This window comes from Nicotiana tabacum, chromosome 11, assembly GCF_000715075.1.
Source record: "Nicotiana tabacum cultivar K326 chromosome 11, ASM71507v2, whole genome shotgun sequence".
Classification (NCBI taxonomy): domain Eukaryota; kingdom Viridiplantae; phylum Streptophyta; class Magnoliopsida; order Solanales; family Solanaceae; genus Nicotiana; species Nicotiana tabacum.
The window spans coordinates 40,049,751-40,121,839 of NC_134090.1; the positions used below are offsets into that span (position 1 = coordinate 40,049,751).

The 72,089-nt window shown below is 38.7% G+C and overlaps 2 protein-coding genes across 4 annotated transcripts; both read left to right on the forward strand.

Annotated features, from left to right (window-relative positions):
* The first annotated feature begins 38,296 nt into the window (after nucleotides 1-38,296).
* Nucleotides 38,297-46,403, forward strand: LOC107827249 (putative WRKY transcription factor 56). Its single transcript, XM_016654346.2, has 3 exons — nucleotides 38,297-38,568; nucleotides 38,652-38,801; nucleotides 46,075-46,403. Exons 1-3 carry the CDS (start codon nucleotides 38,366-38,368, stop codon nucleotides 46,259-46,261), a joined length of 540 nt encoding a protein of 179 aa, XP_016509832.1. The 5' UTR covers nucleotides 38,297-38,365; the 3' UTR covers nucleotides 46,262-46,403.
* A 2,582-nt stretch (nucleotides 46,404-48,985) lies between these two features.
* Nucleotides 48,986-55,961, forward strand: LOC142161746 (small GTPase LIP1-like). 3 transcript variants are annotated; one of them, XR_012696511.1, is made up of 7 exons: nucleotides 48,986-49,608; nucleotides 50,992-51,083; nucleotides 51,181-51,322; nucleotides 51,761-52,065; nucleotides 53,488-53,541; nucleotides 53,625-54,328; nucleotides 55,147-55,961. XR_012696511.1 is itself a non-coding variant. In XM_075225017.1 (7 exons), the coding sequence occupies exons 1-7, from the start codon at nucleotides 49,515-49,517 to the stop codon at nucleotides 55,769-55,771; spliced, it is 1,008 nt and encodes a 335-aa protein (XP_075081118.1). In that variant the 5' UTR covers nucleotides 49,157-49,514; the 3' UTR covers nucleotides 55,772-55,961. The 3 variants fall into 3 exon arrangements, 2 of the variants coding, with proteins under 2 accessions (XP_075081118.1, XP_075081119.1); XM_075225017.1 differs by having other exon boundaries at nucleotides 49,157-49,608; nucleotides 53,625-53,755; nucleotides 55,582-55,961; XM_075225018.1 differs by lacking the exon at nucleotides 48,986-49,608 and adding an exon at nucleotides 50,021-50,158 and having other exon boundaries at nucleotides 53,625-53,755; nucleotides 55,582-55,961.
* The last annotated feature ends 16,128 nt before the right edge of the window (nucleotides 55,962-72,089 follow it).

The window sequence follows — 72,089 nt, forward strand, 5'->3', positions numbered from 1 at the left end:
TATATATATATATATATATATATATATATATATATATATATAAGAGCTCTATGGTGCAATGATTATAGAGTGCATCTTTACAAGTGAAGTTAGAGATTCAAATCTCAGTTTGTAGGCATGTCTAATGTTCCTCTTGTATTTTAATTAAGTATTTTTCTTTTTCTTTCTTTTTTATTTGTTCTATTTATTCAAAATTTTCAAATTTAACACATTGCAATCCTTGACCTCCTTTTGTCTCATCGCAAGATTTTATATAATTAAAATTAATAGCAGTAGATAATGTAGCGTGATTCAATAATTCCAGCATTTTTTATATGACGTATAGGTATATATATTAAAAATTACTAAAATTACAAGATTTTTTTTTATTTTTAACCTATAATTTCTAACTTATAATAGATTCATGCTAAGAATATAAAGGTTGATCCTGTCAAATTTAAATTTTAGATTTACTTTTTTATAATAGTGTACCCATCTTCTTAGGATCTTAGATCCGCCTCTGAACCACCTACTTGTGTATAATTAAAATCCAAAAGGCGAAAACATCGGGGCGGGGACATAGTGCCTTGTTTTCTCCAAATACTCAATGTAAGTTCTCCCATCCAACCTTATCTTAGTTAAGCTTACAAAAGGTATGAAATGTACAGTCACGAGTTTGATCAGCTAGACGAATGATGAAAGTGTTATGGCGCCGGAATTTGAAGTTTATGTAGAATTTTAGTTTTCTTGAGTTATTGGGTTCTAAATTAATAATTTATATATATTCAGTAAATTTCTTAAGTCAAATAGCCGCACCCGTAACCAACCCTGGCAGTTCATTAAGTTACATATGAGTACAAAATAATTACAGCATTATACATCATCAATATCAGATCTCCATCTAATCAGCAATATCCTCAATGATCTGTCTAAATCCAAAGAATAATTACCAAAAAATTATCAAAGAAATAATATTAAATTTGAAAGTCTGGTGGTTAGTTTGTGGCATCTATGCTGAAGGTGTTTGTTTTTGCCAATTCTATGCTTCATTCCGATTAGCTACTTTGGGCTAGCAAAGAATTGTTTGACCTTCTGATCGAACGTTAACCACAAAAACCATGAATGACCCGAGTATCTTAACTCGACTTGTTGTTTGACACCTCTGTCCTGACAATTTTGAACCATTATATTTCCTCAAAATTCACGAATCACTTTCCCATTAACACCTTATTTCTCATTTTGAATCATGCCACTTGTGATGTGCTCTGGCTGAACTTTGCTTTGTGCAATTAAAAGCCAGTAATAGGCTTTAAAAAATTTTCTTGCTTGCTTAACAAGGCTAACATTGAAAAAGACTTAAAGAAGTAGACCCAAAAGAAATGAAGCAAACTGACTTCGAGAATTAGGAATAAAAAGGAAAATTTTATACAAAGATGACTATTTGAAGAAGAATGGAAAAGAGAATTATCTGAGTGAACCAGCAGGCTCCAATGATCTTGACATGCATTTTGGATTGATCAGTCCAAACCATTCAACTAATCGCATTTTAGTTCATTCCACGTCTTCATACTTCAAATACTGGGATTTCCATAATCCAATCTCTTTGTAAAGTCACGAACCTCATTCGGATTGTAGTGCCCCGAAGGGTTTTCACCAGCAAACCTCTCTCATTTGTTCATCTCTCAACTCCCTGTCGCCTTACGGTGCCCGCGAGGGTTTCACTAATAAGACTCTCTCATTTTATTATTTCTCTCTACTCTCCATCGCCTTACGGTGCCAGTGAAATTTTTCACCAATAAGACTATTTCATTTTATTCACCTTTCCCTGTGCCCATGAACAAAGTGTTACCCATGATGTGAATCATACCTCTATCTCTCTTGACTTGGCATTTCTCAAAGATTGGTCGTAAGGTCTTTCTTTGGACCATAGTGTAGGCTTTTGGACAAGGTTAGAAAAAAAAGGGCGGCATGCAGGCTCAAAACATCTTAAAATGACAGGGTTCAAAATTACAACTTTTGGAATCAGATCTTTTGCAAAGCCAAAACTCCTGCCCCAGTTTCTTTTGGGTCTGGGGAATTTTGTGTTTTTATTGTGAGGGGACCGAACCGTGTAAGGCTGCCTACGTATCCTTAAAAAGAATCAAGTCGAACGTAGTTTTTTACTTTTCTTTTGCTTTTTGTAACAGACTCCCGGTAAAAGAGTCGAAACCAAACAAAGAAAGGTACCAGCCGTACCTCGAAGACAGAAGGAACTCCCCAAGGTGCAACCTACCTCGCAACGATCAGAGGATAGATCAAGGACAGGACCCTCGAGATCTCGTCAACAGAACCAGGTTCGATCAAAACATAGCGCCAACAAACACACCCTACTTATCGGAATACAACTTCAGCGTCGATGTATCAGACATCATGTTCGCTATCAGCAAAATCAGAGATGCCAAGTGGCCCAAGCCGATACAATCAGACCCTTCGTAGAGAAATTACAAATTAGTGTGCGAGTTCCACAACATGCACGGTCACAAGATCGAGGATTGCCATCAACTATGAGAAGAAGTGGCTTGACTGCTCAACAAAGGACACTTTCGGGAATTCCTCAGCGATCGGGCCAAAAATCAATTCTGAGAGAGGGAGGCAACCAAGAAAAAGGAGCCGCAACACGTCATCCACATGATCATGGGAGGTACTGATGCCCTGCAAGAACCCGTAATGAGAAGAACAAAAATATCCATCACCAGAGAAAAACGGACTCGTGGATATATCCCCGAAGACGCCCTCACGTTCAGCGAAGAAGACATTGAGGCCCTATCTCAACCCCACAACGACGCTCTGGTAATCTTCTTTCTTGTAAATTCTTTTCAGGTAAAATGTGTACTCGTGGATCTAGGTAGCTCGGCCAATATCATTAGGTCGAAGGTGATAGAACAGCTCGGGCTACTCGAACAAATCGTGCCCGCCACTCGGGTCCTCAATGGATTCAATATAGCAAGCGAAACGACGAAAGGAGAAATCATCCTTCCGGTTACCGTGGCCGGCAAACCCAAGACACCAAATTCCATGTCATCGAGGGAGATATGAGGTATAACGCCTTGTTTGGACAGCCGTGGATACACTGTATGAGAACAATACCATCCACCCTCCACCAGGTGGTGAAATTCCCTACAAAGGACCGTCTACGGGGAACAACATACGGAAAGGGAAATGTTCGCTATACACAACGTGGTACCAATGCTCATGCCTCTGCCCCCGAGTAAAACAATGGGAAAACCAGGTTTCTCCCCTGGTCGAACTTGACAAAACAAAGTAGAGATCTGCGCCACATCTCCGCCTCCGGGAAGTTATAATAGACCAATCCCAAGGCATTGCCGGCATATCTCGTTTCAAGGTACGGCCATTCCTTTTCTTTTATTTCAAATTCGAAATTAACCTTCGTGCAGGCACCCAATCGGAGCTGCCGGGACGTTAGTGCTGTCGCAAGACCTCGAGGCCCCAAAAGTGCACCCGTTGCACTCTTTTCCTTCGACCGACTTTTATCCCAGAAGGAGGGTTTTTACTAGCAAGGTTTTAACGAGGTAACGTGTGCAAGCCGCTTAAGGGTGAACTCCACAAAAAATATTCAAGACTTTCCTTGCGGCTGACTTTTGAATAAACGAGGGGCATTCCCAACGAAAAGCTGCCCGCTCGTAGGAGTTTTGAAAAATGCCAAAAGAGGTTTGATGTAGGAAAATAATGTATCGGATCAAACGGCCGATATAGTCAGGCCCCGTCGATAAAAGCATGTGCTATTGTATCGAGCAATCAAAAAATACCTTTTGTCAAAAAAGGGGGGGAGAGAACTCCTTCTCAGAGTAGGGTAACAAAATTATTTCACCAAAAACGTCCCGAAAACTCAAGAATGAGTGCCAGTGGTTCAAATGCTTCGACGGCCTCCGGATCGAAACTCTGAAATCACAAAAGGTTTCAGGCAAGACAAACCTCTGAGCGATCGACTTCGACCCGATATAGGTCGACTCGGCATAATAATATATATATTACGACAATAGATCAAAGAATGCCTTTCAGCATCCCATTCTCCAAGCAAGGAAATCACAGTATATTCCCGGCAGGAAACCTCTCCACCAAACGCGTCCCGAGATACTCGGAGACTTAGCATCAGCAATTCACCACCCGCACGACCCCAGGGTCAGAACTTCGGGCTCATAAAGCCCCTATAAGGCAACTCCGAGCTCACGAAAAACGGTCTTCAAGCTTAAACAAATTCGATGACTTGGAGGCTGTCATTCGTCGCCAATCGCCATGTACTGGGAGACCCGAAACTGTAAGACCCCTAGCGGGCAGACTCGGCATAACCAGATTTATTCTACATTACAACAAAAACTATAAGACCTCAATAGACATGACAAAAACTGTAAGACCTCAACAGGCATGACAAACTTAAGACCTCAACAGGCATGAAAATCCCGAAGTTCAGGCTATACGTCGCATTTGTAAGAGTCCTGAAAGGGCATACCCTCAGTGTAGACGCCTGAACTATCACTCGGATCGAAAATGGCTCCGGCCAAACACATATGACTATGGTCAAAACGGCTGATACAGCTAAACTAACGCGACTCGAGGACGCTTGACCGTCGCTAAACAAAATTCGCAGGCCACAACTTCGAATATACTTCGGAAAGAGCCGGTTAAAACAGGCTTCTCTCAACAGGAAAAAACGAGCTTCGACCATGTCAGCTCCAAATCACAACTCCTCGACCTACTCAGCCTACGAGCTATGAACCTTCCGAGGTGCTCAAACATCGCTGATAAACGACTTGAAATTGAGGTTCTTCCAGAACCGATGACAGGTCAGGCAAAATTATTTCAAAAGACCTTAACGAGCGGAAAACAAAGCCTACAAAATGCCTACAGGAAAAATAGCATAAGAGCCATTGTCGCCAGCCAAACAAGCTTCTGGGCCGCACATTGAAAGGTCTCTACGACTAAACAGCGTAAGAGCCATTGTCGCCAGCTTAAAAAATGACAATTTGAGGATTAAAATGAGCTCAAATCGTAACCCGATTCAGAGACCGGATCCAAAATAGTTAATTATGCAAGCCTCCGGGCCACATATTGAAAGGTCTCAATGACCAAAATAGCGTAAGAGGCACTATCGCCGGTATAAATTACTTAAGGGTCAATTAAAGCTCGAATAGCAATGCGACTCGGAAACTAGACCCGAAATAGTTAAACTGCAACATGCCTAAGGGCACGACATAAATGCCACTGTCAACCAGCCGAGTGAGCCTCCGAGCCACGCGACTATAAGGTCACTTTGACCCGAAGCACAAAAGGTTATCTTCGACCGCCCATGTAGGCAGGAAAGAACTTAAGGGTCAGTTAAAGCTCGAATCACAACGCGACTCGGAGACTGGACCCGAAATGGTTGAAACAACAAAACGCCCAAGGGCGAGAAATGAAGGCCACCATTGTCCGCCCATGCAGGCAGGAAAGAACTTAAGGGTCAGTTAAAGCTTGAATTGCAACGCGACTCGGAGACTGAACCCAAAATAGATGAAATAGTGAAATACCCAAGGGAAAGAAATGAGAACAATCACCATCTGCCCGCACGGGCACAAAAGATCGAAGGACAAGCATGCTCAAATAAAGGCCTGACTCAGAGACTGAGCCTAAAACAGTTGGGCAAAACATAGAGGCCCCAACACCTGCTCGCGTCAAGGATCGCGCTTGAAAGCCCCCGGGCCTGCCTGATCAGCTCCGAACCCACGAGGATCCCGCCAAAATACGGAAACCAGCCCGTCGGATCAAAGGCGATACTAGAAGAGATACAAAGGAGGTAAAACTTCAAGATTTCTCTCATTTTATATATGCATGAAAGGTGCGCTCTCCATCTACAAGCATGCTCTATAAACAGCAAAATACAAAGTGGCAAAATCTACGCTCCACCCCTAAAGGGTTATGGCCTATCGGCCCCAGCCTCGCTCTTCATGGCATCTGCAAAAAGCAAACCAAGCATCACGCCCGACCACCTTCGCTCATGCGAATCCTTCTAGAAGGACGGAACCCCTGGCGTGGGTCTCTTCAAGTTCCTATCCCGAAGATCTACGACGAAAGCATCCCTCGAAAGCCCGTTCCAACTCGGCTCGATCATCGGCGACAAGTCTCCACTCCTTCATCATCCTCGGATCATCTTAGTACCATACCAATCCGGGCACCGGCTGTTCCCAATCCGAACTTTTGAAGAATCAAGCTACAGCTTCACAATCATACCACTTAGATCGAATCTCGAAGCCTGCATTTGATACTTCAGGTATTCTTAGCTCGATTGGCTCTGCCCCTAAGGTCGAAAAGGTGAAATGCTTACCACAAGAAGACTCATGCCTCACCAAAAGGCTTATGTAATGAAAGCTCTGATATGTCCCGAATCGCCAGTACGCTGACTCGACCCTTCTTTCCCCTCACCAAGAAGCCTAAGGGGCCTACCCTCATCCAGGGCCCCCCGAAGTATAGCCCCTTAATGGAACAGCTCAAAGCCTAGGTCTGTTGGAGTCTTACGGAGGGAAAACCCTATAAGAAAGGGAAGGCCCGAGATACGGAGGAATCATGATAAAACTTACCACGAAGTGAAGCCGGCAAACCTACTCGATGACCGAGCACCCTCCTGGTGGCCTAACCCTTATTGGCCCAAAGGAACCGCTGCTCCAAAACCAAGGACTCCAAGAACGCCAGGCTCGGATGATGCACTCTTCTCAGAAACACGGGCGCGTCTCGACCCGATAAAAGCTCTTTCATGATTATGAAGCACACATCTCATTTGTCGCCGTACCCGGTCTCTACCGTGCCCCAAATAAGCAGTCGCTAGAGGCATGACCCACCAGCACCATGAAATCAGCAAACCTCGAGGGTCCCCCGGGGAGCACAAGCAACCCCGCGACTACATGCAAAAAGAGCGGGGACGATTCAACACCAACCAAAGGCACCAACCACTGGCACCACCTCCAGTTTCGAGGTAATGCTCAAACCCGAACACCTCCGCCGTAGCAAAACAGCGCCCCAGCAGGCCAACAATTCCTTCACTGAATTGGCATACAATTTCAAAATGGCTCCGCCAAAGAAGGCTAGCTTACGAAGAAATGGGCGTCCCTAACAAATGCCCATGCGAAATAGTCCGGGTAATGACCAGGGCGACCCGGAGCATGGCCTGGCCTCCATTCAAAGATTGCCTTTAGGAAGTCACCGGTGTCCCAGAACCGCGAGTCCTCAGGCAAGTCTCTTCTCGAAAGGACATTATGAGGCCCGAAGATATTATCCACGCTTTCACGCAGAGAAAGGGTCCCGACGGCCCGGAGTTATTGGCCTAATTTGGGTACGGTACGAGAAGTCACGAAAGACCCCACGCGAAGCCGTTTCATAGATCGAAGGTCGGGAGGAATACTCGCGCCCAAGGCCAGTATCACAGGCGACGAAACAGGATCATGCATTCGAAGCTGCCAAAAATATAAAAAGATACAGCAAGTGTCACAGGAAGGAATCAAGAAAATATCTTTGTTTTTATACAAGTGTTCACTTACAACAACCCTTGGGGGGTCCTTACATATGATTACAAAAGCCCACAGGGAATCCTTATATAAAAATAAAGAAGTACAAGTGATATGCATATAGTAGGAGCCTAAGGACCTAGCCTATTCTTGTTGCGTCTCCATCATCCTCCTCTCAGGCGTATGACCTCAAAGACAATATCTTCCAAATCCGATCCCCTCGGGGACCACATCCTATTCCTCCCGGAATGACATCTTCAAAAGAGAGGGTATGGAAAAGGAAGGCAGGGGAGAAGAGCAAAATGACGAAGGAGAAGCCGGAAGAACACAAGAAGTGATTGGGTGAAAATTTTGGCTAATACAAACTCCGCTAGTACTGCCGTTTTGACACCACTTCTTGAGACGTTGCCTTGGCCCGGAAGGCAACAGCCGGTAGAGACCGCCGACGCACCCCCCCCCCCCCCCCGGGAATCCAAAAGGGGTGTAACACGCCGAGCCGAAGGAGGAGGGTGAGCTGCGGAGTATAATCCGATCCCCCTCTTGAGCAGTGGTGCATAACCCAAAGTATCCCTGGGGTCGTAGGAAATCGGTCCTCTACCTCATCACCCCGGGCCAACAACAACAACAACAACATCACAGCAGCACAACATCACCCAATCAAAAGAGGATCAAGGGTTGGGCCACGGTGCACATGGCATAATATCTTGAGGATACAGGCTTCAAACATGACGAGATGGCATAAATTCAAGATAATAGGAAAGGAATAAAAGATGGGTGTCACAGGAAATTTGGATAAAAACCAACCACGGAAAGTCCCATTTATAGGGAGGGCAAAGTAACCGACGGTGCCATTACCGCCCTTAAAAAGCGTAACAGCAGGCGCAATCAATGCGTTCATGGAAGTTGAATCGATAGCAACGAATATCAAAGAATCGCGACGTTTCGGGTAATCCTAAAGAAGTAGAAAGGCGAGGCGCCTCGACACCTGTAAAAAGGGGGCTGCGTCGTCAGTGCGACATCATTATGGGAGATCGAGAAGTGAGGCATCAAAATCATTTATTATCACTTCCCTCTAAGAAACGCAGAGACTATCTGTGCATGGTGAAATCTGGGAGGCCTATTTCTCGTCGACTAAATACCTCGAAGGGTGATCCCGGAAGCCCAGCTCTCGAGCCAGTCACTTCCCTCAAGATCGACCGGTACCCTACCAAGGATAACGTCAACTAAAGCCCCAACGAACATAGGAATCTCCCGAGGAATGTACCCGGGGTCGATCAGGTCTATTCAAGCGGCTCGACATCAGCCCACGCATACATCGCAAAGCTAGCCGGTTGTCCCATCCTATTTCTTTTATCACATAATGTACCTTGTACGAAGTTGGGACTTACCCCTTTTTATAAAAAGGGAGTCGCTAACACCCTGTAAAGGCAGAGCTCCAACCATTCTACTCAAGTGCAATAATATCTTCTCTCTCCTTCTCCTCTCTAACTCGCTTGCCCTCATTGGCTCAAAGCCATTTAGCTTTTATTGCCTTCTTGTCTATTCTTTGTTTATCACTTGGTACTGGCCCGAAGTCACATTAATATCCATCGCTCTCTTACTTGTTCTTCATTATATTACTTAATATCGGCCGTAAAGAGCCCCGTTTGATTATATCCTCACTGTTATCCCATTCCCGACTATCCCCGATAGCTCGAACTCGACCTTGTCATCGACGCCGAGGTCCCCCTTTCGACTAGACCTACACCCGGGCAGTAAGCCCTTTGGTTCGATTACTATCTCGTTTTAGCTTATATTTCATCATTAAACTCCATATTATTAGCATCAACTACTTTAACAACTAGCACGGGAATAGATCACATATTTTTAGAATCCCATTTACAAATTTAATTATTGTTACCATTTTCACGGTAAACAAAGTATAAAAAATTATTTCGACTGTTAGAAATCATGCCTATAGGACACCATTTTATATCATTCTGGGAAGGCCAATATGTTGGTCGATGCCTTGAGTCAAAAGGCAGAGAGTATGGGTAGCTTAGCATATCTACCGGCAGGAGAGAGGCCATTAGCGTTGGATGTTCAGGCCTTAACCAACCAGTTTGTTAAATTGGATGTTTCGAAGCTAGTCTAGTTCTTGCTTGCGTGGTTTCTCTGTCTTCTCTATATGATCGTATTAGAGAGAGTCAGTATGACGACCCCAATTTCCTTGTCCTTAAGGACATGGTTCAGCACAGCGATGCCAAAGAGGTTACTACGGGAGATGATGGTGTGTTGCGGATGCAGAGCCGGTTATATATGCCCAATATGGACGGGTTACGTGAGGCGATTCTTTAGGAGCCCACAGTTCGCGGTACTCTATTTATCTAGGTGCCACTAAGATGTATCAGAATTTGAGGCAGTACTATTGGTAGAGGAGAATGAAGAAAGACATAGTAGTATGTATATCGGTGCCTAAATTGTCATCAGGTAAAGTATGAGCATCAGCGTCCAGGTGGTTTGCTTCAGCGACATAAGATTCCTGAGTGGAAATGGGAGCGTGTCACCATGGACTTTGTTGTTTGGCTCCCACAGACTCAGAAGAAATTTGACGCGGTATGGGTGATTGTGGACAAGTTGACCAAGTCGGCTCATTTTATTCCTGTAGTGACTACCTATTCTTTAGAGCAGTTGGCTCAAGTTTATATCCTCCAGATTGTCCAACTTCATGGCGTGCCGGTATCTACCCTCTCTGACTGGGGTACACAGTTCATATTGCATTTATAGAAAAGCGGTACAGCGTGAGCTAGGAACACAAGTTGAGTTGAGCACATCATTTCACCCCCAGATGGACTAACAGTCCAAGCGCACCATTCAGATATTGGAGGATATGCTTCGTGCCTGCTTATGGATTTCGAGGGATCTTAGAATCAGTTCTTGCCACTTACAGAGTTTACCTACAAAAACAACTACCAATCAAAAATTCAGATAGCTCCTTATGAGGCTCTATAAAGGATACATTGTCGTTCTCCAGTTAGGTGGTTTGAGCTGGGAGAGGCTAAGTTATTAGGCACATATTTGGTTAGAGATGCCTTGGAGAAGGTCAAGTTTATCCAGGATCGACTTCGTACAGCCCAATCTAGATAGAAGAGTTACGTGGATCGGAAGGTTCAAGATGTTGCATTCATGATTGAAGAGCAAGTCTTGCTCTAGTTTTCACCCATGAAGGGTGTGATGAGGTTCGGGAAGAAGGGAAAGTTGAGCCTTAGATATATTGGACCATTTGAGATCCTTGAGAGGATTAGTGAGGTGGCCTACAAGCATGCATTGCCACCTAGTTTATCTGGGGTTCATCCGGTGTTCCATGTTTATATGCTCCGAAAGTATTATGGTGACCCATCTCATATTTTAGACTTTAACACAATTTTGACTTACATTGAGGAGCATGTGGCTATCTTGACGGACAGGTCCGGAAGTTGAGATCAAAGAATATTGCTTCAATGAAAGTTCAATGGAGGATCATCAAGTCGAGGAGGCGACCTGGGAGCCCAAGCACGACATGTGGAGTTGTTATCCTTATCTATTCACCACTTCATGTATGTCCTAATGCACGTTCGAGTATGAACGTTTGTTTGAAGAGGGGGAGAATGTAACGACCCGATCAATCATTTTGTGTAATGGCGCCCCGTTTTCCCTTTTGATGCTTCACACATATGTGTTTATGATTTTACTACTTGCAAATTTGGTTAGTTCCGTCCCGAAAAGCTTTCGAGTTGATTTGGACCCTTGATTCTTGACTTAGAAGTTTAAATTAGAGAGTGTTGACCAAATTTCGACTTTTGTAAAACGACCTTGGAACTGTATTTTTATGGCTCCGATAGCTTCGTATCATGATTTCGGACTTGGTGGTATTCCCGGAATTGATTTCAAAAGTTCATGGGCTGATTTATACTGATTTGCCGAAATTTGGCTTGAAGTTAAAAAGATTGACCTAGGTTTACTTTTACCTATCAAGCTTGAAATTTGATTTTGGGACTTGGAATAGGTCCGTTATAGTATCTGGAACTTGCTTGAAAATTTTGGTGTTATTTGAAGTTTAATTGATAAGATTTGGACGTTTAGTTGTAATTCATCAAATATTTACTTTGAAATTCATGCGCTTTAGAGTCTAATTCATAGTTTTAGATGTTACTTTTGTGTTTCGGTCGCGCGAGTGAATTCGTATGATGTTTTTAGACTTGTGTGGATGTTTGATTTGGAGCCCCCAGGGCTCAAATAAGTTACGGACATGTATCGCAATTGCAAGCACCAGCCTCACAATCGCAAAGGTGACAATAAGGGTCAAATGTCGCAAATGCGACTTCCCCTTCGCATTTCCGAAGACAGCAGAATTTTGACAAGATTCGCAATTGCAAACATTTGTTTGATTTTGGGAAGTTCCCAGCTTCGCAATTGTGAAGCCTTTCTCGCAAATGCGATGTTGACTTAGGCTGTCAGGGTTCGCAAATGCGATGTTGACTTAGGCTGTCAGGGTTCGCAAATGCGAGCCATGGTCCGCAATTGTGAGGGTTTGCATGTCGCAAATGCGACATCTGCAACTGGTTAGAGGACTGGGAGACGAGATTTTTGAAAACATTCTCTCATTTTTGAACCCTAGACTCATTTAGAGGAGATTTTCACCTACAAACTTTGGGTAAGTGATTGTAATATATTTCTAATCATATTCCATCGATATATTTAAGATTTTAACATCAAAATCATGTGAATCGAAGTGAAAATTTGTAAAGCTTTGTCAAGTGTTTGAAAGATAAGAAATTGAGTTTTAAGAGTCTATTTGGACTCGGATTTTGAAACTAATCACATATATGAACCCGTGGGGTCATGGTTAGTCGGAATCTACCATTGGACCTAAGTTTTGATCGGACGGGCCTAAGATTGACTTTAGTTGACATTTTAGTGAAAGTGTAAAGATCTTATTTTTATCTACTGCAATTGATTTTCCTAGCATTGTTTGATGATATTAAGTCAATTTTGGTTAGATTTGAGCCGTGTGGAGGCGAATTTTAGAGGAAAAACTATTTTTGAGTGCTGAATTGGCCTAGTTCAGGTAAGTATTTTGCCTAACTTTGTGTGGGAGAACTACCCCTTAGGATTGGTATTGATTGATTCATTTGTGCTATGTGAAAGTCATGTACACAACGTGACGAGTGGGTACACGGGTTGTACGTGCTATTTGACTAGTTTAGGCTACTTAGACTAGTTCCTTGCTTTAATTGAAATTCCATATCATGTTCTAAATTCTCATAGCCAATCTATCCTTATTTGTGTTGGTCTATTCTTACATGCCTTAATTGACTTGTTTAATACTTGTTCCACATCCTACTTGATAAATTGCTCTCATGCCTTAGTTGAACTTATTGCCTTTATTTGATACATGTCATCTCCTTCATTATTGATTATCATTTCTTGAAGTCATTGTACGTGTTATCTCTTTCATTATTAATGTTCCTTATTTGAAGTCATCATTACTGGTTGTCTCTTTTGTTGCTATTATTCTCATTTGAAGTCATGTTGTTCCTTCCATTATGAGTTATTTGTATTTAGTTCGGAATTACACGTTATCTTTCTTATTGTTGAGTAATTGGTATTGAAGTTGTGGAAGTCGTATCATTTTGAAGCGAAGTTGATAATTGTTGAGAATTTTACATTCATTGTTATTATTGCTATTCTTGTACATGTTGTGGTGGAGTCGTGGGCTATTGTGGTGGAATATTGATATTGTTGATTGTTGGCAAGTTATGATATATGAGCACTTGTGATGCAAGTTGTTATTATGATATGATATTTAACGCATGCGGCGGTATAAGGCTTGGGGTTAATGTGCATGAGGTGGTATTAGGTGGGACTTACATGCGTATTGCTTGTAGGGAAACTACGTGAAGCCCCGCGGCATCATAAGGTGGGCTAAAGTGCATGTAGCTATTTCAGAAAAACTACTTTCAAAACCTATTTCAAAATGTAAGGCTGACACGGAGGTATAAGGAAATATTGTTATTGAGATTGTGAATACGATGCGGTACCTCGTTTGTGATTCTTGATATATATACACGAGGCGGTACTTCAGTGGTGATTCTTATTGTACACGAGGCGGTACCTCGCTATGATTCTTATTATTTTGTTCTTCCTTGTTTTCTTTTACCAGTTATAATCTATATATGATCATTGTAGTTCTCTTTAACTGATTTTTTATTGTTATTTCTGTGTTTACAATTTCGGTATTAGTTCATGTTGTTAGTTGTTTCATATCAGTTATTTCTTCACTTTTCATTATTTATCCTCATTACATTTTTCATACTGTTTATTTATATCCTAGTAGGTGTCTTGACCTGGCCTCACTACTCTACTGGGGTTAGGTTTGATACTTACTCGGTACCGTTGTGGTGTAGTCGTACTATGCTTCTGCACATTTTTGTGCACATCTAGGTATGCTCGTTGTTTTTATCAGAGACTTCAAGGTATGCATGCTCAGCGTTTGCAGGCCTCGGAGTCACCTTCCCTTATTTTCATTATTATTGTATTTCCTTTTGGACAGCGATGCAGTAGTTATTCTAGTTTTACTCTGTAGAGCTTATGACTTAGTTCCAGCGCTCTTAGGGAGTGTACTATTGTTGAATCTGTTTTTGGAAGTTTATATCAGTTATTTATCTTTGTTTTAGTATTCTGTTAATTATTTCCGTCAAGTTATTATTAATTGTTAGGCTTACCTAGTCATAGGGACTAGGTGCCATCACGACATTCTTCGGAGAAAAATTGGGATCGTGACAAATATCAGGTCAAATTGACAAATCTTTAATTATAGTTAGTCCCCCTAGTGCTTGAGTATTGATCTATGAGAACTCGAACACTAAAATCATAATTTGCCAATCCCCGGTTTAACAGTTCCCCGTAGGATAGCTAGTTTTGATGTTGATGGACTTTCATATGGTCTGGTTCCAAAAAAGGGACGACACTAGAGCTCTTTTTATCAAATATTTTTTACTCTAAATGGAAACTACGGAGGTTTTGATCGAGGATCATGTTGTATTATGATTTAGGCTAGTCATACTGTTTTTGATGAGTTTTCAATCTAGAGCCTTATTGCCAGAGTAATTTTCACACCTCCCTTTATGAATATCTTGCATCACATATTCTGTTTGTCTGGGTCAATGGTATTTAGCTTTGGGATCTTGAATATTCTCCAATATAATTCTCCTTCAACAAGGCATTATGGGGTGATACGCACTCGAAGTTGTTGAGACGCATGCTTATCTTCGGGCAAAGTCCCATTCTGCAAGTAATCAATAAATTTAGTATACAAAGTCTAAATTAAATTAATCAAGCTTATCTCATTTTCATTCTAATTGATGATAGGTCAGGGATCCCCCGAATAAGAGATGACCCAATCCTGAGACTGTTTGACCCAAAAATAACATTTTTTAATAAGAGCCCGGAGTTATTTCTGGATTCACTAATATTAGCAGTAGATCTGAGACCAGCGCATTTGGTTCGGCTTTCTCGGGTTGCATAGTTTCTTTAGATTTTATTGATCACTAGTTAAGCATCACTCTTTAACTCAATATTTTTGGTTTGAGTTTTCGAGCTAATTCGAATCCTGTAATATATGTTTCATACTCGGCTTCGTTGTTAATAATAAAATAACTTTTATGAATTATCTAGCTATTTTCCCGATAGGTGCATTAATATAACATTTGTGGACCTAATCGTGTAGAAGGTCCAGATCTGGAGAATTATCTCGGAAGCAACATGTACTTCTTTTTCAGCTTCGGATAATATGTTCGAGCTAAAAATCAACCATAAAATTTTCTTAAAAAATAGCCTCTTGCGGAAATGCAGAGTAAGGCTGCGTACAATAGACTTCTATGGTCCGGCCCTTCCACGGGCCCCGCACATAGTGGGAGCTTAGTGCACCGGGCTTTCCTTTTGTGATTTTATACTCGTACGTGGCTAATAAATAATATCATATTCACTAAGTTCGACTACCCATTTAGATAGCCTTCCTGATAGTTCATGTTTATACAAAATATTGCTTAATGAATATATAGTGACTAGAGGAATTGGATGATATTGAAAATAAAGCCATAGGTTTAGGACAACTATTATTAATGCCAACTTCTCAAAACGTGAATACCTAGTTTTCGTGTCTAAGAGTATTTTATAATAGATAGAAGATTGTGTAACTTTGTCTTCTTTAACTAAGAATGTGCTTACTGAGACCTCCGAGACAGCTTGGTATACCAACAATCATCCTCCTCCTTGGAGTTTAGAATGCAATGGTGGGTTGATATTAGCTAGCGAGTCCGAAAAATTTGACTTTACGGACTAATTCGAGCTTTCGAAGTTTGATAACTTCATCTTTATTATTTGGCTCTGATTTCTTCTTTTGCTTGACCGTAGTATAGCGCAGGTCAATAGTGAGCATACATGTCATTACCTCCGGCGGTATACCTGTCATGTTGGCATTAGGGGCAAGCAAAGTAATTTGCGTTAGCACATAAAAATTCAATTGATTTACCTTTAAGTTCGGGGTCGAGTCTCGACCAACGTAAACTTTCCAATCCGGAAAGTCAATGATAATTCTAGTTCTTTAGCATTTGATCTCGTGGATTTTAGTTCTTTCGGTTCAATAATTTAGTCAGAAAATATTTGTCTAATTTCCATCTACATTCGAGCTTCCTTCAATTGAGGGCCCTGCAAAATCTTGCAATTTAGCAAGTTGATTCATTTTATGTTTGGGAAGGTCCAAAATTTTTTAAGCCTATAAGTCATATATCTCTTGGCTCAGACCAGATTTTCAAATTTCTGCATACGAATTTAGATCTCCTAGGAATCACCTTAGTTGATCTTTGAGCCTTTTTTTGACTTTCGATTGAACCTCCATGTCTTCCTCTGTTCAATTCTTCGAATTATACTAGTTGTAATTTTATTTCTCAGCTCCGGGAAGGTCTGGCGTTGTTCTCCTAACTCCTTCGATCAGATTCAGAATCACCTCCATTTGGTTTTTGAGCCTATTTTCGTACATCCTATCAATGTCAATTCGACTTACCGTGTCTTCTTCTGTTTGAAGTTTGGTGTTTTAACGATTATGGATATCATTTTCGTGGGATGGTTGGGAATCCTGAAGGTGTTCTATCCGCTCGTTCTGTTCCTTGATTTGTTTTTGTAAGGTTACAACTAAATTTTACAAATCGAAATTACCTGGTATATCTGAACTTCCTGTTTCGAAACTGTTTGGCGCAGATTTATTATAATCAGTTTTGGTACTAATAGTTACATTACCAACATATGTAGTACCAATGTCCATTCTCTATTTTTTGCTACTTACCTATCATTATCATGGCTATTCTTTCATTTTTATTTTGCCTGGTATAGTCATCTCCAACTCGGCTATTCGCAATTGTGTTGATTGGTAAATTTTAGCCATGATGAAGGTTTAAACTAAAAACAAGCGAAGATTAACAAGAAATTATTACTATCTTTGGATGAATAGAAAAATTGCTTGAGTTTACAGTAACAGAACTAAATTGTTTAACCCAAAATAATTGTTACTTTTGGAACACTTGTAACGGCTGAGTAAGTGGTAAAATTCCTTAAATTATGAGTTAATTCCGTACATGTTAGGTCAATTATGTACTTGTTGATTTAATTCTGTAACTGATTGCCTTGTTTTGCCCGTTATAACTATTTATTGCATTTATTATACGTTACATAGTTGATTTGTAAGTGATGGCGTAATTATGGTAAATTTTGTGTAATCTGGGATTAATTGATTCTTTTATCATTTGTAATTATGAGTTATTCTACATGCCTGATCCAGGGCTATCCTATGATAATCAGTTCTGAGACTAATTGACTCGATACGAGTATATTCGGTCCCGAAGATGCTTCACGTATCATCTTTTTCCGTCATTCTTTACTTTTCTCATAACTCTGCTAACATATGTCGCCATTTAATAGACCCACATGACAAGTTTGTTTTTCACTAATGCATTATTTATAATACTCTGATTGTTTTTATTTGTGTAGTCTTCAATATTATCATGCTAAAAAACATGTTTGGTAATTATTATTTATTCAAAATTTAGGAAAAAGTAAATACATCCACACCATTTAAATTGTGAACAGTCAAGTGGCATTCATCAGGCTTTAGCATTAAGACTTATAGCCTGTTTCGCCAAACTGTAAAAATCAGCTTATTTTAAGAAGTGTTTTTTCTCAAAAGTACTTTTGGTAAAAAGTAGTTTGTGTTTGGTTAATTAATTTGAAAAGCACTTCTGAGCAGCAATTAGTGTTTGGCTAAGCAGAAACTACTTTTTTCTGCCTCTCCTCAAAATCATTTTTTACCTTACAAAAGCTTGACCAAACACTTTAACTTTGGAAAAAAAAGGCGAAATACATAAACAGCCCCTCCAAGTTGTCCACAACAGTCAGTTGAACACCTCAACTGAGACCTTTTTCACTTAAACATATCACGTGATTAAAAACTAAACTCAATAAACACCCGACCTCACCAGCCCCCGTCGCGTATGTTACACCTCCGGATTCGCGCTTGTGTAGGTAATTCCAATGGTAATATAACAGTTTTTTTGTGAAATTCCAAAAAGACCCTTAATGAACTCCCTAATTTAAATACCCAAACCCATCCCTAAAAATTTATCTACCCAGCCGCATATATCTTCTTCCTCTTTAGCAAAGCAGCAAAATTTCTTTTCTTCTCTCTCTACCTCTTCTATTTCAATGGAACCTATTGTTAATTGCAAATGTGGCCAGATTGCTCCTTTAAAACTTTCGTGGTCACCATTTAATCCGGGCAGAAGATTCTATTGCTGTAGATTTGGAAAAGCTGGCAATGGTGGATGCAATTTTTTTCGTTGTATGATGTTGAATTGTCCGAACACTATACCAAAGTCATGTATGGATTATTAAAGAGGGTAAAAATCATGAAGAAGAAAAGCTGAAGTTGATGAAGAAACAAAGGATTTTGGTTTGACTACTTGTTATTGTAATTGTGACTTGATTTTTGAGGGAATCATCTATTATTTAGGTGTATGGTATATGTATATGGGCATGTAACCCCATTTATTTTACTGCAATGTTGTTTATGATTTATGGCCAATGTTGTCTATTCAATGTAGTTGAATTTTTCAATGTGTATGATGAACTTTTCAATGATCAAATGCGTTTTAGTTTCTGCAAAAAAATTAGACAGCTGAAGCAAAGGTGGACTGTGACGACCCAAAGGGTCATCACCGTAGTTCTTCCTTGTTTCGTGCTTCCAAGCCCTTGAAAACCTCGCTTTTAGTTGCCTCGATTTACGTGCACAGTTCAGGCACCTAGCCGGAAAGTTTTTATGTTAGAATATGTGAATTTTGTGAAAACTTTGATGGATTTTGATATTAATATGCATAATATTGACTTCGGTCAATATTTTGGGTAAACGGACCCGGACCTGTGATTCGACGGTCCCGGAGGGTCCGTAGAAAAATATGGGACTTGGGCGTGTACCCGGAATTAAATTCCGAGGTCCCAATCCCGAGAAATGAAATTTTGTGTGAAATTGTCTTCTGAAATTAATTAAGGAAAATGAAGAAGGAAATTGATCAGAAAACTGTGGTATCGGGCTCGTATTTTGGTTCCGACGCCCGGTACGAGTCTTAAATATGTTTTAAGCACTATCTGTAAAGTTTGGCTAAAAACAGACGTCATATGACGTGTTTCGGACTTAAATGGGGAATTTGAGTTTTATGAAAGTTGAAAGAAAATCATGTGTTTTGAGGCTTGATTCTATGTATATGATGTTATTTTGGCGATTTGATCGCACAAATGAGACCGTAAGATGTTTTTAAGATCATATGTATGTTTGGTTTGGAGCCCCGAGGGCTCGGGTGAGTTTTGAGTGGGGCCCGGGAGGCCTTAGACTTAAAAATGCAGGTTCAGGTGTTGCAGGCCCAGCGCGGCCGCGGCCGTTTCCGCGTGGTCCGCGCTGGCAGCCACGCGACCGCAGTGCTTTTCTGTGCGGTCCGCGTGGTGGGGGTTCAGAGGGTCGGTAGCCAGGTCGACCAGCGCGGCCGCGCACCAAATCAGTGCGGTCAGCGCTGGGTGGGTTCAAAGAGCCCACCTCTTCCTCCCTCGGCGCGGCCGCGGTACATTTCCGTGCGGTCCGCTCTGGCAGCCACGCGGCCGCGGTGCATTTCTGCGCGGTCCGCGCCAGTCCCCAGCATATATATAAATTCGGGATTTTCAATCATTTTATCCACTTTTCAAAAACCCAAAACCTAATAGGCGATTTTCCAAACAACTTTTCTTCTCCAAAACGATTGGTAAGTGATTTCTAACTTAATTTCTTTATTCCTTGACATCTTTTAACATGATCTCAAATTCAAATCAAAGATTTTCATGGGGAAAATTGGGTGTTTTGGATAGAACCTAGGTTTTCTACAAATTGAGAAGTTGGACCTCAATTTGAGGTCCGATTTCAAAACAAATCATATATTTGGATTCGTGGGAGAATGGGTAACCGGGTTTTGGTCCGAACCTCGAGTTTCGACCACGTGGGTCCAGAGGGTGTTTTTGACCATTTTGGGAAAAACCTTATAAAATTTATTTTTCATGCATGGGGAGTGATTCATTTAGTAATTATTAATGTGATTAAGTAACTTATGACTAGATTTGAGCGGATTGGTGGTGGAATCAAGAGGTAAAGCTATACTAGAAGCGTGAGTTGAATTTGGAGCATTCGAGGTAAGTGTTTGTTCTAACTTTGGCTTGAGGGAATAGGATTAGGATGTTATTTGCTACTTGCTAATGTGGAGTACGGTGTATAGGCATGGTGACGGTTATCTATACACCGGAGTCTAGCATGACCGTGAGTCTTAATTGCTTTTAAATTCGAATAGCGTGACACAATCTCCTTGTTTATTTGATGAGTTTTATATAATGTGAACGGTTGAGGTAAAATTGTGATTGGTGTACCTTTGAAGCGTTAGCTCGAACATGAATGTGTTAGTTGAGTAAGAAGGGATTTTTAAAAGATAATGTGTTGTGATTACTCCCTTGCCGGGATTTGTAGACCGATATATATACTCTCCCTTGTCGGGATATTTTGGGCTGTTAGTTGGAGTGCGGAACCAAAATGTGGTTTATTTTTACTCAAAATACTCAAATAAGTGTAAAAAAAAAGTTACCAAACTATATATAACGCCACTAATAGTGGCGCTATACAGTAACGTTAACTTGTACCGTTACTGTATAGCGCCACTATTAGTGGCGTTATACTGACAAACCTTACATAGCGCCACTATTAATGGCGCTATACAGTAATTACCTGAAGACATAGCGCCATTAATAGTGGCGCTATACCCCTTAATACAAATCCTCCATCTTCTTCTTCTTCGTTCCATCTCCCTCATTTTCATTTCTGGTCCCCCCACCACCACCGATTCTGCCCCCATTTTTTAAAAAAAAAAATTTGGGTCCCCCCGTCACATAAAAGTTTAAAATTTGTGGTCCCACTGTCGAGTAGAGCTTCGTGTTATTGTGGATTCACTCTTTCGGAGTCAAAATTTAGATCTATCTACATTTCGAAAATTCTAAATCGAGGTATTTCGATTTATTTTAAGTTGAAACTTTTATAACAATGCATATTACTTGATTTGTATGTGTTCTATTTCGGTTTGTGTTTATTTTTTCCGAAACTAGCATGTTAAATTTTATCCGGATTTAATTTTAGTGTTGTATAAAAATATGTAAATTAGACTAAAAAATGTGTTTGTTAATATCCTCATGTATATTTATGTGTTTTTATGCCGTTTAGTTTAGATTATTTTTTAGCGTAGTAAAATGTATACTTTTTTAGCGTAGTAAAACGTACACATTTTTAGCATAGTAAAACGTACACATTTTTAGCGTAGTAAAATGTAGACCCCTTTAGCGGAGTAAAATGTAGAGCCTTGTATGCATAAGGTTCTTGCCAGGCAGGAAGGTTCTCCACAGAACTTAATATACCCCCGTGCCGATCAGATATTAGACAAATACCTGAACGATGTTTGACAACGTGCTCTTTCAAGTTGTTCAAAAACATTGTCCACGTCTCTGTGCTTTCATTTGCGCAAATAGCAAAGGCTAGAGGAAATATCTGTCCATTAGCATCCACAGCCACGGCTATCAATAGCTTGATATCGTACTTTCCATAGACATGAGTTCCGTCTATGGATATTACGGGCCGGCAATACGGAAAACCATCAATTGCTGGCTTAAACGCCCAGAACACGTAATTGAATATATATTCTGGTTTACCCGGACTCCGCTCAAGCTTCCATTCAATAACTGTTCCGGGGTTAAAGTGTTGCAGTGCAGCCATGTAGCTAGGCAGATCTGCAAATGACTTATCCCAGTTACCATAGACTATTTCAAACGCTCTTTTGCGCCCAAGATATGCGTTTCTTTTAGTAATTGTGTGGCCATATTCCTGGTAGACTGCTGTAATGCGCTCTTTGATTTTATACCTTATGGACGCTTCGATGTGCGAAATAAGTACAAGAGATATCAAGTCAATATCCAAGTTGAAGTGATTCTCGTTGAAAGTGTCCATTTCGCATGTGTGGGTGGGAATGTATTTACCCACTTTCCACATACCTGTTTTCTTCTTCGACGCACGCAACATCCAATTACATGGCCAAAACCACCTGCGTCAAATAGCCTTGTATACCGTCGGACTTGACTCCGATACCTGCATCTCACGACACTCTTTAACATTGTGCATTTTACAAGCCCTGCTTGCGCGTGCTTTATCAGGAAAAAGCATCCCCTTTGCAAGCACCGTTGGTCTAGACTCATCCCACATTGTTGTCCAGATTTCATCAAAATCCCTTGTGAGAGCTTCCACATCTGGCACGGCTGGCAAGTTATCAATATAAGGAATCTCCCTTGAATGAAACGGCACTTCAAACTCGTTCACTTTTCGTGTATGGGGGGCTCTCTTCAAATCGGGTCCTTCCTCCTCGTCCTCTTCATCACCATCCTCACGAGCAAATGGTGTCTCGTCTCCCGATTCATCGGCATTGTTATCGTAATCGCTGTTCTCTTCCTCACTCTGTTCATCTGTCAGATCCTGATGTAATACGTCGTTTTCGGGCAATTGAGTGAGTACGGGTATTTCAACTTGCTCGTTTTCACTGCACATTTCAACAAAAATATAAGCTACTAAATTAATAAATGCTTTATATATGGCTGTAGCTTTTCACTTACAAGTTGTAATGTGATGACATTCCATGATGGACGTTTTCAGTTAGGTGATGACTACCGGATGGGCCACTTGTAAAATTCATATTCGGCCGGTACCCCCTATTAAATATATGAGCGTTAAAATTAATTCAATACGCAAAAATATACATAATTAACACAAATGAAAATTGAAGTTTACCACTCTTCTTGTGAATTATGGAAAGTAGGGTATAAATTATTTTCTCGCTGCTCATTCGCCGACGGTGATAAATTTAAATCAAGAAAAATTCTTTCATCTGGAACATGTCCGGCAAAAACTGATCCAGAATAACCACCCGATGACTGGGGGTTATCTCTACTACGCACAACCTCATTTTTTGGAACGTCTTCGACCTTCACGTACATCTCCAACATTGTGATTACAAGAAATTCCCGGCATTCGTCCGGAGTCCTCAAGAAATCACTCAAAGTGTCATCATCGTCGATGTTAAACTCTGAGTAAAAAGCAACCCCTTGCGGCGTAACGGAATACAGATATCTTCCGGTTACTTTGAGTATCACTGAACGTTTTCTCACACTCATTTTTTTGCATAACAACGATATCAATGTTTCGTACTCCATTGAAAGTGGCAATTTAACATTACACTTAGCAGGTAAACTGTAGCCCACAGAGTTATTCTCCATCACAACCTCACCCCCCCCCCCCCCAATATAATGATACTCTTATTCTACGCTCTTCAGACATAATGAAAAAATGCTAGAGAATTTAACAACAATAGAAACCAACAAGAGTTAAAAAAAAATTTTGAATGAAGTTGTGGCGATTCTACGATGTTTAAATAGAAAATGGCTAGCCGGGTTATTTTTTTTTTTTGTATATAGCGCCACAAAAAGTGGCTTTATACGCATTTAAATTATTGAACCCAGACGTTATTGGTGGGGTCAGGTAATTACTGTATAGCGCCATTAATAGTGGCGCTATGTAAGGTTTGTCAGTATAGCGCCACTAATAGTGGCGCTATACAGTAACGGTACAGTTAACGTTACTGTATAGCGCCACTATTAGTGGCGTTATATATAGTTTGGTAACTTTTTTTTTTACACTTATTTGAGTATTTTGAGTAAAAATAAACCACATTTTGGTTCTGCACTCTGTTAGTTGTACCATTGTCGGGTTAGAGTGATATGTTGTTGATTTCCCTAATGGGACTCTCCTTACAAAATCAGATGTTTCGAATTATATTATGGGATCGTGTGGCACGCCGTCCACTTATATATGATATTATGGGATCGTGTGGCACACCATCCACTTATATATGATATTATGGGATCGTGTGGCACGCCGTCCACTTATATATGATATTATGGGATCGTGTGGCACGCCGTCCACTTTTATATGATATTATGGGATCGTGTGGCACGCCGTCCACTTATATATGATATTATGGGATCGTGTGGCACGCCGTCCACTTATATATGATATTATGGGATCGTGTGGCACGCCGTCCACTATATATATCATGAGAACCGGAGTTTCTTCTGTTTATTTCCGATATTTCATTTTTATTTGTTACTCCCCGATAGCATGTCCCCTCCTAGCTTTACTTTGTATTATCTTGTTATTGTTTTCTTGCACTTGTATATGTATCTGTACAAGTTAATTATGGTAGGTCCTGTTTAGCCTCGTCACTACTTCGCCGGGGTTAGGCCAGGCACTTACCAGCACATGGGGTCGGTTGTGCTGATGCTACACTCTATGCATTTTTGTGCACAGATCAGGGAGCAGCTTACGGACCACAGTAGTAGGACTTCTGGGAGTTATTTTCAGTCCAGGGACTCTCGAGGTAGCCTAGCTGGCGTTCGTAGGCCGAAGCCCCTTTCCATGTTTTTTGTTTGTTCATCTTGTATCTGACAAACATGATGTATTTCCTTTCAGACATTGTTTGTAGTATTCTTAGTAGTCCGTGAGCTAGTGACACCTGACCTTGGGTAGTGATGTGTATTAAACTTTTGCACTTTTGGTTTTCAGTTGCTTTAGATTTAAAGTCTTCCGCTTAAATTTTGTCTCATTTATTATATTGTTTGGAAGAAAGCAGGAAAGGTGTTTTAAATATTTGGCTTGCCTAGTTCCGATAGTAGGCGCCATCACGACACCCGATGGTGGGAAATCCGAGTCGTGACAAGTTGGTATCAGAGCCCTGGGTTACTTAGGTCTCACAACTCACGGACAGCTCGGTAGAGTCTGAGGGATCGGTACAGAGACATCTGTATTTATCCCGCAGAGGCTACTGAGTTAGGAAAACTTCACCTTGTTCATTTTTGTCGTGCGATTCTGTTTCTCAAGTACTGATTGTCTTTCCACTCTGTTCTTTCGCAGATGGCGAGGACACATGCTTCCTCTTCTACCGCGCAGCAGCCCGAGCCCCCAACAGCAGCTCCTATCAGGGGCAGGGGGCGAGGCCGAGGCCGGGGTAGAGCTCAGCCCCAAGCGGCAGTCTCAGAGGTGGAGCCTCATGTTGACTACGACGAAGGGGTCCCAGCTCCAGCAGCTCCGGTGGGCCCAGCTCAGGTCCCAGAGGGTTTCATAGCCACTCCAGTGCTTTAAGATGCTTTGGTCCGACTGGTAGGCTTTATGGAGGGCATTTCTAGAGCGGGTTTGCTTCCCGTAGCGCCAGCCATATCTCAGGCTGGGGGAGGAGTTCAGACTCCCGATACTCGTACTCCAGAGCTGGTAGCTCCTCAGGCTCAGGTTCCAGCAGTTCAGCCAGCCGTGGTAGTTTAGCCAGCTATGGCAGCCCAGCCAAGTATTGCGGCTCAGTCCAGCGATGGTGCGGCTATGTCTGCGGATGCTTTGTGGAGGCTTGATCATTTCACCAGGCTCTTCACAACCACATATAGTGGCACCCCCTCAGAGGATGTTTAGGATTTCATATTCAGCTGTCATGAGGTTCTACGGACTATGGGCATTGTAGAGACCAATGGGGTCGACTTCGCCACTTTTCGCCTGGCAGGATCTGCCAAGACTTGGTGGAGGGATTTTTGTTTAGCTAGGCCAGCAGGGTCGCCATCATTGACCTGGGATCAATTTTCAGAGTTATTTTTGGGGAAGTTTCTTCCAGTTACTCAGCGAGATGCTCTTTGCAGGTAGTTTGAGCGCCTCCAGTAGGGTCCTATGATGGTCACCCAGTATGAGACCCGGTTCATTGATCTTTTTCGTCATGCCATTGTGATACTCCCCACCGATAGAGAGAGGGTGCGGAGGTTTATTGATGGGTTGTCCCAGCCGATCCGTGTTCAGATGGACATGAGTACCGGTAGTGAGATTTCATTTCAGGAGGCGGCAGATGGTGCCCGCCAGATAGAGATGGCACTTGCTCAAGGAGGTGGTTATGGGTCTGATAAGAGGCCCCGTCATTCTGGTAGATTTAGTGGTACCTCGTCTGGAGGTAGGGATTCTTATGGTAGAGGCCATCCTTCGAGGCCCTTTCAGTCAGCTCTCCAGGCTTCTCATGGTACACCAGGTGGTCGTGGTTCTCAGTCGTAGTATTCTGACCAGCAGCTCTTCAGTTCACCATCAGCACCTATCAGTGCACCACCACTTCGTTATTCTCAGCAGCCGAGGGCTTGTTATACTTGCGGTGATGTGAGTCACATTGCCAGATATTGCCCTCGAGCTTCCAGCAGCTCGCAGCAGCAGGGTCCTCGCCCGATGATCCAGGCACCAGTTGCCCCACAGCCTGCCCAGCCAGCTAGAGGCGGGGGTAGAGGACATAGAGGTGGAGGTAGAGGTCTTAGAGGTGGAGCTCAGATCGCTAGAGGTAGGGGTCAGCCAGCAGCAGATCGTCCCAGGGATATGATTCAGGGAGGTGGGGCCCAGCCCCGTTGTTATGCCTTGTCAGCCATGCCAGAGGCTGAGTCATCTGATGCTGTGATTACAGGTACTATTCTGGTCTGTGATAGGGATGCTTCTGTGCTATTTGATCTCGGATCTACGTATTCATATGTGTCGTCCTATTTTGCACCCTATTTGGTTATGCCTAGTGAGGCCTTGAGTATTCCTATATATGTGTCTATGCCAGTGGGGAATTCTATAGTGATGGACCGGGTTTATCGTTCATGTGTTGTGGTATTCAGGGGTCTTGAGACCCGTGTTGACTTGTTGCTCTTGGATATGGTGGATTTCGACGTCATATTAGGGATGGATTGGTTGTCCCCGTATCATGCGATCTTGGATTGTCATGCCAAGACCGTGACCTTAGCCTTACTGGATTTGCCCCGTTTAGAATGGAGAGGGACTCCTGGTCATTTTTCTCGCAGCGTTATTTCTTATGTGAAGGCTCGACGCATGGTCGAGAAGGGGTGTCTAGCTTATCTGGCTTATGTTCGTGACTCCAGCGCTGAGGTCCCGTCTATTGATTCTGTTCCTATTGTTCGAGAGTTTCCCGAGGTCTTCCCTTCATACCTGTCGGGCATGCCGCCCGATAGGGATATTGATTTTTGTATTGATCTGGCTTCGGGCACTCAACCCATTTCCATTCCGCCGTATCGTATGATGGCGCCAAAATTGAAAGAGTTAAAGGATCAGCTTCAAGATTTGCTTGAGAAGGGTTTCATTAGACCCAGTGTTTCGCCTTGGGGCGCACCGGTGCTATTTGTGAAGAAAAATGATGGTTCGATGAGGATGTGCATTGATTACCGGCAATTGAACAAGGTGACGATTAAGAACAAGTACCCACTGCCGAGGATCGACTATTTCGACCAGCTTCAGGGTGTGAGGGTGTTTTCAAAGATAGATTTGAGATCTGGCTACCACCAGCTGAGGACTAGGGCGTCTGATGTCCTTAAGACAGCATTTCGCACTCGGTATGGGCACTATGAGTTTTTGGTCATGTCATTTAGATTGACTAATGCCCCAGCAGCGTTCATGGAGTTGATGAACCGAGTGTTCAGACCTTATTTGGACTTGTTCGTGATAGTCTTCATTGACGATATTCTTATATACCCGCAGTCAGGAGGAGCGTGAGCAGCACCTCAGAGCGGTTCTTCATACCCTGAAGGGTAGTCAGTTGTATGCTAAGTTCTCGAAGTGCGAGTTTTGGTTGAGTTCGATCGCATTCCTGGGTCATGTCGTATAAGCAGCAGGTATTCAGGTAGACCCGAAGAAGATAGAGGCAGTCAAGAACTAGCCTCGACCAGCTTCAGCTACGGAGATTCGGAGTTTCCTGGGGTTAGTAGGTTACTACCGTCGGTTCGTGAAGGGGTTTTCATCCATTGCAGCCCCTATGACTAGATTGACCCAGAAAGGTGCCCAGTTCAGATGGTCAGATGAGTGTGAGGCGAGCTTTCAGAGGCTCAAGGCAGCTCTGACCACGGCACCAGTGTTGGTTTTGCCCACAGCTTCAAGGCCCTATACAGTCTATTGTGATGCATCTCGTATTGGACTTGGTGCAGTGTTGATGCAAGATGGCAAGGTCATTGCCTATGCTTCGAGGCAGTTGAAGGTTCATGAGAAGAACTATCCAGTGCATGATTTGGAGTTGGCAGCCATTGTTCACGCATTGAAGATTTGGAGGCACTATCTGTATGGTGTGGCGTGTGAGGTGTTCACGGATCATAAGAGTCTTCAGTATTTGTTCAAGCAAAAGGAGTTGAATTTGAGGCAGAGGAGGTGGTTGGAATTGTTGAAAGATTATGACATCACTATCTTATATCACCCGGGAAAGGCCAATGTGGTGGCCGATGCCTTGAGTAGGAAGTCAGCCAGTATGGGCAGTCTTGCTTATATTCCGGTCGGTGAGAGATCGCTTGCTTTGGACGTTCAGGCTTTGGCCAATCAGTTTGTGAGGTTGGACATTTCTGAGCCTAGTCGAGTATTAGCTTGCACGGTCGCTCGTTCTTCGTTATTGGAGCGTATCCGTGACCGGCAATTCGATGATCCCCACTTGTGTGTCTTGAGAGACACGGTGCAGCGTGGAGGTGCCAAGAAAGTAACCTTAGATGATGATGGCGTATTGAGATTGCAGGGGAGAATTCGAGAGTTGATCTTAGTGGAGGCCCACAGTTCTCGGTATTCTATTCACCCGGGCGCCGCGAAGATGTATCAGGATCTGAGGCAGCACTATTGGTGGCGCAAGATGAAGAAAGACATCGTTGCACATGTGGCTCGGTGTTTGAATTGTCAGCAGGTTAAGTACGAGCATCAAAGACCTGGTGGTCTATTTCAGAGGATTGCACTTCTCAAGTGGAAGTGGGAGAGGATTACGATGGATTTCGTTACTGGGATTCCGATGACTCGGAAGAAGTTTGAGGCAGTTTGGGTCATTGTTGATAGGCTGACCAAGTCAGCGCATTTTGTTCCTGTTGCAGCCACCTATTCGTCTGAAAGGTTAGCCGAGATTAATATCAGGGAGATTGTTCGTCTTCATGGGGTGCCGCTATCTATCATTTCGGATCGGGGTACGCAGTTTACCTAGCATTTCTGGAGAGCGGTTCAGCGAGAGTTGGGCACCCAGGTTGCGTTGAGTACAGCATTTCATCCCCAGACGGACGGTCAGTCCGAGAGGACTATTCAGATTCTTGAGGACATGCTCCGAGACTGTGTCATTGATTTTGGAGGCTCGTGGGACCAGTTTTTGCCTTTAACAGAGTTCGCCTACAACAACAGCTATCAGTCCAGCATTCAGATGGCTCCGTATGAGGCGTTGTATGGTAGGCGATGTCGGTCTTCGGTTGGATGGTTTGAGCCGGGAGAGGCTCGATTATTCGGTACGGATCTGGTTTAGGAGGCCTTGGACAAGGTCAGGATTATTCAGGATAGACTTCGTACAGCTCAGTCCAGACAAAAGAGTTATACAGACCGCAAGGTCAGAGATGTTGCTTTCATGGTTGGGGAGCGGGTATTGCTCCGTGTATCGCCTATGAAGGGCGTGATGAGATTTGGGAAGAAGGGCAAGCTCAGCCCTAGGTTCATCGGTCCATTTGAGATTCTTGATCGTGTGGGAGAGGTGGCTTATAGACTTGCCTTGCCACCTAGCTTGTCAGCTGTGCATCCCGTGTTTCATGTATCTATGCTCCGGAAGCATCGCGGAGATCCATCGCACGTGTTAGATTTCAGCACTGTCCAATTGGACAAGGATCTGTCATATGAGGAGGAGCCGGTGGCTATTCTAGACCGGCAGGTTCGACAGTTGAGGTCAAAGAGTATTCCTTCGGTGCGTGTTCAGTGGAGAGGCATCGACCTGGGAGTCCGAGTCCGATATACGGGGCCGTTATCCTCATCTATTTCCCGACTCAGGTACTTCTTTCTTTTGTCCGTTCGAGGACGAACGGTTGTTTTAGAGGTGGAGAATGTGACGACCCAAAGGGTCATCACCGTAGTTCTTCCTTGTTCTGCGCTTCCGAGGCCTTGAAAACCTCGCTTTTAGTTGCCTCAATTTGTGTGCGCAGTTCGGGCGCGTAGCCGGAAAGTTTTTATGTTAGAATATGTGAATTTTGTGAAAATTTTGATGGATTTTGATATTAATATGCATAATATTGACTTCGGTCAACATTTTGGGTAAACAGACTCGGACCTATGATTCAACGGTCCCGGAGGGTCCATATAAAAATATGGGACTTGGGCGTGTGCCCGGAAATAAATTCCGAGGTCCCAAGCCTGAGAAATGAAATTTTGTGTGAAATTGTCTTCTAAAATTAATTAAGGAAAATAAAGAAGAAAATTGATCAGAAAACTGTGATATCGGGCTCGTATTTTGGTTCCGACGCCCGGTACAAGTCTTAAATATGTTTTAAGCACTATCTGTAAAGTTTGGCTAAAAACGGACGTCATATGACGTGTTTCAGACTTAAATGAGGAATTTGAGTTTTATGAAATTTGAAAGAAAATCATGTATTTTGAGACTTGATTCTATGTATATGATGTTATTTTGGCGATTTGATCGCACAAATGAGACCGTAAGATGTTTTTAAGATCATATGTATGTTTGGATTAGAGCCCCGAGGGCTCGGGTGAGTTTTGAGTGGGGCCTGGGAGGCCTTAGACTTAAAAAATGCAGGTTCAGGTGTTGCAGGCCCAGCGCGGCCGCGGCCGTTTCTGCGCGGTCCGCGCTGGTAGCCACGCGGCTGCAGTGCTTTTCTGTGCGATCCGCATGGTGGGGGTTCAGAGGGTCGGTAGCCAGGTCGACCAGTGCGGCTGCACACCAAATCAGTGCGGTCCGCGCTGGGTAGGTTCAGAGAGCCCACCTCTTCCCCCCCTCGGCGCGGCCGCGGTACATTTTCGCGCGGTCCGCACTGGCAGCCACGCAGCCGCAGTGCATTTCTGTGCGGTCCGCGCCAGCCCCCAGCATATATATAAATTCGGGATTTTCAGTCATTTTATTCTCTTTTCAAAAACCCAAAACCTAAGAGGCGATTTTCTAAACAACGTTTCTTCTCCAAAACGATTGGTAAGTGATTTCTAACTTAATTTCTTTATTCCTTGACATCTTTTAACATGATCTCAAATTCAAATCAAAGATTTTCATGGGGGAAATTGGATGTTTTGGGTAGAACCTAGGTTTTCTACAAATTGAGAAGTTGGACCTCAATTTGAGGTCCGATTTCAAAACAAATCATATATTTGGATTTGTGGGAGAATGAGTAACCGGGTTTTGGTCCGAACCTCGAGTTTCGACCACGTGGGTCCGGGGGGTGTTTTTGACCATTTTGGGAAAAACCTTGTAAAATTTATTTTTCATGCATGGGGAGTGATTCATTTAGTAATTATTAATGTGATTAAGTAACTTATGACTAGATTCGAGCGGATTGGTGGTGGAATCAAGAGGTAAAGCTATCCTAGAAGCGTGAGTTGAGTTTGGAGCATTCGAGGTAAGTGTTTGTTCTAACTTTGGCTTGAGGAAATAGGATTAGGATGTTATTTGCTACTTGCTAATGTGGAGTACGGTGTATAGGCATGGTGACGGTTATCTATGCACCGGAGTCTAGCATGACCGTGAGTCTTATTTGCTTTTAAATTCGAATAGCGTGACACAATCTCCTTATTTATTTGATGAGTTTCATATAATGTGAACGGTTGAGGTAAAATTGTGATTGGTGTACTTTTGGAGCGTTAGCTCGAACATGAATGTGTTAGTTGAGGAAGAAGGGATTTTAAAAAGAGAATGTGTTGTGATTACTCCCTTGCCGGGATGTGTAGACCGATATATATACTCTCCCTTGTCGGGATATTTTGGGTTGTTAGTTGTACCCTTGCCGGGTTAGAGTGATATGTTGTTGATTTCCCCTAATGGGACTCTCCTTACAAAATCAGATGTTTCAAATTATATTATGGGATCGTGTGGCACGTCGTCCACTTTTATATTATGGGATCGTGTGGCACGCCGTCCACTTTTATATATGATATTATGGGATCGTGTGGCACGCCTTCCACTTTTATATGATATTATGGGACCGTGTGGCACGCCGTCCACTTTTATATATGATATTATGGGATCGTGTGGCACGCCATCCACTTTTATATGATATTATGGGATCGTGTGGCACGCCGTCCACTTATATATGATATTATGGGATCGTGTGGCACGCCGTCCACTTATATATGATATTATGGGATCGTGTGGCACGTCGTCCACTATATATATATCATGAGAACCGGAGTTTCTTCTGTTTATTTTCGATATTTCATTTTATCTGTTACTCCCCGATAGCATGTCCTCTCCTAGCTTTACTTTTTATTATCTTGTTATTGTTTTCTTGCACTTGTATATATATCTGTGCAGGTTAATTGTGGTAGGTCCTGTTTAGCCTCGTCACTACTTCGCCGGGGTTAGGCCAGGCACTTACCAGCACATGGGGTCGGTTGTGTTGATGCTACACTCTGTGCATTTTTGTGCACAGATCAGGGAGCAGCTTATGGACCACAATAGTAGGACTTCTGGGAGCTATTTTCAGTCCAGGGACTCTCGAGGTAGCCTAGCTGGCGTTCGCAGGCCGAAGCCCCTTTCCATGTTTTTCGTTTGTTCATCTTGTATCCGACAAACATGATGTATTTCCTTTCAGACATTGTTTGTAGTATTCTGTAGTAGTCCGTGAGCTAGTGACACCAGACCTTGGGTAGTGATGTGTATTAAACTTCCGCACTTTTGGTTTTCAGTTTCTTTAGATTTAAAGTCTTCCGCTTAAATTTTGTCTCGTTTATTATATTATTTGGAAGAAAGCAGGAAAGGTGTTTTAAATATTTGGCTTGCCTAGTTCCGATAGTAGGCACCATCACGACACCCGATGGTGGGAAATCCGGGTCGTGACATGGACTAACAAAAATGGACTAAATTATACTGCAACAAAAGCAAGTTCAATAATCAGAAATGTACTAAACTAACAAAAGCAGGTTCATATACATCCCATAATAATGGTTCATATGACCAAATGACCAACATTAGTAAGTTCAAATTACTTCACAAAAGAAGGTTCATATATATGACCAAATGACCAATATTAGTAGGTTCAAAATACTTCACAAAATATGGTTCATACACATGACCAACAAAATACAGGAAACTTCTTCCTAAATTTGACTTTGACAAGAGTTAATTGGTGTAGATGAAGTAGAGGTTCCAACTTTCATCTTTTTGTTAGAAATTGCAGCATCCCTTTTCTTTTGAAGTTGATTCCCTATCACAGCTCTTTTCCCTTTCCACTTGAGACCATTTGGTCTAAATCCAAGATATACATTAGTTTGTGCAGCATTCATTAAGTTTGCACCAGTTGAAATAACTCTTTCACTTGGCGTACCAGGCTAGAAAATACTTGTAGTCAGTAATGAATCATCTAGAAGCATAATGATAGAAATTACAATTAACTAATATTGACTTCTCACACTTACACTAAGGATACTAGTCCCTGTTTGTGTGTCTGTGTATAAACCAAAACCAGAAATTTTGGTTCTTTTCTTCCCAACAGAAGCAGTAAGTGATCTGGCAGTAGCAGAAATAGCTGCACCAGATGTAACAAAACTAGTTGTACCAGCAACTGAACTTCTACCTCTTCCCCTACCTCATCCACATCTTCCCCTACCAGCTCTACCACCTCTTCCCCTACCTCTTAGTGATGGTGTGTTCCTTCTTATCTTTGATGATTCAGCATACAAGGAAGATGAGGCCCTTGGAGTTTGGGTTATGGTAGTTGATGTACCTGCAGCTTGGGTTGTATTACTTTGACTACCAACTTGTGTGCTTGTTTGTCCCTAGCATATGATTGTTAAGTCATTAATCAAAGTACTATGAAAATAATGAAAACAATGGAAACAAATTGAATTGAAAGTCATCAAACTTACCCTTAAACTGTATATTGACTTGTTGTGACCAACTTGATGGCAAATTGAATAGGACATCTTAGCACCCTTCTTTGATAGTTTTCCCCACTTCTTTGGTTCATCCTTGTCCTTTCTTCTGCATTTTTTTGGCATATTAGGCATTGGTTTAACTTTAGGAGGCTCAATTAATGGATTGGTAGACTCAGTCCACATTTGTATGCTTGGAATTGGCTGAATATAGTATTGGTAAGCAACCAGGAAAGTATATTTCCTATACTAGTGTTCAACATAGTCTTCTGCTTCCTTCCCAATCTTATAAAAGGCATATATTGCATATTGACATGGTATACCTCTTAACTGCCATAATCTACAGCTGGATTCTCTTTTTTGTATATCAACAGTGTGCTTATACATGTCTTCATTCACTTCAAATCCAGTATCATCATTCCACTGTACTTTCAACTTCCTTCCTATTTCTTTGTTCTCCTCTAAAACTAGTCTTGCTATAGGTGATATATCAGAAGCCAAAACTACTTCCTTTTTTCCTCTCCCCTTCAAGTTTTCTGCCAATTTGCCCAAATGTGTCTTGCACACATTCTTCTTTCAGCAAGGGGTAGCAAATCAGCAACAGCAGATAATAGTCCCTAATCAACACAGTAGCAACATACAATATTAGTGAGATACAACATCAGCAAGAATAATAATGGTAACAAACAAACAACATAATAAATGAATTGCAGTACCTTTTGCATGTCAGACATGACTGATAAATCTTCACCATTCCTCAACTCTAAATCTGTTTTGAGATAGTTGATGAACCAACTCCATGAATGTGTAGTCTCTTGATCTACCAAAGCCCAAGCAATGGAATACATCTGATTGTTTCCATTTTTCCAACAGCCACTAACAATTCACCTTTGCAAGCTCCCTTTAGGAAACAACCATCAAAACCTATGATTCTTCTACAACCTGCCATCCATCCTTTCTTCATAGCCTCAAAGCATACATAAAAGTATTTAAACAGTCTAGCAACGCAGGAACTGTTTCTGTATCAGTTCTCACCCAACATGAACTTCCAGGATTGGTGGACTTAATCATGTCAGCATAGTCTGGCAACCTAAAAAATTCAAGGTTCCAGTCACCCATAAGCTAACTAATTACCTTCATATTGGCTCTATATACAAGTGATCTTCCTATATACAAACCCCATTTAACCCTTATAACCTCTTGCAACTCATGCACTGTGATGTTTGGAGTTGAGATGATTCTATCTTGGAGCTTTCTTGCAATGTACTTGGTTGTGCAAAGTTTGTTCTTGTTCTTTGTTGGGCATTTATGGATAGGTATATAAGTCTTCACAGTAAAGTTCCCTGAATCCCTATCCTTACTAGCAAATATTTGTCACTTGCACTTTTCATGCCTACACTTAGTTTTTACTCTATCTTTCTCATTAGGTCTAAGCTTTACAGATACTTTATATTGAATAGCATAGTCAGCAATAGCTTTCCTAAAATTTGTTGCATTATCAAAGATCATGCCCAACTCAAACAGAGGAATTTTAGCATCAAAGTCATACCTGATCTTTTGACTTCTTCTTCTAGGAGGAAGATCAACACCATGTTCAGCAAGTGGGTCTAACTCTTCGTCACTGTCTACACTCCCAACATTTGAGCTGTCCAAATACTCTTCATCCCCACCTAGCTTTCCAACATATTTATCCTTCTTATTTATCCCTATATCTTCAAACCCCTTATCAATTCCAGCCTCACCAAGAATTACCTCTTCTGTAAAAATAGGTTTTTTCCTCTATTTCCTATTACTTTGTGATCCAGCATCATTCACCTTGCTCTTCAGCTTGTTTCTCTTTACTTCCCTGGCAGCATCCCTCACAGATCTTAACCCATCATCTATCTCATTGTCATCTTCTTCTGGAATGTCTTCAAGGTCATCTTCACCAAAATCTGCATCTTCATCTTCAAGATTTGTATCCTTAAACTAGTTGTCATGCTCTGCAGCTGCACTCTCTTTAACATTTATATCCCCATCTAAAAATGTAGACCTAGTTTGTTCTGCATTTACAGCACTACCCTCAGCAGTATTTACTTCAATATCCTCAACCACACTTACTCCAATGCCCTCATTAGCAGTTACTCTAATACCATCATCACAGTTTACTCTAATGCCCTCATCAGTATTTACTCCAATACCCTCATCACAATTTACTCCAATGCCCTCATCAGTATTTACTCCAATGCCCTCATCAGCAGTTACTCCAATACCCTCATTACAATTTACACCAATACCCGCATCAACATTTACACCAATGCCCTCACCAACATGTACACTAACCCCTGGACCACCCCTAATTTCTGTAGCCTAATCACTATCACCAACCGGTGAGGAAGGTAAATATCCCACAGGTACATCCTCATCCACAACCTCTAAATTATCTATTGCATGACTCACATAGACATCAAAGCGATCCCCATCCTTCAGGTCTTTAATCAAATTTAGTAGTTGATAGTTATTTTCAATTGGAAAGAACTTCTGAGTTATAGTACATTGAACAAATAACCCACCAACAGAGTTGTAGCGCATTTTAGGGGTCTCTTTTATGTAGGACACAAGCTCAGGCAAAGAGAAATGGTCTTTGTCCACCACATGCCCTATTTTTTCACCCTCCCTACATACTTTTCATCAATAAAGTGACCCTCATAATGAAAAACAACACCAATATATTCGTCCATGTGACTCGGTACTGAAAATGACAAAACAAATCCAGTCAATATTCCCTGACATTTTCAATTTTCCAGAACCAAAAAAACCCTAATCTAATAGCACCATAACAGACATATAGCGATAAAATAGAAAAAGCATGATATAAACATACATTTATGCAATAATCGAAGCCACTTTACAGATGACTCCCCTTTTCACAAAAATCCACTGCCAAAACCCTAGGATGATCTTCCTTCAGGCGATAAATCTTGAACCAAGCTACAATTCGAACAAAGAACAATTAATCATACTTAGTAAGTGAAAGAATTTAATTTTGCAACATAAATGCCGATTGAACCAAGCTTAATCGAAGAGATGAAGATGGGTTATTCGGTGTGAGAGAGAGCGATTAGACGGAAGAAACGATGAAAATTTACCTTTATGTTTTATGTTTTTAATTCTTTATTTCTTATTGTTTGTCCACGTGTCAGCTTCTAATTCGTTCTTATAAAAGACACCAGAGGTGTAACACACGCAACGGGGGCTGGTGAGATCGGGTGTTTATTGAGTTCAGTTTTTAATCACGTGATATGTTTAAGTGAAAAAGGTCTTAGTTGAGGTGTTCAACTGACCGTTGTGGACAACTTGGAAGGGCTGTTTATGTATTTCGCCAAAAAAAAAACACTTCTAAAATGGAAGAAGTTTGGCCAAACAGACTCTTAATTAAGCAATTTCACTAAAGCGGATCTGCTCCCCATTAAACTACCTTAATGTGTAAAGGATCAAAAATGTAAAAGCAGAGTTGTGTGAAATGCCGTAGATTGGCGATAAGATTTGCGAATTTATTAATCCATCATGTCATCGGTCTAAACACAATCAAATCAACGAGAATATTAATCTCCAGAAAATGTTAAAATAAGACTAGAAAAGAGAGTTTACACCCTATCTTATCTCAATCACCACGAAAATACCTTAGCCAACCAATCAAAATATAAAGAAAATAAATGCAAGAGTACGAAAAGAAAAGAAAAAGTAAAAGTGAAAGCTTTTCTCCAGCAAAATTATCTTCATTCCTTTACTGTCCCATATCAATAAGCAACTGAATTATCTTAAATATATTGTCAAGGCAAGAAATTTTTACGTATACAAGAGTAATTTTTTTGTTAGTAAGTTAACGAATTAAATTTTCAATAGACAATTATATGTTTACTGTAGATTATATTTGCATATAGAACAGCGATTTTAATAAGTGAAACTGGGAAAATATTTTTGTGGACAGAGGCATTACAAACAAAACATAAGTCCTCACTAAGGTGATATCATTCCTATGACATCACTACGACCTGCATAATGCTTCCACGTGTCAACAAAAGCACCTTCCTTGTACCCACCAAGAAAGAATCTAGGAAAGTTACTCTAGGAAAAAATTTAAAGAAAAATAAAAATAAAAAGAAATAATAAAGAAATGGAAGCAAGAGCAAATATTAATAAATAGAAAGAAGTCTTGAAAAGTCATCTTGTCAAGTCTTCAAACACGTTCATCGCATTTCCTCTCCTTTCCCTTACAACAATGGAAAATTTTCAATACTCAAACCCTAACCCTAATTATGGAGCTACTGATTTTATTGAGACGCCGGAATTTGAGCTCTCCGATTATCTCTTTCCTGTCGACGGATTGAATGATGATTTTTTGTTACAAAATGAAATGACTTCTGAATTTATTCAAAGTATTTCCAGCTATTCCAATCCCGCTCCAAGTTCAACTAATAACATGCAAGTCCTATGATAAATATATTGCATTTTATTGCTCAAATTAAGTTAATTATGAATCTTATTTGTTTTTTTTTTCTTGACAGAAAATGTACAAAAGGTGTAAAGAAGTACAACAAGGTGATTGCAAAGTCTAGGGTTGCATTTAGATTTAAATCGGACTTGGAGGTGTTGGATGATGGATTTAAATGGAGGAAGTATGGCAAAAAGATGGTCAAGAATAGTCCAAATCCAAGGTAAGTGACACTAGGAATGATTATATTCTTAAATATTGCCCATTTTTGAATTCATGGATAGTGTTATTCTTATTCTCTTATTATTATCATCATGAGATTATAGCACACTAGACTTATAAATTTGCTTTTAAATTTACTTGACTCTCATTGTGTTTTTTTCATCAATTGTTAGAAAGAGTAGAAAATGGAGCAATTCCAACTAAGTTAATTTGAGAACTATATATAAGTATCATTTTTACTTATAAGTATTCTCTTGGAGATAATCATATGATCTCCTAAACTTTCACCTAATCCGTACCATCTCTATTCTCTCCTATTATAAGTTCATCATTATTGCTATTGCATGCGCAAAGTGTCGTAAATAGACCTTATTGTCTTATTAATATCACTATGATTGCTAAGGTTAGTATAGAACTAAGATATATCCTACGCCATTCACTAAAAATACAGCTTGGTACACAAAGTATCCTACGTTCACACAGGTTTCAGGAAAGGGTCGCACCCAAAACGTATAATGTAGGCAGCCTAAAACCTTCCATATCCATTTGCCGTAATTAAGTGTATGCTAGTTATTCCATAGAATTTATATAAATTAAGTGGAGTATTAGAATAGCCATCTTATCTCCACCCCAGAAATATAAAGAAGTGAAGAGTGGAATAGTCCAAACATATATGGTTTTCCAGATCACTGTTAAGTATAGTGGATTCACGTGATAAACATTGCTCTACTTTTATAGGTACTGGTGTGCTCTTATATTATATTGCTAGCAGCCATTTGGTTTTGGTGGATCCATATATGTGACCATATCCATTATCATTTACCAAAATGCTAGTACTATATTTAGAAATGGACAAAGTTTGCAGTCTTAACATAATAGATACCTCGATCAAGCATAAAATATGTATAAATTAGAAAGAAATTAAGTTCACGTATCAGTTTGAGATTGAGCCATAATGTCAGGTTGATGTACGTTTAGGTCTTTTTTCTGAATCCATTTTTAAAGATGGTGAGGTCAATGAAGCAGCTACGTACAACACAATTTTTAGTCACTTGTAGAATATTACGTTGAAGAAGAGCAGGGGTGGCAAAATGGTTAAAAGAAAACAGTTAACCACTCATATTATCCACTAAAAATGGGTTGGATAATGAACTTTTTAAAAACGAGTCAAATATAGATAAGAACCATATTATCCATTTAGAAAATGAATAACCTATGGGTCTAACTAATGAGCTTAACTTTTATATTTATAAAACCTCAAATTGGGGGTTCCTCAAATTTCAAATTTAGGAGAATAAGAATTCTCCTAAAAGTGATCATATTGAAGAAGCCGTGGATAATATGGTTACCAATATTATCCGTCGGTTAGCCCATTTTTTATCTGTATTAAATATGGCTCGAGCTGAATAATTTATCCATTTTTTCATTACACTTTTTCGACCCGTCCCATATCCGAACCGACCCACCCATTTGCTACCCCTAGGTTTAACCTATACTCATCGTCTCATTAGATTCGTTAACACATAACATTCACCCATGTCCCCATAAGATTATAGCGCCATAAAACTAGAAATAGATAAAACATGAAAATATTCTAAATGATGTAAGCCTGTTTTTCAAACGGTCAATTCGTTTTTAACCTTTTTAGTACCCATTGGGAGGTGGTCAACTAACCCAAGTTGTAGCTATAGGGACTTTTTATGAGGGGCGGAGCTAAAATATTATATATAGTTCGGATGAATTCACTAATTTTTTATTAGACAATGTATTAATTTACGAATCCAATTATTAAAATGAATTATGTACTCAATGACAAGTTCAGAATTTATAAATCTCAAATTCTCCTCTCTCTGTCACTGTTTATTCCCATCAATGAATGATTGCAATCATGATGTACGGCTTCGAGTGCTAGAAATACTACAATAACTTAATCCATTGAGAATAGTTATCCCCATATATAAGTTTTATAGTGCTAGAAATACCATAATTGATACAACTAATAGGAACTAAAAGGGAAAAGCTTCTCAATAATATTATTAGTGTAATGACTGAAAGGGGTCACAACTAAAAATATTTGTGGCAAAAGAATTGCTTTCTATACTTTCTCTGAGCAGATACAGCTAAGAACAATATAATGTCATGTCACATACACCAGCTAAAATACAGATGATTTATGATAGGGCCATATATGTGACGAATGTGACCTTTTTGATAAAGAAAATTTGGTGTGGAATATAATTGTGCCAAAGTTGCAAAAATAGTATGGATAGGAGAGGAATTAAAAAGGGACAACCGACAGTAGACAAGTAGAGAAGATAGTGTTGTACGTGCTTTTTGTTTCTGTTGGCCACCCATTATTAGAGGGAACTTGAGCATCCAATCATTCATATCTTGTCGAACTAGGGAAAAAAATCAAATTTTGTGTGACAGGAACTGAGGGCTGAGACTCATATAGCTTTATCTTCACATCTAACTTAATATGTATGTATTGCATTATGGGCACTAGCAGATCCAAAAATAAGAGGGATTTACAAAAACACAAGAATACCATATTTAAAATTTGAATCTGCGAAGTATAATAATTTAAGATTCACTTCTATCTACACTAGAAGTATTCTTTCTATAAAGGAATTCAATTATATATATGTGTGTGCGTATAGTAATTTTTATCCTGTTCATATGGTTGTTGGTATTATTAATCTAGATAATGCAAAGCCAAAGATTTCATTGTGGTCCCTTTTCCTTCTTTACTTCTCTGTTTTTTGTGCAAGACAAAGTGTCCCTCATTGGTTGTGGAAAGTTATTTTCTTTTTTTTATATTGAATTGCTCTTTGCTTGTAAAGAGCTAGTAAAAGGGAGTGGTCTCGCGCACATGGTACTTGAATTTCAAAACCCCCTATTAAATTCTCCTTCTTGTAACAGCTCTAGCATCTTATCTATATTAAGAGCTATTTTGTGAAGTTTTCAAACACAGAAAAAATACCTTCATCTTTCTTCTTTTTCAACCAAATTCTGGGCAATTGTTTTGTGCAAATTCTAAACTTCCAGCCACGAGTGCACGTGTTTGGAGGTACTGTGGAACCTTGGGGAGTGACTGGTCTTAACGATTTACACCAGTCGGACCGAAATCGCTTTCAAGGCAGTGGCTTGCCACGGCACAGTATTTTTGGATAAGTTGTTCTTGTTTTCATTTTTTTTCTTGTTAATATTATCTACTCATTTTTCTTATAATAATATATTCTTCTTCAAGAGGATTGAATCCTTTTATTATAATATGAAATGCTCTCCCCCCCCCTCTCTCCCTCTCCCCTCTCCCCTCTAAAGGAGGACGAAAAGATTGGTGATGGTGGGGTAGAGGCAGGGGCGAAGCTATATATGGTCAAGGTTGGTCAATTGAATATTTTTCGCCAAAAAATTATATTGTGTATAGGATAAAATATTATTTATTATTGATTAATAAAAATAGACTTTAATACCCTTACATAGCCCAACGACAGACAGAGGCGGACTTACCTTGCCTCTTGAATGGTCACGAGACCCCGTTAGTTTCGGCAGAAACCATGTATATATATTTTAAATATATTTGTAAATACAGTTGGGACCCCTTAAATAATTTACGTGTGCCTCTAAACACAAAAACTTGACCGGATGAATGGTTGAGTATAGTGCTTTGGTTTCTTCCCTTTAGGGGCTGATGTGGGTTCGAAACTCATGTTTAGCTTTTACTCCTTTTTGTTTTACTTATTTGAATTCAACATAATTTAATAGCAAACTAATTTATTTTATTTTTTTAAAATCAGCTTTAGTTTAGTACTAGTATATACTGGTCAACTTAATTAATTTTATTCTTTTGTAAATCTCACCCTTCAAATTGTAACTTATTGCTCCACAAATAAAAAAATATAAATATTTTCAGTCACAACCTTCTTCAATAATCGCTTCGATAAATTAGTGGGCATCGTCAACTCTGACTCCACAACTTGTCAAATGGGTCAGGTCGACCCACGAATCGGCCTACATAACCCATTAAAATTGACCCGTTAACCGGCCCATAACCAATGAAATCCTAACCTGACCAACCCATTAATTTAATGGGCCTGAGTCGGGCTATAATATTTTGATCCACTGAACCGGACCGAACCGGAACCGGTAGCTGACCCACAGGTCAACCGGCCCGGACCAGCTCACACACATATATATATATATTCAGACAAGTGGTTAAAAAAATGAATCTAAACATCGAAGAAAGAATATAGTACCAAACACTATGAGGCATCTTGTCGAAATAGTTGAATTCCGTATGGTTTAGACTATTAATTACAGAAATAATCGAATTCCATATGTTTCTCAAGTCTTCATGTTAACAAAGTATGATTTTTCTTTCATTTTATTCTAACGGGTTTCAAGGACATGTAGTAATTTCAAGTTCGTATATATGTATAAAGTTTGAAATTTTTATTGTTTATTAGTTTTTAACTTTTTTAATTAAATTGATTTCGGCCCATAAGGGCTCGAGTTAAGGGATTATGGGTTACGGGTCCGGGTCGGGTCAACATATTTTGATTAATGGGTCAAATCCGGACCGGCCACTATAAGAAAGTGAGCCGGCCCGGTTGAGGACCCATGGGCCAAGAGTCAAGGGTTCGGGTCCGGGTCGAGTCGGCCCATTTAAAAGGCTGCAACCGAGAGTTTGAGACTCTTCTTCAATTCCTTGACTACTTAACACACCCTAATTAATCTTGATTTTTTTATGTAAGTTTTTGATAATTTTAAAGTCTGAACACCCTTTTGATCATTGACTCCTTTTTAATTGAGAAAAAAACTAGAAAGTTTAAAGTTTGAAATAGACTTAAATCAAACACCTTCCCTTCACGTAGCACTTATTTTACGAAAAATCTCTCTGTTATATGCTTTTTCTTTCTTTAAAACCTTTTTTTAATACTTAGATGATAAGTTATCGGTCATAATCATTAAGTTTTTAAAGAGTTGCACGCCGAATTTTATTGCTAGTAATTAGCATCTTGGTGTACGTCGAATTTTATTACTAGTACTTAGCATATAGTGGTGCTCCCGTCGCGCTTAAATTCTAGGTCCGACTCTAACAACACAATACTCAAAATTTAAACACATTTATTAAATTTCCTGACTTCGCCGTTGGATAAAGGTCCTTAGTGTTTTTTTTCTTCGTCTAAGCCTAGACTACTCAGTTTGATATGACGTAAAATGGTCTTAAGGAAAATATTTCTCATTGATAGTTACTTAATTAAGAAAAATATTATTTTGGACGATAAACTTTATTTGGTAATTGTCATAAGAAATTATTGAAATTATATTTGTACGTTGATAGAAGCATGGGTGGCAAAATGGTTAAAAGAAAATAGTTAACCACACATATTATTCACTAAAAAATGGGTTGGATAATAAACTTTTTAAATACGGGTCAAATATGGATAAGAACCATATTATCCATTTAGAAAATGGGTAACCAATGGGTCTAACTTTTACCTTTGTAAAGCTTCAAATCGGAGGTTCCTGAAGTTAGGGAGACTAAGAATTCTCCCAAAAGTGATCATATGCAAAAAATTATGAATAATATGGTTACTCATATTATCCGCCGGTTAACCCATTTTTTATCCGTATTAAATATGAGTCGGGACGGATCAATTTATCCGTTTTTATTATATGTTTTTTATCTGAATCATATCCGACCCGACCCTCCTGTTCGCCACTCCTAGAAGCAAGTAACAGAAGTGGATGAAAAAAAAAAGAGAAGATCATTTATCTCACTTTTATTAGCATGAAAAAAAGATTAGTAACAGTGCCTTCCAGCTTTCTTGGTGTTAACTGGCCTAACTTTTTTATTTAAAGTTGCAAATTAAAACTTCATCACTCCATTTTATCTTCTTTTTTTCGGGGGGGGGGGGGGGGGGGGGGCAATGCTTAGCCTCACTCCTACACCAATTTGTTAAAGTTGACCAGAATACTCTTATTAAGATTAGAGTTTCATATTGAATTATAGCATTCTTACCATTCTCTCTAATTCTTAAATAAATAAGTAAATAAAACAAAACAAGCAAGCTCAGCTACGACATCTGTTAGTCCTATTGAATTAGTTGGTTTAATTATTTGAATTATCTAATGAACTTGACCAACTACATAAAAGTGTTTACTTTTCCTTGTTATAAGTAAGTTGTCATCGTTGTTTTATCATATCAAACATATAATTAGAGGCATTTAAGTAAGGATGGATAATGTTTTAAGAAATACTATCTTGTAAACTCTTTTAAATCAAAAATGGTATTTCAATTTAATAAACAATAAAACGCACTAAATAGAGACCTTAAACTCTTCCTTCATTAGCTTAGGATATTTTACTCAACGTTGACAAAAATAATGTAAATGTCATTCTATAGAGCGGCCTTTTCTCTACCAACACAAAAACGATTCGCATTAATATTTTATAGCAAGATTTAAGAAGACAAAAAAAGTACACTAGCAGTAATTTATATGCCTTCTTGAATTCTTGAGAACCCAAGAAAATTGTCCATAATTCACTCTATAAAAGTTATACTAATTTATCTTTGTTGATTTTTTTTCTAAAATAATTATATATATATGTCTAATATTTATTTATATTATAAGTTGAGATAGGCAGGTGTGAAGATCAAAGGTGTGAAGATCAATAACTAGAGTAGAAGCCTAGTAGATAGTCATGAGTGTCTCCTTTTCTTACCCATATGATCAATAGTATTCTCGTATATTTTTATACTTAGATTCGTATTAATTGTTACCCGTTGTTTCTTTTGCTTTAGTTTTCTTATTATTTAGGGGTATTATCACTTTTAGCCCGCGCTAGAAACTATTTACATATGGCCGAAAAAGTGTATAAAACTTGTGTAAATTTTGTATATAACATACAGAATGTATATATATACAAAAATATACAAATTTTATATTTATTTTTTACTATTATTTTTACAGCGGCTATACAATCCGATTATTTTGTTGTTGTTGGTACTTTTTCGTATTACTGTTTCTTTTCCATGATTTATTTACTATTGTTTTCTTTTCAATAATATTGTGACTATAGCTTTTTCTGAGTCGAGGATTTATCAGATACAATCTCTCTACCTTCATAAGGTAGGGATAAGACTGCGAATACACTACTCTCCCCAGATTCCACTTATGGGATTATAGTGATTCAGTGAATTTGTTATTGTTTGGTGTATAAGTTGAGTCTGATTATGACAAATTAATATAATGGACATGAACAGGAATTACTACAAATGTTCAACTGGAGGATGCAATGTGAAGAAGAGAGTTGAAAGGGACAATGATGACTCAAGCTATGTCATCACAACCTATGAAGGAATTCACAATCATGAGAGTCCATGTGTTCTTCACTTCACACAATTCCCTCCCAACATTCCCACTTATGGCCTTCATAATCTTCACCTTTAGAATTTTTTTTCCTCTATTTGTCCTTCCATTTTACTAATATTTTGGATTTTATTTGGACAAAAAAAAAATGAAGTTTGTAATTAAGTTTGATCCAAATATTTGGTGTTCGCCTGATAAGGATAAGGGCTTAGCTCTTTGTGTCTTTCCTTATGGCCCAACAATTCTATACATAGTATATTAGATTGAGCAAACTTGCTGTTACATTTAGGGTTAACTTGTGTGTCTTACATAATGCTCGTTTGAGGAACTATATACTCTTTTTCTTTTGAAAAACATTAAGTAAAAAGGTGGAAACACCTAAGCTACTAAGAGAGCGTTTGGACATAAGAATTGTAAGATTCTCGAAAAAAGTAAAAAAAAAAAATCAAGTGAAAATAATATTTGAAAATTGAAGTTGTGTTTGGACATGAATATAATTTTGGGTTATTTTTGAATTTTTATGAATGATTTGAGTGAAAATTTTAAAAACAGCCTTTTGGAATTTTTTAAATTTTCGAAAAATTCCAAATTTCATCTTCAAATGAAAATTGAAAATTTTATGGCCAAACACTAATTTAAAAAAAAAAGTAAAAAAAAAATTCATAGCCAAACGGGCTCTAAGTGTCACATTGATTTAAAATTTTAAACATGTTTTTCCCATGAAAATGAGATTTAGATTTTGTGAGTAATCCCAAGGCTCTAATGTTAAGTAGAGGCTAAGGTCAAATGGTGTAGGTATTAAGATTTTCACTTCAAGTATGTTCAGTCACTCCTTTGTTTTTCTTTCCTCTCTTTCCCTAACAAGAATTTGATGTCTTGTCGTCATTTTAGAAGTCTGTTAAGAGAGATTAAACCAACCCATAACAGTTTAAAAGTAGTTATATTGAAAAAATTTGTCTTAGCGAAGGATTAGTGTTACTTCGAGCCCTTTATATTGTCATATTTCAACAACAAAAAAAGAAATAAAACGCTTATATGATTAGTTAAATAGAATAAAATTAACAATCCCAATCAAGCGATATGAAACCACAAATATCACTTGCTTGAACCTCTTATTTTGTTTTTGAAAAAAGAAAGAAGGGATCTTTATACAAATAGTCCGCCGGATTCATTGTTTACTTATTGCCTAGTATATATAGATTAGACACTTATATATATGTGTGTGTGTTATTTTTGTTAGTTTAAACGGTTGGATAGTTGGCTACTAAAACCCAGAAATACTCGATAAAATTGGATCGATTGAACACATACTTGGACCGTTCTCGGAGGGGCATTTGCATCTATACCCGCTTTTTGGGTCAAGTTTTAACTTGTGCCCGCTTTGCAAAAAAAAATTGCAAGCGTACCCACTTTTTCGCGTAACTTCAGCATACGGGGCTGAAGTAGCAAGACAATCACGCAAAACTTCAGCATTCTAGTATATGGGCCTGAAGTAGTAAGTGTACTGAACCAAGTGTGTTGAAGTTTTTGTTTGTAATTGCTGCATTTAAGCATAGTAGCTAAAATTTTGTTCTCTATTTGCTGAAGTTTTTGTTTGTAATTGCACTAAATAAGCTGAAGTTTTTTTTGTCCTCGATTCATTAGTTTTGTCATTAAGCTTTTTCAAAAACTTCAGCAGAAGATGCTGAAGTTATTTAGTTCATTTATAAAAACTTCAGCACTAAATAACCTGAAGTTTTTTTGTCCTGGATAAGCTTTTTCAAAAATTTCAGTAAAAGATGCTGAAGTTATTTAGTTCATTTGTAAAAACTTCAACACTAAATAAGTTGAAGTTTTTTTGTCCCGGATTCATTAGTTTTGTCATAAAGCTTTTTCAAAAACTTCAGCAGAAGATGCTGAAGTTATTTAGTTCATTTGTAAAAACTTCAGCACTATATAAGCTGAAGTTTTTGAACAAGCTTTCTAACATACTAGATAAATAATCAGATTGCCAACAGTATCTAAATCATAAATTTTGGAAACAATAAACGTGAAAAGAATAGAATTATCACGAAAAGAATCACTAAGTGTGACATTAAACTTCCCGTACGTGAAAATATTCACAAATTATTGTCTACTAACTTACGTAATTATTTATAATTTATTTTTAAATAATCTGATAAACATACATATGACAATCATCCCATGAACTGAAGTTTCATAGCAGCACCAACAGCAGTAGAAGAAAGAAGAAGAAGAAGAAAACGAAGGATGAGAAGGAAGAGGAGAAAGGGGGCTGAAGCTGTTTAAAAGGTGGATACAAATTAAAAATTTTATAAAAAAATAGATATAGATTAAATGAGGGCGACCAAATAGGACGCCCCGTGCAATTTTTACTTCTCGGAGATCTTTGTTGGGCTCAATAGAAGCACTTTTTTGGCCCAACTTATCTTTGTTATTTTGGGCCATAGCTAACATTTTGGGCTTTATGAACAGTCTATACGGGGCAAATGTATAAATAGCCATTTTTATGGATGCAATTTAGAGATTAGCCAGTACTTTTTTTATCTTGAAATATTAAATTAAAAATAAATTAAATTAAATTTAAAACTAAAATTAATTCAGGATAACTTTTCGAAAAAATTAAATTAAAAACTAAAATTCATTGCTAAATAACAGCCCTTAGACTGGTTAGTTGTGTCATTTCTACCAATCTATACGGATGGATTGTTGCTCAATTCAGTGATCGGTGACACATCAACCGTCTAAACTCTTTTCATAGCGCTTTATGAGCAATCTCGCTCGATCTCTACACAAATCTACTCTAAAAAGTTGACAAAGTATAGTCCAGTCACTGAAAATTTTAATTTGTGTGTAATTGAGGTCACAAATTTGTGAGACAAAAAAGAGCTAGTGTATCTTGTGTAAATAGCTAGTGTATCTTGTGTAAATCACAAGATAGACTAATATAACTTCCAGTGCAAATCACTAATATACTGATATAAAACCAAAAATACTATTGAAACTCAAAAAAACCCAAATCGTTTTCTTTTCTTTCTCTTAATGCAAATATTACCTATTTAAATATCACCCATTTCAGGATTTGTTAATAGATCTACTGTACTCGGTTTTGAATCATATGGGTATTTGCCAAGATGGGTTCTTGAAACTGAAGCATTTTGTGGGTAGTATTTGTTACGTGATATGGGTTTGAACAAATCTTGTTTATTGTGGAGATTCAGTGTGTTTTATGGTACTTGAGTTGATTAGCTGATTTAGTTTGGTTTCAAAATTTGTCCTTTTTATTGGATTGTATTCTGTTGATTTTTGATTTGGGGTTTTGGAGGAAGAGGAGATGATGTTTTGGAGGGAAAGGGAAAGGGAGACTAAAGAGCAAAATGGTGGTCCACCTTGTGGACAAGTCAGGGTGCTTGTTGTTGGAGATTCAGGTATTTAGCTTATATTTAAATGCTTTTAGTTTTCATCTTTTGATTATATGATTTTGCTATGTTTTCTTATGCATCTTACTGGTTATGTATCTTCTTGAATATGATTTCTAGTCTGTAGCTTGGTGTTTGGTGGTAAAATATAGTTGCATAGATTCAGAAATGCTTGAGGAATGGAGATAACAAATAGATGCTAATAATATGAGGTCTCTGATTTGTAGACATAATTGCTTTGGGTTGAGCTAATGGGTGTGGCGTAGAAGTCAATGAAGGAGGGTTATACCTGTGCTAATGGAATTGGGATTATCAGGTACCCGGTGGAATAGTCGAGATGAGCGACCGGCCTGGACACCACCTTTATCCAAAAAAACAAAGACATAAGTTCTTTTGGACTTCTCGCAATTCGGAAAATTTTGATCAATACAAGATGATGAAGATTTTATTTAGAATCTGGGAGCTTCTGTTCTCTATTGTTACTTAAAAGTTGGTGATGAGCCATTGAACTGTTTATAACTGCAAGAATTTTTTAACCTACTAAAACTGGAGGATATGGGTACTGCATACTGTTACATTTGTTTGATAAATATTGTAATGATTGATCCAACCTATTTAATTTGTGTATTTTCGTACAGTCTGGTTCGTAGCTATGGTAAGATGATTCCTAATTCGTTAAGAGTTTATAGAACACCTTCTTAAGAGTTGTTTGGTGATGGTGTAAGTGTATGGGAATGCTGATTATTAAGAATAGATAAATAGAAGTTTTTTTCTGATGATATATTTATCAAGAAAAAAAAATGAATTTCTTTTGACATTATGATTATTAAGAGTATCGGAAACAACCTCTCTACCTTCACAAGATAGAGGTAAGGTCAGCGTGCACGCTACTCTCCTCATACCCCAATTATGGGACCACACTAGATATGTTGTTGTTGTTGCTGTATTATGATTATTAAGAGTAAAATGAATTTCTTTCGATACAACAGTATGTAAAACAGGATGTACAATCTGGTTGCTCATTTGAACACTTAATCTAAACAATAGCCTCACTTGCTCTAATAATTATCTTCTAGGTTTAGTTGCCCAATCCAAAATGTATCACTATCTTTGGATATCATTTTCAAATGCCCTCTGTGTATTACATTCAATCAATGTTACTTTGGAAACACTAGGTTTTATTTTCCAATTTATATACTCTAAGTTCATTCTGATGTAGTCTTCTTATTAAGTGTTCAAGTCTTTCTTGTTTGGCATTAGCTTTTCTCCCCTTGATATTCAAACTTTGTAAGAAGTTCTGGATATTAATTTCTCTGTTTTTATTTATACACAGTGATTCCTTGTTTTCAGCTCCTAGTTTCACCATTTTTTCTGCTTGATATTTTCTGATAGGTGTGGGGAAGACTTCTCTTGTTCATCTGATTCTCAATGGTTCTTCCATTGCTCGCCCTCCTCAAACAATTGGCTGTACAGTCGGAGTAAAAGTATGTCTTACTGATAATTTTGTTCTCCCTATAATATGAAAATTTGCTGAGAATGCATGTCCTATAAAACTAATTTATTCCTGTTTCTTCGGTAAAGCACACCACCTATGGAAATTCTGGTAGCTCATCAACAAGCATAAAAGGTGATGCCGAGAGAGATTTTTTTATTGAACTTTGGGATATATCAGGACATGATCGTTATAAAGATTGCCGATCTCTGTTCTACTCACAAATTAATGGTGAGCAACTAGCTTCATCTCTTAAACTGTTTTTTTTTTTTTTGCCTAAAATTTTCTTCTTGCGGAAACATGTACGATATCTATTCTGGATGACTCTGTGTCTAATACCTGATCATTAATGTCAGAAGATGGTTAAAGCACGAACATGTGCTAGATATCTGATTATGTTTGTTTATTTTAACAGAAATCACTCAATCAGAGATGTTTTCACATGTTTGCTGTCATCAATTTTTTTATTATTTACATTTTTCCTTCATTTGAGAGAGGGCAGTGGACGGCTTTCTTTCCATGAAGTATACATTCTGATGATAGTCGGATGAAATCCTTTGTATACCATCTCTCTCTACGGAGGTGGGAAGAGATCACTTTGTAGAATTATTCATCCTGATGATAGTCGGACGAAATCTAATATGTAAGATTTGTTAATTTCCACTTTAGGTGTTATCTTTGTATATGATCTATCTCAAAGAAGGACAAAGACAAGCTTGCAGAAGTGGGCTGTAGAGATAGCAACAGCAGGGACATTCTCGGCTCCTCTAGCTTCAGGAGGTCCTGGTGGTCTCCCTGTTCCTTACATTGTTATTGGCAATAAAGCAGATATTGCTACAAAGGAGGGCACTAGAGGAAGCAGTGGCAATCTTGTTGATATGGCTCGCCAGTGGGTTGAGAAGCAAGGTCTACTTGCTTCAAGCGAAGAGATCCCATTGACTGAGAGTTTTCCTGGTGGTGGAGGTCTTATTGCGGTAATTTTGTCTAACACAAATTGCATTGATTCATATTTGAAAACTATTAAAGAGTGATGCATCTTGGTTTGTTAAGAAAAACAATATTCTCTCAGGCAACACAAATTCTGATGCTCAAGATTGTTGTTTCGGTCTCACAGTGCTCACTCTTGTTAACCAAGTCTGTATTGGCAGAGCAATTTAAGTTTTCATCTTCTTCTCGTTGGTAAAAGATGCTTAGTAAGGGTAGCAGTCTATTGAGGTGCATGCTTAAAGGTTTGAATTTTTTTTTTTCTTTTTTTGTAAATCTTGAGGAGATTACCTTACACTATTCTCGAATCTTCTCCTGAGCTCTACCCCGCGTGCATTTTCTTGTGTTTGAAGAGAAGAAAAATGGTTTCCAGCTACCAACAGTCTTTCTTAGTATCTCAACGGGAATAATCTTTCTTTTTTGTTTATATATATAGTTTAGACTAAAGATTGTTGACTTATATAAACTGTCAACTGAACCAAGGGGACAGGATGCTTTTTCCTTCTCCTTTTTTGGATAGTTTTTTCATACTTGAGATTCTCTGATCATACATTTATTATAGGTTTGGAACTATTTAGATTTGAGTAGTTGATATATTAATTGGCAAATCCCTGTGTGATCCATCACTTTGTTTCTTCTTCATGGCTAAGCTTCTGTATAAGTCGTTACATGTCTCAGTTTCATTAGTAGAAGGACGTTCTAGTAGGTCTAAGCTGTTCATCGACATGTCTTTTGAGTTTGGCAAATTAAAGCATTTGCTTTGGTCTTACTGATCATAAGCTGTCTTTTCATTAGATTGCAACCAGACCCCTAAAAGAGAAGGAGAAAAGAACAATAGCTACTGTGTCATATTGGTAGTTTTAGCTTTTTTTCTAATGGATAGCTTATGAAGTAGGCAGCTTCTATTTCCTGCCAGTGAATGTCGGTCTCCGTGTAGGAATAATAGTAAACATGAAGAGAAGCTAGATATGGCTTGCATTCAGGCCTATTTTCAAATTGAAAGATAGATATGCTTTCTCTATACTCCGGTTGCTTTTTTTAGCCCTTGCCCCCCCTGCCCCAGCAACTCTCCTCGAAATTTTTAAACATGCATCTGCTATAAGGGGATTCAATATAAAGGAGTAAATACATGAGAAAGTCAAGGGGATTCAACATCTGCTATATATGCATAAAAAATAATTTTAACCTTGTATATAGTGTAATTTCCGGCAAGGGGGGTCCCCTTCCGCCACCCTATCTCCACCCATGATAATAAGTCTTTGTGACAAAGGCGAATGTTGAGTTTATTTCATGTTGCTATTTATTGGTGTAAGTTTATAATTTTCTTTCAAAAATGGTGAATAAGAAGTTTAATCTCATTTAAATAGTAAGTGTCAATGGATTTACAGTGTAATGTTTTTGAAATATTGCAGGCCGCTAAGGGAGCAAGATATGACAAAGAAGCTGTCATGAAGTTTTTCCGCATGGTCTGTATATTATTGCTTTGCATCTAAACTGAGGTTTACTTAATCTATCTTACATTATTGAAGTGCTGGGTTCACTATTTCAGTTAATCAGGAGGAGATACTTCTCAGATGATCTACCCGGTAATCATTGGTCTACCCCAGTTCCGAAACCACTGCAGCAATCGAGCGAAATCTCAAATGATGATGATCACTTGTACAAAAGTAAAAGTTCAAGGTATGCCTGTTGAATTCGATGAAAACTGGTTGCTGTTAAAGCGTCTCATCCTTATAGAAAAAAGCCTTCCATTAATTGTAGTCGACTATCGGACTGATGGTCACTGAATGTTAACCTAAGTTGCACAGACTCTTCATTTTTTATCACGACACTTGTACGGGTGCGGGGTACGTTTCGGATTCGGTCAACCAACTTCGGATACTTTGACCGGAAGTCCATGGACAAATTTGGGGGGAAAATTGAGATTTGATTTCTCAAAATAAAAGATAAAACAGATTTAAGACATGGGAAATGGCATAGCGTCAATATTATAGTCCTTTTGTCTCATATTCGCTGCTACTATATATATATATATAAGTTCATAGAATATCTCTCCAAATTTAGAATATCTTTATAGCTCTTTTTTTATAATTTTGAATTTTCTTAGCCGAATCCCAACACTCATATCCATACCTGGATCCGCACCCTCGAATCTTAAAATTTAGATCTTGCCGAATTCGACTCTCGGATCCTTACCCGTATCGGGTACCCGCACTCGAGTCCGAGCAACTTAGATGTGAACTATGAAGGATTGTGGGGCAAATCTAGAGTTTTTGGCCAATATTGTCCCTTATCTTTGAGGGTAGGTCTATTTTGGTCCCTCAAATGTAACCCTGAGCATATTTAGTCCCTTAAGTATGCTAAAGTGGAGCACCTTTAATCTCAATGACAGAATCTGGCCAAGATCAATTACGGGGTTGGTTTCGACACTCACTGTCTTTTTAATTTACTTATCGAAAATATTTATAAACCAACACCCATTAATAGTACAGAGCTCATAAAATTAAGATTTTAACGTTGAAACTTTTACTTTTAAAAATTTTGGTTGATTTTTCCATAAAGAAAAGTTAAAATTTGAAAAAATAAAGCTACCAAGATCACTTCTAAGCATATTATTGAAGCAAACGAATAACCAGATTGTATTATCACTTTTAGCTCGCGTCAGAAACTATTTATATTTGGTAGCCGAAAAAGTATATAAAATTTGTATAATTTTTATATATAACATACAGAATGTATATTCGGCTATTATTTTTACATCGGCTATACAATGTCATGTTCTCATTGAAAACTAGCATAGAAGGGGATATTTTCAAGGTCAAAATTTTAGAAGACATTATCTAAAAATGAGGAATTAAAGTGAAATTTTGCATTATCCAATAAAAGGAGAGAAAACGCTTTGCTTCAGAGCACAAGGTTTGCTTCATGAATCAGAGTTGGTTAACACCGTTAATTTTTGAATACATTCTGTCAGTGAGACTAAAGGTACTTCACTTTAGCATACTTAAGGGACTAAATATGCTCAGGGTTATATTTGAGGGACCAAAATAGACCTACCCTTAAAGATAAAGGATAATATTGGTCAAAAACTCGGCAAATCTACATGTCTTAATGATAATAAGGTCTTTTTCCCTTCTGATGACATATAGTTGATACCTTCCAATGAGAAGTTTTATTTTGTGTCTCATACAACTTACACTAGTTGTATGAGGCTCATTTTTGTCTCACAAATTTGTGAACCCCAATCTTACACTTCTGGATCAACAGAAATCTGGGTCCACAAAACTGTGAGACAAAAAAGTTATCTCATACAACTAGTGTCAGTTGTATGAGACACAATAAAATTTTCCCCTTCCAATAGTGGTGATTGGGACGGAGACTTTTATGTTATAGAGTAGTAGTACCGTATTCAGTGACAACGGTGTCTTCTTACTGGTCTTGTTTTCTGTAACTCTTATGTTACGTGTTCTTTAAATCATATTCATAATTTCTTCCGCTTGTTTCAGTTATATCGGTGAATACAAGTACAATGCACTCCCTCCTTTACCAGCTCAACGCAATCTCACACCGCCTCCCACGCTTTACCCACAGCAGCCTATGTCTACACCTGACAATTATAACATCCCCAGATTTGCCTTTATGAGCAACCAAGAAATCAACAGTGCCAGATCTAAGCGTTCAGATATTAACGTCTGATGATCTTTCTTTTTTTCCTGTTATTTTTATATTTTTCATGTAATGGTACATATTTTCAAGACAGATTAGCCAGCTCTGTGAAAAAACCTGTCTTGTAAAATGTTCCAAGTCATTCTTTTGACTCATTGTGAGGTTCTTGAAATATGTAGGGTAAAGTTGAAAGGCTTATAATACAAAGATCTTTGATGCAGCGTGCACCATTTTTATTTTCCTTTGTTTTGTACAAGAAAGGTGTGTATCAGTTTAGCTAAATTTGCTATGACATAATGTCCCACACTCCGTGTATTCTTGTGTATATATTCTTTTGACATAATACGTTATGGTGTGCGTGCAAGTTGGTCCGTACGTCATTGGTATTAAAAGAATTACTTAATGGTATAAATGCAAGGCTAAATACGTTGTTTTTATAGTTATACGGGGCAAACAATCGTTAGGATCGTTTGTGTATGGAATTTGGGAGAATTAGCAGAAGCTAATGAGGTAGTATATTGTTGGGTTATAATAAATTTGTTAATTAGATTGTGGATGGGATTGAATAATTTCGTTTCAGTCAAAATGGCATGGCACAATCATTTTTACGGGTTGTATCGACAAATAGTCAATCTGGACAAAAGTACCTTAGCTGAAGTACACAGAAAGCTCCAGCATAATATGCTGGATTATGTAACTCCTGCATATAAACTTTGGTGGAACTCTAGTCTCCAGCACATTATGAATTCCAGTAGATTAAGGTGGGAATCTCATATGTAAAAAAATTGACTCGAGCATATTATGCTGGAACTTTTCTAGATTTTTAAGGCTCTTTTTGTCCAAATTTTATTTTCACATGAAAAAGTTGCTAAATTTCGATTAATTTTGAAACTATCACTAATTTTTAATTAGCAATTTTATGACTTTTTCCCCTTCATTTCATGATTGCATCCTGGCTTTAGTGGCTTAATAAGGTTTGCGCATTTAGTTCTATTTTACATGCCACCTGATTTTAGTTAAGTGACGATTTATCAAATTTTGGTGGACATATTACTTTGGCATTTTGTGCTTGCGAGTAAAACATTCAATTTGATAAATTACTCGAAGTGCAAAACTTTTAAATGCGCAAACTTATTCTGCTGTTAAAAATGAAACTTTACCTTACATTCACTTAGCTAAAGGGTAAGGTTCTCTATTTTATTTTCACTTCCCCTTTTCCAAAATAATTATAGCTCCACAACAATAACAACATATTTAGTGTATTTTTATAAATGAAATCTAGAAAGGATAGTGTGTATGCAGACAGCTCAAGAAAAGTACAAATATAGCAATTTTGAAAAAGAGATACGGTATTGAAAAAGCTATAGAAAGAGAAGCATTAACAATAACCAAAAAAATAAAATAACCGAGCAAAAAAAATAATAGGTAGTAATAGAATTCTAAAAATATGGAATAGAGAGTAATACTAGATCTACAAGTATGGAAAACAAATACAAGCATGAAAAAGAAAAATGCTCGACTATTTACTACCTACTATGTTAATCCCTGACCTTCACACCTTCCGCTTTTCAAAAGATTTTTTGAAAGAAAAAGAAAAAGAGAAAGAAATTTTAACTTCTACTTTTAATACTCCCTCTGGTCCACAATAAGTGACCAATTTGCTTTGGGCACACCCATTAAGGAAATACAAAATTCTAGACAAAAATAGTTAGTTTGACTAAACTGCCCTTAATTAAATGTTGCAACATAGTTAATGTGAGGAGTAAAAGACTTTTTAGGGATACGTACATAAGGGTAATTTTGAAAAAACAAATTGAAATTTTTTTGATTATATAAATGGACACTTATTTTGGACCAAAATAAAAAAGCAAATTGATCGTTTATTGTGGACCGGAGGGAATAATAAACTTTTCATAACTTATGGATTAGATCTTAAAATCTTGACAAGAATTCAAATTATTAAGGGAGTAAAGTGGGAATTAAAAAAAAATATCTTAAATTTGCAATACCTAATTTCCTAATTCAGCAATTTTAGCAAAGGAAAGGAATGTGGGAGAAACTTTTTTATTATCTATTTATCTATATATAAATATAATTGAGGGACTTAGACCAGTTACGTGGCACTCCCATTTAGCAGGAAATGCGTTTTCCTGCCTCTATGTTTTTTCCGGATTTTACACCTTAAAATTCATTGCCAAAACACGAAAAGTCTCTTCACTACAACGCACGATTAAAACGTTTGCAAAAAACCAAGATTCTTCACTACTATGATTTTTACACAATGCATAACTAATGGTGTAAATATTCTTAAATACTATAATTATTTGCTACTAATAGTGCAAAAATGTTGTTTTACTTCTGTTTTTTGGGGATAAAATCTTGACAACAATATCTTTAAATGTTGATTATAGTTTACTTATATAGAGTTTTAGACTATTATACATTTTCATTGTAGCCTTCGAAATTAGTATTGTAAATTTTCATTACATTTTCATTTTTGTAAAACCATTTTCTTAGTTTAATTTTAGTAGTCAGATATTTAGAAAAATAAATTCGATAAGATATTTTACCTATATAGGGTATACATAAATAAAAAATCTTTAGATGACTAAAAACCCTTACATGACAAAAATTAGAGAAAAACAAAAAAAAAGTGTTAATAACAAGATGGATCAAAATATTATCTTTAATTTAAGTAGGAACGAAAGGCAAGATGACTTAAATATACAAAAGTATGAAAAAATATTATGTTTGTAATAATCAATATCACTTATGACCAATATTTGCATCTAAAATACAATCAATAATTTATACTATTATCTACAATAATCAATATATATAATTTAAGAGCAACATTTGACGGGATTCAAAGGCCTAATTTATATAACAACAACAACAATCCAGTAGAATTCCACAAAGGCCTAATTATTAAAGTACAAAAATTTATATATGTGATATTTTTATTTAGATTTTCTTTTCTATTCTAGCATTTTTTATACATGTATCTTATATTTTTTTATTTTTTGGCGTTATGAAAATGTGCTCTTTTATTTTGATTCAATTACGCGAAGCGCAGGATAGCCCAACTAGTTTTTTATTTATGGTTTTGAATATATCTGCAGCAACTAAACATTATACACGCAAATACAACAAGTAGGCATTTTAACTTAAAAAGACAAGTAGAGAGAGAATCTCTCATCCATCACTACAAAGAAACCAATGGAAAGCCCACCCAAATTACCTAACATACCACCGGAACTACCGGATGGCATTGTCATGGAAGAAGACACACCCCAGTCCCATTCTTACAAGGAAATGCTCCTGGTAAGCAAGATACAACACAAGCTGACTACTTCGCTTAAGAACTAGAATCCACAATAACGCAACAAAAAAGAAAGGAAACAACAGGTCCAATCATACTATCTCAAGAGGATAAAAACAGGTTATATGAACCATGGCATTACTCAGTCATCATAAAGCTTTTTGGAAAGCGTATGCCACACTATCTCCTCCGATCTAAATTAATTGAGGTATGGAACCCATTTGAACAGTTAATCTTGATTGACCTAGGATGAGATTTTTTCATAGTCAAATTTGGTAAAAAGGAAAATCTAGTGAAAGCCATACAAAAAGGACCATAGTTCATCTCTGGCAGTTTCCTCTCAGTCAGAAGATGGGAACTCAAATTCGTTCCACAAGAAGCGACACTATCCTTCACTGCAATCTGGGTACGACTACCTCAACTACCCACTGAATTCTACGACAAAAAGGTCCTAGAAAAAGTAGGCAGAAAACTGGGGAAGCTTCTAAAAATTGATACGTGCATCTCCGCCACTCTCAGAGGTAGATACACAAGAATATGTATCCAGGTACCCTTGGAAACACCAGTTGCTACCTCAGTTACGGGGACCATAAACAATTGGTGGTCTATGAAGGAGAAAATGTACTGTGCGTTGGGTGTGGAAGGATAGAGCACACTACAAGAGGATGCTCGCACAGACAAAAACAACATTAAACAACAAATATGCAAGGCAGCCCAGAGTGCTCAAATACAAAGCCAAACGGTGATTCAAGCCAAACACTTAACAATGAGGAAGAAGAGGAATGGAAAGTTGTTTCTTTCCCCAGAAGGCGTAAAAAAGAGAACAACACGCAGCATAATGAAGCAATGGACAAGAGTAGAAAGAACAAAACAACAGCAAAACTAGATGGCATCAAAGTCAAAATATTCGATGCTACATCCAGTAAGTTCCTTGAAACTCAAACTTTTCGATATACCTCTAAATCTAACCCTCTACAGGATATAGACCAAGTCCAACCCATAAATACAAAAAGTACAACAATCAGAAAAGCGTGCTACAGCCGAGCAGCCCACAAGAGAAAGACCCAATACAAGTGTAAAAAGGAAAGCGGACCCAGGGCCTGCACAACAACAAACAAATAATAGAAAGGGGCCCACACCACAAGCAAAAATCAAATTGAACCCCACACACAGTAACCCAAACCCAATTGACACTACCCCACGCCCAAAGTCAACTAAGCCCAAAAGCCAAGAGGAACGCTAAAAATTTCAGACGAGGCCACCTCCCTCTTCTGAAAACTAGACTCCATGATAGACCTCAATTATGACTCCTACAATACTACGTCTCCTCTACCAATACCAACTGGAGAAAACCCCTCCATGAAAGCTCAAGAGCCAAAGCTGAGCAATCAAGAAATCCTAAGTGATTTGACACAACCCATCAACTCAACCGGATATCACAATAATCACATTCTCAGTGTATTAGTCACAGACTCCAAAACATTAAGCATGTTTGTCGATCCAAGTCCACAACCCCCAAAAATGTTTGATTACCCCAATAACCCACCCTTTATTACTAACCCAAAAACGGGCAAACAAAAGAAACCCAAAATGGAACCCAATACCAACCCCCCAATCTTCCTAACCTCCATCCCACCACCACCGGACCACTTACCAGCGTCGTGGCTGGAATTAGCCCTCCATGGCCAAACACAACCACCAAACTCATCATGTCATGTGTCAGCTCCTCCACCATCTCTGTAATTGTTAATGGAGAGAAAACGTTCCCTTCATGCCTACTAGGGGCATCAGATAGGGTGATCCACTCTCCTTTTACTTGTTTATGCTGTGTATGGAAAGACTCTCCAGAGACATTGACAAAAATGTCGTCCAGGGTGAGTGGCACCCCATTAGCATTAGCAGAAGTGGCCCTAAGATATCTCACCTATTCTTTGCTAATGATCTAACTCTTTTTTCAATAGCTAACCAAGCCAGTTGCAATACAATCATGAGTACTCTCAACTCTTTCAACTTGGCATCTAGGCAAAAGATCAACCTTACCAAGTTTAAAGTCTGTTTTAGTGCTAATTTCCAACCTCACTAAATGGAACTCATCTCAAGCACTCTTGCCATAAAAGCCTCAGCAAACTTTGGAAAATACTTGGGCTTCCCAATCTTCACAAAAGACCAACTCACAGTGATTTCCAATTCATCATTGACAATCTCCATTCTAAAATGGATAGATAGAAAACAAGTATGCTAAACATGACTGGGAGAACCACTTTGGTAAAAGCATCTCTGAATGCCATCCCAAACCATGTAATTCAATACATCAAATTGCCTGCAAAAACAATCAAGGAGATTGATAAAATACAGATGAACTTCATCTGGGGCACTACTGCCACTAAAAGGAATATGCACTTGGTATCTTAGGATACAATCACTAAGCCTAAGGATAAGGGGGGTGGGGATTCAGAAAACTGAATTGAAAAACAAAGCCCTTCACTTGGGTCTTGCATGGAGGCTATATCAAAATCCCTCAGCCCTATGGGCAAAAACTCTGATTGCAAAACACTGCAATTGGATGAGACCTCCTAAAAAAAGCTAAGTCACACACCTGGCAATGCATTCTAAAGGAGTGGAAAACATGTATGAAAGCAAAAAGATGGGTAGTGCATTCAGGAAACAGAGTCAGCTTTTTCAATGATCCTTGGATAAATAACTTCCCAGCTATAAGATCCCTCATAGAAAGACCTCTGACAAGAGAAGACATGACCAAAACTGTAGCTTCTGCTCATCATAATGGAACTTGGGATCTTTCAACACTCTCTCTTACCATCCCTCATAATATCAAAAACTCCATCCACAACACCTTCATCCCACCAAACCCAATCAAGGAAGATAGAATGATCTGGGAGCCACCTCAAATGGAATCTATTCCACAAAATCAGCTTACTCACTCCTGGATACTCTTCAGCACCAAAGAGAGGAAATCATGACCCACAATTTTTCGTGGATCTGGAAACTAAAAGTTTCCAAAAAGATTCAATCATTTTGTTGGATACTATTCCATGAGAGGCTCCCCACTGGAGCTTTTCTCCACCATGTTGGGATACAAACAGACCCAATGTGCAGCTTTTGCAATCAGGCAAATGAGACATCAGCACACATCTTCTTTGAATGCACTAACTCCAAATTCTTTTGGCAAGCAATCCTCTCACAAAGCACAAACTACAACAATGCTCCTATACCATCATTTACTCCTAGGGATTGGCCAACCACATGGGCATTCCTTAAGAAAGAACACTACAACCACATCATTACATGGGAAGAGCTACTACCATTCTGCTTCTGGCAAATATGGCTCACAAGGAACAACAATCTCTTCAATAAAAGGAAGGAAAGGGTAGATTCAAAATGTGCTATAGCTAAGGCAACTGAATATGTCACAATTATGTTGAATAAAGAACCGAAAACCAAAAAAAATATCTGGGTAAAATGGGAGCCACCAAAAATCAACACTTACAAGCTCAACACTGATGGAGCTGCAACAGGAAATCCTGGAAGGGGAGGACTGGGAGGAGTATTCAGAAATGCAAGTGAAAATTCGGTACTCGGCTATATGGATTCCATCCAGTACACCACTAACACTCATGCAAAATTGCTAGCCATTCTGAAAGGGCTGCAACTTACAGAAGAAAGACAGTTTACACCATTGGAAATAAACACTAATTCAACAGAGGTAATTAGAATGCTAATCAATGGGAACCTCCCTTTTGACTCACTTATTCATGAATGCAGGTCAATCGTCCAAAGACTAAGTGCCGTGATCCACAGCTACAGGGAGACCAGCAAAGTTGCTGATCTGCTGGCCAAGGAGGGCACCAACAAGAATTTTTTTGAAGATATTTTTGTAACAACAGTTCCTCTGGTGTTTGTCAAGCATGTATTTTGGGCAGACATTGTAGGAACTGTTTTTGAAAGACAAATTATGGACTGTAATATTACTAACGATAGCCAGGTAGTAGGGGATTTGATATATCCACCCGCAAACAATCCGTCTGTAAACCCTAACGGGTAGCTTTTTTATAATATGCATCCAGTTTAACAAAAAAAAAACTAGTTTTTTTATAATAAATAAAGTACAAGAAGCGAAAAAGCAAAACAGAAAACCCTTAAAACCTTTTCTCCTTTAAATCCTTCACAATCCACTTGCTCTGCTCTGGACACTACATTCTACTTCGCTTCGTCGATTTTAAGGTAAGAAATTTTGCTTTACATAGTATTTATGCCCCTTTTTTCTTGGGTTATTTCTTGTTTGATTTCGTTGGTTTCTTCTTTTAATGTTTCTCGGAAATTTGTTGAGTGAATGCTAGTCTAATTCGTTGTTCTGCCTCTTTGAGCTGTTAGTTTTGTTGTAGTATTATATTTGTCTTGCAGTTTAGCCCCGACCCCAATGACTAATTTCAATAATTAAGGGGCTAAATCAATAATTTTCAACCAATTTTCAGTTACTATAGTAATGGTTATAATGTAGTTTCGTGTTTTTAAGTTTTAATTTTGTTTTTTCAGAAGATTTTCCATCTTTCTTTCGTGGAGGCTATTCTTGCATTTTTCCCATTTCTTTGACCACATAATGTTCAATTTTGGACGTTCAAGGTGAGGGAAGGAGAAAATTTCCACTCTTAAAATGTTCTGTATTTTTAACATAGTACTGTTTTTGGTTTTGCTGATTAAATTTCTTTTTTTTTTTGGAAAAAAAAAAGAGACTGAGGAAACGATTAGATATCATATTGCTAAGAAATGCTGCTGATAAAGGAAAACCTGGTAGTTTGAGTTTTTACTGATAGGATTAATTTTCTGTACTCAGAGTTGGAAATAGTCGAGCGCAAGGCTCTTAACCTTATGGTCGGGGGTTCGAGCCCCCGGTGACAGTCTATTAGAAACAGTCTCTCTAACCCTCAATTTAGGGGTAAGGTCTGCATACACACCACTATCCTTAGACCCCATGTGTGAGATTATACTGGGTTTGTTGTTGTTGTAGAGTTGGCAATGGTAGAAGTTTCCAATTTCGAGCTTTTTTTTTGGGGGGTTGGGGGGTGGGGAAGTGGATGGGGGAGGATTAACATGTTGAGTGAAAAAGATCTTTTCCTTTCTTTGAGGGATGAATGGTAGGTGAGTGATTTCATCGACGAGCTATTAACGATGGACTTGAAACTTATTCCTGCTTCATAATCCCTTTTTTTTTATGTGTTCGGAGATACAACAATAGGAAAAGATGGAGATAGTATCTCCAATTTGAAATGGAGATACTATTTTGCATCTATTTTTTGACTCCACATTTCAAGTATTTTAGTTCTGCTATTTTGTGTTTGAGAAAAGTGGTGGTTAAGAAGTCTTATGTTCTTATTGTAAAATGTTAACCACAAAGCAGGGAGTAAGAAGGCGAACAATTTCGCAGCCCTAGCCCTGATGGTTGAGGTATGGTGGTCCTTGTTGGGGGCTGCTATTCCTGCCATTGTGGCTGGTCAAGCTTACAGAATTAGGAGAAAATCATGCCGAGGAGCAGAGGATCAAGAGTGCAAAGGGGCAGGGAGAAGAGTACTGATGATATTTTCGTGTGCGAGAGAGTCTGTACATCAAAGAGAATGTTGAAGAAGGTGGGTGCATTTTCCAAGGATCCAATCCCCGACACTTGCGTTACCGTATGTGGCGTATCAGAACTTGATGCTTGCTCCGATGCATGTGCTCGCACTGTCTGTGTTGACCAGCATCAAGTCCCAAACTGGAATGACGTCTGCCTCAAGAGATGTCAAAGTGAATGCCTCAAGCTTTCCTCTTCTTTCTCTTCATGATACTGTACCCGTTTTTACATTATGATTTCTTTGCCAAACTTGTTGAGGCACCATTCTCAAGCTTGGGTCAAATGGTATGTTTTCCTTTTTGCATGTCTTCTCAACTTTGTTACAACTTATCTCACTTTTAGATCAATGGTTTGTCAGCTTGTACCTATAGTTCAGATATAGCCAGTTATGGTGTTATTTTGATGGACTTTCAGCCATTGTAATATCAAAGTGTTATTTCTGGTTTTCTCGATATCAAATTGGAGCAGTTGTTAACTTTAATACAAGAGAAACCATAGGTGCAAAATGAACACCACCTCTTTGGAGTTCCGAAAGGATTCTGGGATGTTTGGATTAGGATATAGGTTATTGGGACCGGGGAAGATGGGTGGATTATAGAGCTAGGGTTGGGGCAAATCGAAGGCCCATCGGGATTGGGCATGGACGAGCCTCGACTGGGCCAGCATTGATGAAAAAAGAAAACTTCCCTCATTGCGTCTCCTCGCCCAAGAGCTCCCCGGCGACGACAGAGGAAGCAACCCGTCTGTTGGGGCGGGGTTGCTTTTTTCTTTCACAATAAGACCTGGACGTAGCTTACAAGTTTACGTCCATCTCGGGTCGGGTACAGGTCCGCCAGGGGCAAATAAGAGCTCGTCGAACCGTCATTCTTTACTTCTGAGGTCAATCAATCGATAGTCCTCCAATTTCTTCTCGAAAGCCTGTTTATAAGAAATAGCTTATGCCACTCGTATTGCCCCGAATCGACAAAAGAGGCTTGGATTGGAGATTCTTGTGTAAACATTCAAGTCGACAATAGGCTTTCTAGACAGCCAGTGGACTCTGGAAACCAATACCAATGATTTCGTGCCGCTAAGAGTAACGTAGCACAGAAAACCGGACTCACCAAGGATGGCGAATGGGCAATACGTAGAGGGTGCTCCGCTTCCTATGGATTGTTTTATAGCGGTACGATTATGATGCTTGCTTCATAATTCAATAAGCAAAGTCCAATCAGTTATCCCTAATTCTTGTGAACTTTTACAGTAATCAAAATTGAATTGTAGACAAATTGACAAACTTATGATGCTATAAAAGATATAGAAAGAAAAAAAAGAGTAAAGATATTACACTACAGAAGTGAAAGGAGGAAAAGCTAGGTTTTTCTCTGTTTTCTTGGTACATATAATTTTTAGAGCTCATCATGTCCAGAAAAGACAGTATCCATTATTTTCTCAGCTGTTTTGTGTCCTCCAGATACAGTATCCTTCACTTTCTCAGCTGTTTTCTGCACTTTCTGCTCCATCATCTCAGCAGCCAATTTCGCGGTTTCTTCTACTGTCTCTTTGCTCTTTTCAAAACTCTTCTGAGTAGCCTCCTTCATCCTCTCTCCAGCACCTCCATTAGCCTTGCCATCATCCCTGCTCCTCAAACTGTCCATTTTTTTAATCAAAAAGATTAACTTCTGAATTCATTTTCAAAAGTATCGTACCATGGAAAACAAAAAGAACAGAAAAAAGAGAACCCCATCAAGGCAGAGTTACCAAAGGCAGATTCAGAATTTAAACTCTAAGGGTTTATCGTTTAAGGTTTTTAGTGTTGAATCTATTATATTTTTAAAATTATGGGATCACACTTACTATTTGTTATAATTTTTGTGAGTTTTTACATATAAATTAATATACCGTATCGAAAATACAGGGTTCAGATGAACCCGGCGCTATAAGGTTAATGTACATGACTAGTGAACCAATCTTCCTAAACATTAGGTTCACCGACTACAATGATAATCGTCCAATGGAACTAAGCATGCCACAGAAGATGAAGCAGGTATGTTATAATATAAGAAATCGAAGTATCTAGGGATTTGACCGATTGTTCGCATCATATTTCAGGTTCTCTGTTGTACTCTCAAAAAAGGGTTGGTTTAACCTTTCCCTAAATTGTTGTATAAAATGATCAATAACGTTCACAAACCTATTGGTCCTGCATAATATAGAGAACTACCACGTACCATAAAAGAACAACTAAAAAAGGTAGCTCGATGCACGAAGTATTCCGTATTCATGTAGGGTCCGGAGAAGGGTCGCACCCCAATGGGGTGTAATGTAGGCAGCCTACCTTAATGCAAGCCGGTTTCATGGCTCAAACCCATGACCTATAGGTTACACGAGAATGACTTTACCGTTGCTCCAATGTAACCACAAAAGAACAACTAAATCATTCAAATATACCAAAGAAAAGAAAGAAAGAGAAATGGACAATAGAACTTACTCTACATTTGGAGGAAAATACTTAAGCTGGAGTTGATTGATATAAGACTTAACCATATCCCAAGAACGCCAAGAAGATGTAACCAACATAGAATAGGCTTCTTCTAGCATTTGTGTGGGAGATTGATCTTTTTGTTTAGCTTTGACATTGTTCCGATAATGAGCAGCATCACTAGCTGTGTGAATAATTCCATAGGAAAATATAGTAAGACAAAAAAGAGTAACTACACTAAGTTTTCTAAAAAATTCCATGTTTTTTTAATTGTTTCCCCAATTTGGAAAAGATGAAAACTTTTTGAAGGTGAAGTGGTTATTGTGTTAATATGATAAATCCATATTGTTTGGGGTTGCGGCCTGTTTAAGGTGAGTATTTTATTTTAACTCAGTGGAGGCACTAGTTGCGTTAATTATTTGTGATAGCTACGCGCTATAAGTGTGCATATATGTGAGGTTTGAGCCAATGTGCGGGCATCGAGGCAAGTATTCATACTCGAAAGAATGCTTACGCTATGATATGTTTAGAGTTGACTGTTAAGCGTAAAGTTATAATGTTTCTCGTGTTCATACCTTTGTTGAGAACTATCTAGGCTACATTTGAGGTTACAAAGAGGCTAATTCCCTTGAATAAATGGGGTAGTTACTATTTCTACGTTACCTTGCCGATTTGAAGTGTGATACCAGACTTTGCATATGCTTACGCTATGGGGTGTTATTTATACCAGTCCAGGAGCATGGGAATCTTATTTCATTATCATATACATGTGTACTTGTTTAATTTCTCCTGCATGATATGCCGGGACTGGAGGCCTGTGACCATGTCAGGCGATTTATATTATTGGCACGTGAGTTGTCCATGCCATGTGTGGGAATTCTATTTCTATGATAATTTATCTGATTTATTAATTTTCTTCCTCTACAATTGTGCACATGCGCCTACAGTTATCCTCTTCACGAAATTTGAGGAGTTGGTTGTAACATTGCGGTTATGGTGGTGCTTGTTGAACTTGCAATACGATTCTCTTCCTTGAGACATCTCCCATATTTGGGTACAAGGATTGTGCAGTTGTAGCTTGAGTTATTTTGATGTGGCGTGTCTGTGGGATAGTTGTGTTTAATAATATAAGGTCATTGGACCTAGAATGGGTACTATCAGGTTTGATTACGGTATATTCGGGAGGATAATATTGAAAGTCGGCTTAGAAAAGGATTATGGTTCTGGTTGGGGCGAGAGAGCTCCATGACTTGTTGGTCTGATAAGGGGTCATGAGATTTCTGCATGTTTCTTTTATTATCAGTAGTGTACGAAGGTTTTGGAACAAGGTTTGGCTTGATATGAGGTTTAATACTTGTGCTTGGTTGGTTTGGAGTAATTACTGTGATCAGGAATGGTGCTGCGAGTATGTGAGTTGTGTAGTATGTAATGTGATTATATCTGAGGTTATGGTTATGGCTTGATACAACTTGTTCAGACTTATACAGTGTAGATGTGAGATTTAGATCGTCGAAAGAATTCTGGGTGTTAGAAATTGGGCTCCAAGTTTTGGGCTAAGGTTAAAATAATGATTTTCAGTTATGTTATGTTGTCAGACCTATATAGAATAGGCTGACGTGGGATCACCCCCAGGTATGTGCATTGTAAGGAGGAACAGTGATTTAAAGGCTTAGGAACAACTCTTGACACGTTCGAGGACGAACGTATGTTTAAGTGGGGGAGATTGTAAGGACCTAACCGGTTGTTTTGAGCATTTACGCTCCTTTCAACTGTTTGAAGTCTTGAATAACTTCCTACGAGGTATTATGACTTGTGTGAATTTTTGGTTTTGGTTTTAACGTATTTCGGAGTTAGCTTGGAAGAATGAATTTCATGTTAGAAGTTTAAGTTGAGATAGTTGACCGGATATTGACTTATATGTAAACGGCCCCGGAATAGAATTTTGATGATTCCAATAGCTCCCTATGGTGATTTTGGACTTAGAAGCGTGTCCGAAAAATTATTTGGAAGCCCGTAGTTAAATTAGACTTGAAATGACTAAAATAGAAATTTAAGCTTGGAAGTTTGACCGTGGAGTTGACTTTTTGATATCGAGGTCCGAATTTGATTCTGGAAATTTGAATAGGTCCGCTATGTCATTTATGACCTGTGTGCAAAATTTGAAGTCAATCAGACTTGATTTGATAGGTTTCGACATCGAATGTAGAATTTGGAATCTGTTAGTTTTGAATAGGGTGCGATTCGTGTTTTAGTGTTACTTGTTAGTATACTTGGTTGGGGTCCCATGGGCTCGGATGAGTTTGAAAGAGTTTTTGGAAGAGTTTGGTGTTTTGAGCATAATCATGTAATGATCCAAAGGTCCATTTTTAGTTCTAGAGATCGAAATTCGATTTTGAGATTTCCGGAATTTTGAAAATGAATTACAGGAGTGATCTAGGAAGTTTGTTCTAATTTCATCAAGTCGCAATTATGCTTTTAGCGCGAAACATGAGTTAATTGTTTAACGAGTGAAATTGGTATCGCATTGAGAAAATGAGCTCCGAATTGAGTTTCAATTGAACGACTAGGTTCGTATTATTATTTTTGTGACTCATAGGAACAAGAATCGTCGATTCCGAGTTCGTATGATTGAGTTAGAGCCTTTTTAGTGAAGAAAATAACTGCTGGTGCAAGCAAGTTCTGGTGTAGACTTTTAGTGACGGAAAATGGACTTTTAGTGACGGATGGACAGAAATTTAAGGACCAAAAATGGTCATTTCCTTCATTTCGTTTTGGATTTTTGGAGCACGGTTCTTAAGTGATTTTGAGGATTTTTTCACGACTTTGACTTGGGTAATTTTCCTATATCCAAAAGTGATTGTATTTCATAAATCTATGGTTATATTCATCATTTATTTCGGATTTAAATGGAAGAAATCAAGATTTTCGCAAAAGTTTTCAAGAACGAAATTTTTAGATTTGGAGGTCGAGTAGTTATCAGAATTTGATAAAATTGGTATGGTTGGACTCGTAATTGAATGAGTTATCGGATTTTGTGAGTTTCGTCGGATTCCTAGATGTAGGCCCCACAGGCAATTTTGAGTTAAATTTTGGATTTTATTGAAAAATTAGTATTTTCATATGGAATTAATTCCTATAATTAGTATTGACTAACTTGAATTAACTATGACTAGATTTGAGGAGTTCAGAGGCCGATTCACAAGGAAAAGGCATAGCAGAATAAAGAATTATAAAGTTGAAGGCAAGTAACAGTTCTAAATTTGGTCTTGTGGATATGAAACCCCGGATTATGTGTTATATGATCAGTTTTGGAGGTGACTCACATGCTAGGTGATGGGCGTGTGGGTGTGCACCATATGAATTGTGACTTGGTCAAATTCCATGGAACTGTGTAGTTGGATAATCTGTGGTTATCTGTACATTCTCCATGTAATAGAGAAATTGAACCACAAATCATGTTTAGATTATGTGTTGTCACTGTAGGGACCCACATAGGTCGTGTACATGTTGAATTATCTGCTAAATTATTGTTTTGTACTCAGTCACAGTTTACTTGTTTATTTTATCTCAGTCTCTATTATTTATCATTGATGCATCATATTATTATTGTTTCGGCTGATTATCATGAATATTGAGAGCCCGAGAGACTTGAGAGATTTATGATTGAGTGAGGACGAGAGCCTGATTGTGAGATATTATACTATAGCTTGTGAGTTATCCGTGCAGCACGTGAGTTGTCCGTGCAGATCCAGATATTATACTATAGCACGCGAGTTGTCCGTGTAGCACGTGAGTTGTCCTTGCGAATCCAGATATTGATACTATAGCACGTGAGTTGTCCGTGCAGCACGTGAGTTATCCGTGCAGATCCATATATTATACTATAGCACGTGAGTTGCCTGTGCGAATTATAGCTTCGGATAAAGGAGCCCCGCCGGAGTTTGTACACCCCCAGTGAGCGCAGGTACCTACTAATTGCAAGTGATGAGTGCTGAGAAAATGAAATGGCTGAGTGACTGTGGTCCTGAGAGGACGCATATGATTTCATTCTTTTTGCACTACAATTGTCATATATTAATGTGTTAGAAATTTCTGAAAGATATTATCTTTTTTTTTTCCAGTCAAACTTGATATGAAATTACTGTTGAGTGTTAAATGTTGAACATGAAAGCATGCCCTAAATCTTATGTTGGAAATTACTGTAATTGGACTCAGTTGTGAAGCTCGTCACTATCTTCAGCTCATTATTTAGTATTGTTACTTGCTGAGTTGGTTGTACTCATACTACACCATGTACCTCGTGTGCAGATCCAGTTACCTTCGGACACGGCAGTTGCTAGTTTTTCGGAGCTTTATCTGCGGAGACTATCGAAGTAGCAGCTTGGCGTCCGCAGACCTTGGCTCTCTGTCCTTTCAGTTATTTGTACTGCTCTATATTTCCAGACAGTGTTCTATCTGTCAGACTATGTTATCATTTAGATGCTCATGTACTCAGTGACACCGGATTTTTGGAGTGTTTTATGTCGGTATTAATGAGATTTTGTATTGACATAAATATTATATTTTTAAACTTAAAAGAAATTGTAGTTTATTGAGGTTGTCGGTTTGCCCAGTATCGAGATAGGCGCAAGACAGGTGGGATTTTGGGTCGTGACATAGTCAATCTGACAAAAGTACCTTAGCTGAAGTACATAAAGTTCCGGCATAATATGTTGTATTATGTAACTCCTGCGTATAAACTTCTAGCATATTATGGTGGAACTCCAGTCTCCAGCACATTATCAATTCCAGTAGATTATGGTGGACTCTCATATGTAAAAAATTTGAACTCGAGCATATTATGTTGGAATTTTTCTAGATTTTTAAGGCTCTTTTGTCCAAATTTTATTTTCACATAAAAAAGTTGCTAAATTTCGATTAATTTTGAAACTATGACTAATTT

Excerpts from the sequence above, each read along its gene's own strand:
- LOC107827249 (XM_016654346.2), top strand. The coding sequence starts at position 38,366 with ATGGAAAATTTTCAATACTCAAACCCTAACCCTAATTATGGAGCTACT. Across the intron at positions 38,569-38,651 it reads CCAAGTTCAACTAATAACAT|AAAATGTACAAAAGGTGTAA; the intron begins GCAAGTCCTATG and ends TTTTCTTGACAG. Across the intron at positions 38,802-46,074 it reads AAGAATAGTCCAAATCCAAG|GAATTACTACAAATGTTCAA; the intron begins GTAAGTGACACT and ends GGACATGAACAG.
- LOC142161746 (XM_075225017.1), top strand. The coding sequence starts at position 49,515 with ATGATGTTTTGGAGGGAAAGGGAAAGGGAGACTAAAGAGCAAAATGGT. Across the intron at positions 53,542-53,624 it reads TCATGAAGTTTTTCCGCATG|TTAATCAGGAGGAGATACTT; the intron begins GTCTGTATATTA and ends TCACTATTTCAG. Across the intron at positions 53,756-55,581 it reads TACAAAAGTAAAAGTTCAAG|TTATATCGGTGAATACAAGT; the intron begins GTATGCCTGTTG and ends CGCTTGTTTCAG.